At 33.9% G+C, this 60,948-nt stretch overlaps 1 protein-coding gene across 1 annotated transcript; it reads right to left on the reverse strand.

Annotated features, from left to right (window-relative positions):
* Positions 1 to 20,049: 20,049 nt before the first annotated feature.
* On the reverse strand, positions 20,050 to 48,071 carry nAChRalpha2 (nicotinic Acetylcholine Receptor alpha2). Its single transcript, XM_053755856.1, has 8 exons — positions 47,682 to 48,071; positions 39,430 to 39,474; positions 36,841 to 36,950; positions 31,685 to 31,865; positions 31,148 to 31,301; positions 22,608 to 23,181; positions 21,913 to 22,105; positions 20,050 to 21,440 (listed from the first exon to the last, which is right to left on the reverse strand). Exons 1-8 carry the CDS (start codon positions 47,880 to 47,882, stop codon positions 21,243 to 21,245), a joined length of 1,656 nt encoding a protein of 551 aa, XP_053611831.1. The 5' UTR covers positions 47,883 to 48,071; the 3' UTR covers positions 20,050 to 21,242.
* Between the last annotated feature and the right edge of the window lie 12,877 nt (positions 48,072 to 60,948).

Consider the following 60,948-nt stretch of genomic DNA (forward strand, 5'->3'; position numbering starts at 1 on the left):
ATCTATAAATGTATTTGTTATAAAATATAGTATCGTTGATTTGAGTCTCGAACTTACTTTGGTCAATCTGTGTGATTTGTCGTAATATACTTATTTATTTTATGATAAAGCCGAATATCAAACAAAATCCAACCCGCAATGAATTGTGCATTTTCAGGGAGATTTCAAAATGGCGCTAAAATAAAACCCATTACATGCTGTTTAATCGACATCGAAATATTATAAGCGGTTTCCCGGTTCGCGGGATTACGGTGTGAATCACCGAAACCCGCTGACGGGTTCCCGATTTCCCAGGTACAAAATCCCCATTTAATTCAATTTAACTCAATTGATCTGGAAGCGATTATTTTATACATTAACGCACTCGTTTACGTTTCAGTTGGAACGATAAAATGTAAAATTTTAATAGAGAAGTAGGTTTTAGTTGCGGCTGTTCCTCAATTGAAGGATTTTGTATGAAATTGGATACATATTTTGGGAGTTTATTTCACAGCGTTTAGCGTTACAAGTTAAGTGGATAATAATTTGTATTTAATATTGAAATGCCGTTAACAAATCTTCACAGGTTATATATATCTTCCCAATAAAAAATTAAAGATCATATCACAAATAAGTGAAAGTGCTAAATTAACAATATACATATTTCTATTCAGAAATACGTGTTATATGAATTACAAGAATTCTTGAAAATTTCTTAAAATTATACGTCAAAAAGACGTCTTGATCTAAGGAAAAAGTTACATATCTGAGCGTGATTTTAAAACATAAGTCGTAAAAGAAGGCGACTTGAATAAAATCTGAAATCAGATTTTTAATGTGTTATTACTAACATATTAGTTAGTAATAACACATTAAAAATCTGATTACATGTCATGTATATTCATTTCCTTATTATAAAACAAAGTCTTCAGCCTCGTCTGTCTGTTCGCGATAAACTCAAAAACTACTGCATAAATATTCATGCGATTTTCACCAATAGATATTGTGATTCCTAAGGAAGGTTTATGTTTTTCATTTCATAGGTTTTTACCAGACCTAAACCGCGACGTTTATTATTCATACGATATTTTAAAATTTTGTAACAAAATTAAACTAACTCAATAATTCAAATTCAAATTAAAATTCAAATTCAAATCATTTATTCAGAAATAGACCTTCATAGGCACTTTTTCTCATCAATTTTTATATTTATAGTTGTTTCTCACAAGCCACAAACTACTGGCATTTCGGAACGACCGCTGCTGAGAAGAAATCCAGAAAGAAACACATTTGAACAGTGTTGATAGTATGGAAATATCACAATAGCAACGTCCTTATTCCCATTTGTGTAGGTATTCCTTGTGTTGGGTCTTTACCGGTTTAGGATTTAAGGGTGTTTCCCTAAGTTGCTGTCGGCTGTTAGTGGTCAACGCAATCGGAGTTTGAAACCGCTTCGCAGCTTAGTGGAACGACATCCTTCTTAGTAAGCCCGCTTTGGCGCCTTGGACATCCTTTAGAGTTGATTTAATGCACAATTTAGAGATTTAATTTGTGTATTGACGGTGTCTGTACCGAATATTATTTATAATAATTTTATCAATTACATACAATGAAGTAGGTACATTATTAATTGATAAATCACCGGTAGCGGCGTCGTGGATCGGGTCGGGAGGTTCCCTCTATTGTGGTTGAGCTTCGCGATGGCTGACTCACGCGTCAACTCGTGAACGGGTGCTGCCGGGGGAACTGGTCAGCTCGATCTTTTATTAAAAGTTTTTTTGTTTGGTTAATTATACATAATATATATATATATATAAGTATATATATTTTCCTTTCATCAGCACTTGATCACAATCATAATGTTTCAGTATACATTTTGACCATGTACTTTATTGTGTACTTACATGTTATATTACTGATAAAAAATTATACATAAATTTATATTTAAAAAATGGTAAGCCCTTCTGGCATAATAGGGACCAACACTGTTTGAATGAGTTTCTTTCGGCATTTCTTCTCATCAGTGGTCGTTCCGAAATGCTAGTAGTTTGTAGCTTTGGTAAAAATCATTTAATTTAGAATATGACGTGAAAAAGTGCCTGTGAAGGCCTAATTTCTGAATAAATGATTTGATTTAGATTTTTAATTGATAAAATTATTTACACAACAATTTGTATACAAATTATTTACAATTTGTAATATTTTCTATAATATCAACACAAATCGTACTTTCTATAAATAGAACACTTTTTCGTTCTTATCTAAGCATGTTCGCTGTTTCCCGCCATAGCGCGTATATTTTTTGTCGCGTATTGAATGTACATACAAACTCTCCCTGACGACAATAAAAGCTTTTGACGAAAATTAAATTTTTCTGTAAAAAACTCGTGCGGAGTTTAATGAAATAAAAATAGAAGATTTCCAGCTATATATTGTTTAATATATTTTCAGTATGCCTATGTACGTTAGCCATACGTGATGTGGCTGATCAATGACATATCCATTTTATTCATAACAGAATGTGGACCAGTTTGCAACAACGGAATGCCTGCGTGCGATTACACTGAAATGTACGTTCACGTAACAACTGTGACAATCCTGGTTCATTATTAATAGACCTACGTCGAAATTGTGTATGAAAGTAGGCAACGCGCGTGTGATCCTGGTGTTGCAGGCGTCGATAGGCTGCGGTGACCCCTTACCATCAGGTGAGTCGTGTACCTAATTGATTCAGATTCATTCATTTATTGCAATGTCACAAGTGGAAATGTTAGATGTTACATAGACAATAACTATGTACAGGTGACGCCCTGCGAGGGCACAGCAAACATTAATTGGGGCAGCTAGATGCCATTTACTTAAATTGTCTGCTTGGTAGAATAAAAATAGTATTACCAACAGTTCCTAGGCGAAATTACTGATGATTTTTAATCACTAAAATAGCTTAATACCTTAGGCTGATTTCTTCATTGTCACTGTATTGTGTTCAAAATATTGTCAATTCTATAGAAATCTGAAACAAAATAAATAAATAAATAAAATAAATAAATTTTATTACATAAAAAGTATATATATTAAAAAAAAATCATAAAGCCCGCCGAATAATCCAAGTGATAAAATCCAAGCTGAATTTTCAAAATTAGGCTTTTTACGCCGCGCTTTGGGCATCACAGACAATTAATGCTGGGAATATGCGAAGTTGAGAGCGATAGGGTACTATTGTAGATACACATTTAAAGATAATTATTTTTTTTAAGTTATAAATAATGAAGTTACGTATATTATGTCATCACTAATAATAACAAAAAATTTAATGGATTTTTTAATTTTTGCACGTTTTTAAAAAAAAAGTAATTTTCTTTTTAATAAATAACGGACCGCAGCATAAATGTTCGTACTGACGTTCGTATAAAATTGATGTAAACAGCTGAAATAGCTAAAACAGCTGGCGAGCAATTGGTTAGCGCTAATATCCGTAAACACAATTCACACCATGCATGTCGTGAATTCTATGATTTACGTAATAGCTTTCCAATTTCGTGTTTGCGGAGTTCGAAAACATTTGATTTCGTGGAATTCTAGATCATATCAAATCATTAATTCGGAAATTAGACCTTCGCAGGCACTTTTCTCACGTCAAACGATTATAGTAATTTCCCAAAAAGCTATAAACTACTGGCGTTTCGGAACGACCACTGCTGAGAAGAAATTCATATAAACCGTTAAGGTTCTTAAGATATTGACAATAATAGTTATGAGCGCATAAAATAAATGCGAGCGAAGCCGCGGTCAAAAGCTAGTCTACAATAGATGAAGGCGCTTGTATTTTACATTTTATAGACAGCACTAGAATAATGTACCTAAGATTATTTGCGCCCCCTTTAAATTCCCAGAAAAAAAAACCCAACGGTTTTTATCCTGACAACATCTCAGATTGTTTTCCCCGCGGCTTATCACATCTTTTGTCTTAGTAATAAATTCGTTTCGCGGCTTCCCCCCACAATGCGTTAAGTGAGATTACCTCGGGTTTTTATTTAAGATATTGTCAATCTAAGTGGGTTTTTGTTATGCCTCCTTTGCGCTGTTGTGGGTTATTTTTTGTGAGAGGCTACCTACTCAGAGTTAAGTCTATTCCGATAGTTTTAAAAATCCAATAAAATAGTTACAATGATTAATGTTTTTTACATTACGACACTTAGTCAATCGTAGACGAATCAACAATGAAAATAAATACATCTTGTTTTTAATTAAAAAGATTAATTAATTAATTAATCTTAATTCAAAATCATATCGAAAGATGTTGATGAACAAATGTGTTCAGAAATTGGGCCTTCACAGGTACTTTTGATGTCAAAATAATATTTAACATAGCTACGAACTAGCATTTCAGAACGACCACTACTGAGATTCTTCTCAGCAAAAGAAACTAATTTCAACAGTTGGTTCCTGCCAGAAGGGCCTATTACTTTTTAAGTAAATATATATTCCTATAAATATTATTTTCTATTGTTATAAATGTATAAAGTCTGAATTTCATGCTTTTAAATCTAAGTTTGCGTTCAGGCTATTGGAGATCAACCAAGGCCATATTTATTTAGTGGTCAGTTTTGTTTGTTTCAATTTATATAAAATGTGAATGCTATTTTTATAGTTACGTAGGCAATGTACCAGCTACGTATCTAATTGTGCCATATTTAAAGCAAACAAATTGTTTTTGATACGCTTGTTTATAGAATCACGAAACACAATAACATACTTTTTATTTTTAAAATTAAGATGTCAACTTGATAAAGACGACGATGGCATAAAGTTACAACTTATATCTACTACAGCTGCCAGTACAGTCTACAGCATATCAAATTATCCTATGCAGTATGAACGGTGAACTTGCAATGACTTTGGCTAAGTTGCTGTGCAGTTTACTGTACAAGTAGTGTCTCCTGGGAGCAGTAAACTCAAGTTTTCTTGTTAGTGACTCTAAGTAGGGACTTTTAACAGGGCTTGCTTATGGTAGTGTTGAAAGTTTCTATGAATTAAGTGCGTGTTGCCTAGTTTCCTGGGTGAATGTTTTGTGATGGAAATTAGGGAATTTATTTGGAATTACTTTTAATATCAACTAACTTGCAGCAAAAAATCACGCTACGACTCTCCAATTATCTTGTTAGGTGGTAGGGTAATCTCAGGGTAGGTTGGAGTAGAAATAGGCAAAGGCAGACAGTTGTATAATAGTATAATTGATAAGTAAAATACAGACCTGTGAACAATAAAAAAATACATAAACTATAGCACTAAATCACTGTAACATTTAGAACACTTTTCCGAAACATATTAAAACACTTACCCTTGAAGGGTCTATAAGTAATTTAAGATATTTTATTATATACTCGTATATATTTTATTATTACACCGTACTGTGGTACGTGCCGATATGGTAATGAATGAGTCAAAATGTGATTTCAAAATATCAAGTGGAACAATAATTTGAAATTTTGAATTTAGACTGAAAGAAATAAAAATCATGCCAGCGCACACGCGATATGACTAAAGAGGTCATAATGCGTGGCGTTACACCTCAATCTGATATTTCGTTTTGATGTCAAATATGGATAATAAAACGCACTGTTTTTCCTTTACTAGCTTTTGCATGCGGCTCCGCCCGCGAATAATATCTTTGTGAACGCGGTTCAAACATGATTTTCATACAAACCTTCAATTGTTAATTTGAGGGTGATTTTTGACAAAAAAAATAGCCTTTATTTGAACCGGGCTCTATAACTATATGCATACTAAATTTCGATATGTTACTATGCTTTTAAATCATTATTCAAAAAACTCTGTTTTCTAAAACCTTACCAGTGGTCCAACATCACTTCTAATACTCCTCTGAACGTTCTTCCGTAGCCATTTAGCGTTTGATTCTAGGATATTATTTTTTCGTCTGCACTTCGTAGGGTAGTCGATATCTCTAGTTAGCAGTACAATCAACAGTACATCAACCTATCCAAATTCATTGCAAACTTGCCGCATTTACCGCGACATAGAGGTTTATGCAGAATAACTTGATGTGCTGTGGACTGTACTCAATCGTCAATGACAAATACGACTGGGTAGTTATTCACAAAGACCCTCGTCAGGAAATTACTATCAAAATACACTGTGTGGACTGTCCCTAAGCGCGTTTGTCCACAGTGCGAACGTCCGCCACGCCGGATCCATAATCCGAAAAAACCGGATCCAAAAACTCGGCTTTATTTACCTTATAAGTTGATACAGAAGTGACTATTTAAATTTCTGACCTATTTGTTTTCAAAACTAGGGTCAGGAGCTGGTGATGAACGCTACACCTAGTATCGCCACTAGTTCTCACTATCATGAAATGACCTACTATTACTGACGGTATTTCCGGCACTAGTTCTCCATATATCATTAAATTACCTAATATTATATATAATGACGGGGTATTTCTTATTTTCGTTTCTACTACTGTGGAGATAAATAAAGATTATTTTTGTTTTATTTGTTTTTATTTATTTAAATCTGTTACATTTACTATTAGTTATTATAATTTAATATTAGTTAAAAAACCGCAAAAATAATTTTAATACTAGATTTTGCCCACGTTAATTTTTCGGGATGAAAGTTCACTATGTCCTTGTCCATATTTCAAACTACATGTATGCAAAATTTCAAGGAGATAGGTTAAGTAGATAGCGCGTGAAAAGGTAACAAACAAACTTACTTTCGCATTTATAATGATATTTACGATTACGATAACTAATACATTGTAACGTTCATTCAAATGGCCACATTTTGTCAAGTACAGTTTTAAAAAATTCGGATGACCGATTGACCGTATGTCGCGTTGTTAAATTCTTGTATGAACATTTCTTTGACCCGTCCTTTTCTCGGATGTCGGATCCAGTGTGACGTGGACAAACAGCGCAACTGGACATCCAGAATTGATGGTCGGATTTGTCGAAAGGCGTTCTTTGACACATGGCCGCCATGTCTGAACCAATGGCAGCGCGTTACTCATAATAATAGAACTATCTGTTTTGGGGGTATTTAGGGTACCAGCTGTCATTTTTCGGCTGATGTGGATGCCTTAAGGGCCAGGGGAAACTAATGGGGATTATGTTATTCTTTGAATGTTCGCATTATATTTGTAAAGCAAGTATTTTGATGATACTGCATTTTTTAAATCCATGTCACGTTGATAATTTTAGACTGTACTTGAGAAAATTTTGTACAACGCCACTGATAAATATGTTGGCAGTGGCGAGGTATTGGTCCTTACAAATTATAACGTAAAATATAACGTTATTCTACTCTCTGAGAATTAATTAACTTATCCTTAAGTATTTTTTCAAGATATGGATTATAGCATAACGCTTTTCTAAAAACGTAACAATTATTGCGTTTTACGAGAGTAAATATTTTCCAACTCTCAACCAAGTTGGTAAATAGGCACAAGTCAGAATATAGATTAGCCAAAGTTCTGAAGTACCACATAATACAGTCCACAGAAGCACAGTATGGTTAACGCCGCGTAACAAATCTTGATACTTCCGCCAAGATTAATTTCTTAACTTGACAAACATCTTGGTAATAGTAAACTCAATTAAGCCGTCCCAATTTAATGAGTGGTCCCACTTGGAAACAACTGTTAATGACTCGTCGAGTACTGTAAGGCTGTGTTCAAATTTGGAGCAAGAACGATAGAAAACACTACAGATTAAAAAAAATCTATTATTATATATATCATAATATATTTATCTTGAAAAACAAAATCCTCTTGCTTTCCTGTAATCTGTACGAGTGATATCGAGAAATGGGAGGCAAATGTGATGAAACAGGAGGCTGAGAGTCATGTTTCATTTTGAAATATACTGGTTAAAAAAATATTTATAATATCTGGATAGCTGCTCCAAAGTTTGTTTTATTATTATTATTATTTTTTACGAAACTGACAAAAACGTTGGCAGGATGTTAGGCTTAGGTTTAGGCATGGATTTAGTAGTTACGAAGTCCTTACTAAATCCATGGTTGTTAGACTAATTTTTAATTTAGGAATGAAAGCTTTTCCTTTACAGACTCAGCTAGTTTGGTTTTAGTATATTCTAGTAGAACTACAGTATACAAATATGGGGTTGAGGTTAACAGTTTGCACAGATAGCTTGTATGCTTGTGCTGTTTATTTATCTAAACTGTGACATCTCTGCTTCTGTATCGTATTTTTTTTAAACAATTTTATCGGTCTAATCCAGTGATTTTTTCATTAATTTCCTACAAAATGTTACACGCAGTACGAATATCAAAGAGCCAATTGAAGAATAAATAATAATTATAAATCCCCAAAACTCGAGACCTGTGTTAAGAAATTCGAAACTCCACTTTCACCAGGCATTCACTTCAATCGGAGAGACATTTCGTCGCTAAAAACGTAAACAAATCTAGCAACAATAGCACCTAATATTCAAAAGAAAAAAGAAATAAAGTACCGTCAGCAACTAACGAAACATGTGTCTGGTTCCCTGGGGAAGCTGAATGCATCATTTGTCTTCTCATATTGAGTTCATTAGTACCCCGATAAGGCCGCTATTGCGTTAACCCCGCTAGCTCCAGGCGATATAGCGTTTTTGCTAACTCTATGACATTGAGGGAATATTGTTGTAGAACTGACATGCTAGACTATCATTAACTGGCCTCATTTTTTTGCGCCACTTCCTACGGTCCTGTACTAATTATATCCACGTTTTCTGTTAATATTATATTATCAGCCAGGCTGGTGGTATAGCGGCTGGTTACTGTCCCTGTTACATGTTTCGCTAGTGGGTACCTATATTGGGTAACGCTATGTAGCTGTTGGTTCATCGATAGTTTTCTCTTCTAATCTTAGAAATAAAAATTGTTTCGACCATTCTCATTATAAGTGTCGTGTATGTGTGTGTGTTGCAATGTTAGACCACATCATTATTAATCATATGTCCCGCTTAACTTGTGTTACATGTAACTCAGTGAATCAATTTATGATTAATCTGACATGATAATCATGCGGTTATTTTCATCGACCACGGCCTATTTCGAGTGTAATAAGAAAACGATAGGAAATCTAAATTAAAATAAATAAATAAATAAATATACCTATTAGGACAAATCACACCGATTGAGCTAGCCCCAAAGTAAATTCGAGACTTGTGTTATGGGATACTAACTCAACGATACTATATTTTATAACAAATACATATATAGATAAACATCCAAGGCCCAGGCCAATCATAAAAAGAACATTTTCCATCATGACTCGACCGGGGATCGGTTCAGTGGCAAGAACTTTACCAGTGCGCCACCGAGGTCGTCAAATTCTGGTTCATTATTACATTTTGTGTGATAATATAATATGGATGTCGTAAAAGACTGGTAAATGGTAGTAGTGTGTAGTAGATGTTACTCAAAAAAAGTCTGCGCTAACGTAAAAATGTCTAATTTTAAAAAAAGATGAAGTGATTCCAATTCACCCCATCACTCGTCAGTTCTAGTTATATGACTTCAATCCCCCAAATGAAGGGTAACCTCTGTAGCTCATTTTCTCGCTAAGGCGGGAAATAAAATAATCTGACAGGAAATAGTTTTCCTTTGACGCCCGTTGTTTGAGACTTCTAAAGGATTTTGTGAATATAAACTTCAAGATCTGTTTTAGCTTCCTAATAGTTCAGACCTAATTCTACTTGAAAATGGTTGTTTTATAAAAGTAAAACTCTTTTTTTATGTCTCGTGCAGGATTGAACGTGATTCTAAATTGTTGACCGAGCGAGCGAAGCGAGCGAGATCTAACATTCTACTTGCGGCAAAAATACATTTTTTGTATGTATGTATGTTTGTAACGCGATAACTTTCGAACCGTTGTTGGTCTGAATTTGATGAAATTTAAAAGGTATATAGGATTTGTCAATGGAATTTTTAAGTTGGTGGGGCATCAAAATCGGTTAAGTAGTTTTTGTAATATTCACAATTTTTTGTAAATGCTCACCAAAAAATATTGTGCTCGTGAGGTCTAAGTTCGTGGCGAACAAGTAGTAAATATAATATCAATTTTTGTGTAAGTACCTAAACTATTAGATATATAAATAAGACTTCAAATTTTGATTAAATAAATTAAGTTTTGTTGACAATACAATTGTTTCTAGCTACTTATTAAAGTATGAAATTAAAATTCTTAATGTCTAATAAAATATAGCATTTAAGCGTATTTGCTTTGTAATCTATAAAAAAACTAAGATGTTTCATTCCATCCACACTCTATTTACTGGTAGCTAAAGGTCACACTTGCGCGGAAAATCTCCTTTTAACCTAAATCTTTATATTACCCTTATTCGAACACGCCTGTGACGCAATTACATGGTGTGATGACTTCTAATTTACTGGATATGCTACGAAATATTTCATTCTAGTGCTGTGCGCTGAATTCCGACCTTGTGATTTTCCCTTTAAAAAAGTAAAAAATACAGAATGTCCTTCAATATAAATATAAAAAGATAACGTCGGAAATAATATTGGTCACTCTCTCAATATTGAGATCATCGTATTCCCAGTTCCTTCTTCAGCCGTTGAGCGTCAAGCCCAGGGACCGCTTTCCTACTTTTTCGTCTCCACTTTCATGATAAATCTTAACTAAATATTAGTTATAAAAGCGAAAGTAAGTTTGCATATTATCTCAACACGTTTACCTGCTTAACCGATCTTCTTGAAATTTTGCATACATATATTTTTGAATATGGAAAACGATATAGTGTACCTTGTAATAATAAAGATATATTCAAATATTGTTGTTATTGCCTAAATGTTATCTGTCAGTCCTTTTTATTGCGATTATACTCTGGCATAGTGAATTGAATTGTGACGCTTCAATTCGTTTTATGTGAAATTAAGGATTAATATAAGAAATATTGTGTTGCTTTTCACATTTTCTACAATAAAAACATTATAATCCTACCAAATATTGATTCTAAATATATCAAGCAACACACAATGCAGACTTATTTAGTTTTTTTTTTTGTTTGTATTATTGTATTACAATTTGTGCTCTAGGAAATACGATTATGCGCCGTCTACGGTATACAGGTCAATGTAACACAGCGAAAAAACAGTAAACGAACCGAACAATTGCGGCAAAGGCCCGAATATGTAACTGTATGAAGGAAATGCCAAGAGCGAAATACTCTTTATGAAATCAGCGAATTGTGTGATAATAGATAGAGAAAATATAAGAAATTCCTTTGCTGTGTTTAGATAGAGTATGTGTACGTCTAACAGAGGTTGGACGAATAAGATGTTACAATATTTTTGGGTAATAATTCAGATTATTTGAAATAATCTAAATTAAATCATTATATATGTATCAGTACAATGCCGGTTAAACTTTATCATATAAATATAAAAATTATGTACAATCTTGCGCCGTCGAAGTACGTTAGCATAAGTCTAATTCTTAGTACAGTTTTATCCATAAAAATATACTGACATTTCGGCAATTTTCTTAATTTTTTTTTAAGGTTTTAAAGTTTCTAAATTCACTTCACATCATGATAGAAACAACGGGTGGGACAACGACCTACGATTTTGTTCTGCACGAGTTTAATCAATATAATTGTTAGAAAAAAATATAGATAAAATATATATTCAATAACTATTCACTTTAAACAGTATCTTGCATTACCAGTCCACCAAAGCCTTCTAGAATCCGGATATTTGTTAAACTCACCGAGTGATATTCATTCTACTGGATTTCATTTTGAAGCCGGTCGTTTGTTTCGCGTGAACAGTGAATCACTCTAGTCTGCGAGCTTGTGATTTTTAACCCCCGATGTTAGGAGGAGGGGAGTTATAACTTTGACTTGACTGTGTGTCTGTATGTAGCAGCCAAACGGTCGAACCGATTTTGACCTATTTAAAAGAAAATTTTAACATTTACATAGAGTAGGTTACACCAGTCTAATTTGATGTCAACTTTAACCTGCGCAGAAAAATGCAAAGTACGCCATTTTGTCTAAACATTGATTGATTTGTCAAAGTTGATTGGTGCAACTCACCCTTAGATTACATTTCATACAAAATTCCTTCAAAGAAATATTAACATGGTAACCCTAGCGCTTATAGCTAAACCACACCAAGACGATAATAGTCGCTTTAGGGAACTATTCCAAGATAATTTGCTCTGAAATTCAGGGCATGTTGAAAATTCAGTGTGCGTTTACATCAAAGACCGAGCTGAAAGACAAAATATTGAAGTTCAGAAAAATCTGTTTCAAATAGAAAATATTTTTAAACTGTGGCAGGAATTGTACACCGAGAAAAAGGTAACAGATTTTAACGAGGTTGAACGTTGAGGCCCGAGACGAAGTTGAGGGCCGCTAACACAAAAGTTGTGTGTGAGTCGAGTTTTCTTTCGAGCGAAACATATTGCTTTATACCCGCGTGCCCACGTGTAAAAAAATAATAACATATATTTTACAACGCTTAGTTACAACAACGTTCATCAAATATGAACATTTGTGCAGTATGTCTTATTTTTAAAATTAGAATCAAGTTTTTTTCTGCAATGCAATTTTTTTTTAACTGTTTGTTCTCTTTCTATCACATTTTTCTTTTATGACCAAACTGAGCTGCGTCTCCAAATTTATTGTACCTCGACTCCACCGCGGACGCCATTTTTGGTCGGGGTTTTAGAAAATGCATTTTCTTTGTACTTTGTACATTCTCGCGCACGTTCCTTGGTACGAATTCGATGTCCTTTGAAAGTTTTCAAAGGTGCCATTGTGCCTTTGAAGAATTCTTTATATTGATGTGCTTATTTTAAAATTTGAAAATGGAAGTGTTGAAATATTTACTCTTTCGTTGAAAATTATTTTTTTTTATTTACAAGTAATGCTACCTCTACTGTTTTTATGATTTTGAGTGAGTAGTTCCACAAACTTATATATTAACTCTTGCTAATTAGAGAAGTAACGGGAAGAGATCAATAGGATGTTATTCCATGATATTTCTGTAAAGTTTTTATCATTCGGTCAAAATCAAACACCAATGTATAATTTTATTCATAGATTAACAAAAACATGATTTTATTAGGTCACGTTCAATTTAGCAATTCAATCAATTCATGAATTACTTCTGTATTGTGTGTAAAATATAATAATCATCATGACAGCAAATTTAAGTTTACTGAAACAATTGCCTATTTTTTTAATGAACAAAAAAAAATTAACTAAACGCATAAATAAATGGTGAAATAAACTGAATCAAATGTCAAATTAAGGCAGACATCCTAGCATGTTTACAATTGCTTCTGACTGTCGTTACCCACCAAATTGGCAAATCCCAGGCCTAATAAATATTCCTATGACTCACCATCCAATTCAGTACCGAAATCTTTCCAATGGGAGTCGTATATTAGCATATAACTCAACCAAAACTCATCCCCTTCTCAAGCTAAAGCCACACTCAACTCGGTACTCTAACTCTTAATCGATAAAGGTTATTGGATTTTTATTAGATGTCTCTATAATTTTGCAGGGTTATTCAGAGGTTGAATACGAACAATCCTTCAAAAGAGCGCGTCTAAAACTTGAGTTCGGAAGTTTAGAGGACTCTTTAATTTATGCGTTTTACTTTAATTTCGTTTTGAATTGGAGCGATGAATTTGATTTGGAATCGGGAAGACAATGCAATGGTTTAAACGAGTGCTGAGCCATAACTCTGTTTTCGAAGAAGAGTTATCGGTTTTCATTGTCGTTGTTAAATGAGTAGGAAACTTTGCGCGTCTACAATTTTATCAGTGTCGACTTTATTAACACTACAAGGATTTAATTTGCATCTAATTTAATAACACTCATAAAACTAGTTTTAATTCATTATTGCTAATATAGCCTATATGCTTATAGTCATCCAACCAAAGCCAATCACTATCCAAATCCAAGCATATTTCCAGGGAAATTTTGTATAAGTAATATGATTTAAATAATTAATACGGCGTTTCTTTATAAATTCATCAAGCAGCGGCGTTTGGACAGTCCTTCCAATACGACCTCAAATATATATAGTTTCCAATATGTACTTATTACATCGCGATTGCAAGAAACTACCTTTAAAATATTTTTTTTATTGGGGCCGATCTGGATGAGAACGAATTGGAATGAGAGCGTAATGGCCACAACTAGCCTGTACATCGTTCAATGATCTAGACTGGAACTCAGATTATTCCGTCGCTGCTGTCACCTAACTTTGCCCAAGTTGTTCAGTCAAGTTATCCTGAACCGAGCGGCTTAGCTTCGCGATATCTCGAGTTCCACTTGTTGTTCCATATCCCCACTTTCAGGACGTATAATTAGCAAAGTTTTTATCATTAATGATAATATTATTACTTACGTTTTCAAATTAAATTCAAATTCAAAATTCTTTATTCAATTTAGGATGATATACATCACTTATTGACGTCAAAAAAATTACTTAAACTAAATCTACTGCCGGCTTCCAAAGCGCAAGTGAAGAAGAAGCGGCGCAACAAACTTCACCGCAGCCTTTTCTCCAAGGACGTCAATTAACAAATATAGGTCTTATATATATATTAAAAATTAGGAGGACGAATTTACATCATTATTAAAAATGTCATAATTTGAATAAATAAATAAAATATGTATTTCCAATAAAATTATTGAAAATGGTCACACAATATATATATATATATATATATATATATATATATATATATATATATATATATATATATATATATATATATATATATATATATATATATATATATATATATATATATATACATGTACAGAACGTACGTAATAATGTCATAAATCAATTACATATCTTATGAGGATACTGCACAATGCTTGGGCCAGACATTATTGTCGTTCACATAATCATCAGACTTGTAATATGCCTTTTTACAAAGTACTTCTTTTATATAATTTCTAAATTTTTTGTCGTATTAAATATATTATTATTAAATAATAAAAACGTATTAAATATCGTAGTATAATGATGAATAATTTTATTTATTCTGCTACTTCTGTTTAACATTTATAATTTACCAGTTGCGCTCTGGTATTTTGCTCCAGTAGGAATTCCAGGATAAAAAGTATCTTATGTGGAGTATACCTGCGTATCAAATTACAGGATATTTAAACCATATTACCACTGAAATCTGTTTACATGTTTATTTTCGATGACAATGTCTCAATTGTGGGATGTAGACCGCGCTGTTGACATTTTTTCTAATAGGTTAAATGATTTTTTTACTACCTATGTGTTTTATCTAGTAAGTAAGTAAGAAAGGGACACGTGGAAAGAGAGAGGGGAGGCTTTTGCCCAGCAGTTGGACATGTTATAGCTATTTTTTTAAAAGTATATGTTTCTGGGCTCCCTTGTGCTTGGGCTAGCTTGTGTTGGGTAGCTGTAAGTGCTGTGCGTAGTTTGTATAATAAATAAATTATTCAGGATCGGTTTCCAACAAATTCTTCAATGGTTTATTACACGGAAATATTTTTTTTGTCACGTATTGAATGCAGTGTCAGTGTCGATAAACTCCTTATGTCAAAATAAAAGTGAATTTAAGAATAGAGGTAGGTATATAACAATACCTATATATTTTTTTAAATGAAATGTTAATTTGGTGAAGTATAAAATAGAACTGCGTTTTTGAGATATTTCAGTGTCGGATCCACTGTTTTAACAGTCCATTACTGGCGGAGGAAGCGTGTGCTGAATCCTAAGTTCGGATTGCGATCTTTGAGAACTGAATCGTTGTTTGTTTGAGTCTATTTCTGTTATATTTGTGAGTTATTTTTGAAGAGATTTGTATCCGAATACTAGGGCTACCAACATATTTAAATATAGTTTTTTATTTCTGAGTAAAAAATATATTGTACTTGTTAATCTAGTGTTCGGGTACTAAGCGCCTTAAAATATATTATATTAACTTGTTCTGTATAAGTGTAAAAGAATAAGTTAAGAAAGTGGACCCTTGGCTTTGTTGCTGTATGGCTAAGGAAGAAGGGACCGAGAAATCGCACAGATAAGAATAAGATTGATTAATGGAAATGATAGTATACTTAATATTTTATGTCTCTGGTTTTCACATCAAAATAGCTAATTATCATTTTTTTTTAGTTTTATCATATTAATAGATTAAATTTTGGATGCACAGAGTTGGAGAGGACATAATCAAAATTATTTACAGACCTACATGAGTCTGAAACGGAGAATAGAGGAGACATTCTGCCTGCGAATCGTTCGTAGACGAAGGGTTCTGTCGTTCAAACGCCCGATGTCGAAACATTCTGTCGACTAAACGTTCGTAGACGAAGCAATTGTCGGAGAACCGTTTCATACTCGACCTTATATATGTCTTAAATCCTAACTGTGTATAGGTACATAAATTATTTAACATAGATTTGAAGGTCAGATATATCTCAAAAACAACCAAAAATAACATAAAATATAGTATAATTATTTATTCGACTAAAATCTATTTAATATATTAACATTTGTAAGTTGTTGCAAACGGCTAATTGGGCTTGTTCTAAACTGTTATGTGAATAAACGGGTCAAGAAAAAGTATCTACAAACTGATCACAATAAATCCCATCGAAACCAAGATTTATTTATGCATAAATCTGATATATTATTTAGTTTATGGGCAGTTTATTACAGGCGGCAAACAATTCAATGTTGCTACTATAGAGATAGAAGCAATTTAACTTAGAATTGAATTGCAGATGCGCTGTGTTTACCGAGTACCACGACGACGCGACTGCTGTGGATTAATTTTGGTTGTGATTCAGACTAGTATTATGATATACCTATCTACTATACTATACATCAAATATAGGTTATGGAGATTTAATCTAAATATGGTGTAACAATCTATTTACATACCATGGATAGATAGATCCTTTATGCGAAGTTTCATGCCAGCTCCAGACTGTCGCCGAAATCAGACACATGCCGACGCGAATGCGTGAACATTGCGTAGTTAATATGAGTGTTTTTATTTACCGCAATGAAAAACCAGCAATGTATAACCGAATCAGCCAAACTTTGGAAAACTGTTCGACAACAGTGTGGAGCTGGAATTAAGTTACTATGTAAATTCTCGTCATTTGAGCTCAGGGTCTGGTTTCCTACTTTTTCGTCTCTAGTTCGCACGGTTGTCGGCATCCCTAGTTGTCAGATCATTGACGTGCATATCATTCTTGATGACATCCAAGTTACTACTCCTAACTGTTTGTGTAAGAATGTTCCTATTTTGCATATTTTACATAGCATTTCCCTGTATGATCCAAAGGTTGACTCAAACTCTGTTAGATAATGTAATTTTGTACAATATAGCTTAAATAATTAAAATATATGTATGCGATGTATTAATACTAAGTAAGTAAAAAATCATGACGATGCAACAAACAATAAACTTACTTTTGTACTTATTATTTTTATATTTATTTTTGTATAGTATAGTGAGCATGGCTGGTTGATGATTGGCCTATAATCTCAGTTTTGGAGAAGCGAAAGAAACGAGGAACTTATTTTTTTTTCTTGCAATCTTACTTTTTTTTTAACTTAGCTCAAAGGAATAGTTTAATTGCAAAAAAAAAGAATAAGATTTGTAAGAAATTTCAATTTTAAAAGTGGTAAATTTTTCAAATGCTTTACCTTCTCATCCCGGCAAGTAAAGGTTTTTCCATCCAACTGCCTCAAAGATATTTACCCAATGAATAATTCATTATCTGTGCTGACCGATCCGCGTCCAATGAAATTTGTCGACGTACTGACTTCAAAATGGCGGACTTAGCAATTCAATCAGCTGAGTTTTAAACAAAAAAGATCCTAAATTGCCGTTTTTAAAGTTTCGAATTTGCACTGCCGAAGTCTGTTTAATATATTGCTTTTAGTAAGTCACTAGCTATTGTCTGCAGTTCCGCCCGCGGTTTGACCCACAGGCGATCGATAGGTTAAACTACCTACGCAATGGATTTTGATGCAGTTTTTTTAATTGATAGAGTGATTCAAGATGAAGTTTTAAATTTATAATTTATTATGGTTTAACCGAACGAAGCCGGGACGGGCTGTCAGTATCACGCTGTTTTGTGAACATTGAGAGAGCAGAGAGCACACAGTTTTGTATTTTAATTTCCAAGTATTCACTCGAACTGCCTCAACGCGTCCGCTAAAAATGGTAGGTACAACAAGTGGAGACTATCATGGGTTTTTAATTTCACAGCCTTCGTGCTGCGGCTGCGTTGATGGTTAGGTTAAAAAAGGTTAAAAATCCGAACAGTGAATGGACGTCGACTGCAGTGGTGATTAAAAAGCCAGATCGCGCGTTTAGTGTCGGGTACACGCGGCTGGCGACCGGCCAAATCGTCGCGGCTGTGCGTTTTTGTTAGCCTATGGTGTGGATTAAGGAGTATATAGACACTTACCATTCGTAGCCGGCCGGGACCCTCATCCTTCCTCATCTTCTCCCATCTATTCCCAGTTACATTCGGAGCTGTGACATTCTGAAGCCTATTCATCATTCTGAAGTTCGTGTAAAAAATCAACCATAAAGTTTTGAAGATTTGGCTATGCTTTTACAGCCTGACGTCAACCGTCTTTAGCTATTGTTGCTTGCTGTTAAGGCATGTATTTTTTATACGCTTCGTATAACATCCACGGCAGTATTTGGAGTGGTTCTATTTTAGGGCGGGGCCACATGCACATGCAGACAAACTCCAGGAGTGCTGTCTTTGCAGGTACAGGCACGTCTAGCGTTGACCGGCAAATAACGTAGGGAATAAATGTTCGGCAATACCGCTTCCTCCTGGCCGTCGCAGAAGAGGCAAACCAATGAAGAAGATGGAATGATGTGTGCTAATTATCTGACAGCTAAAGATGCCAAAGATTATCCAAAATAAGGGGAAAAAGTAGGACAGTGGACAGGGCTCAGATGAGAGAGAGAGAATACATACTTATCAGATAGGTGACTGGTCGTAAAAAATATCACAGCTGAATCATCGAAATTGTAACGCTAATTTTTTTTCACTGATTCCAGAATGAACGTAACCGGGAATGCACTAGTGAGAGAAGGTAAACGAACTTTATGTGCTGCCTGAACGACAAATTAACTTTTAACATTTCTTCCTATACTAATAAATATCTATAGGCGTTTAGTTATGAAAGTCGCGGGAATCATAGTTTATTGTTATACTTCTGTAGCTCCTTTAGTCTATGGCTACGACGACGTTTTAAAAGGTATTTTACATTGGTTGAATTTATTACCACTTGTAGCGGTTTTGGAAATATGTGAATGGAATCCGTTTCGAATTGTGGTAGTCATAGATTTATGTATATTTGTATTAGGTATTTTTCGTTGGAACTCATATCAATATAATTTACATTTTACATACTATTGACTTTCTCATCTAAGGTTATCATGGTTGTTTCCTAGCTGTTATAATTTGGAGTTTAGGGTCCGCTTTTTACTTTTTCTTCTCCACTTCGCATGGTCTTCTACGTCCCTCTCTCTCCCTCTCTCTCCCTCTCTATCACTGTCAGGATCTTACTTCTATTCTTACTGTTTAATAACTAACAAAGACGATTGCTGAATAAATGAATTTTATTTTTATATTATTTGGAAATTAATCCACACTTCCATACTAATATGCGAAAGTCTGTCTATCTATTTGACTGTCTGTTATTTCACGGCTAAACCGCTGAAATAATTTTGATGAAATTTGGTATGCTATATGCTAAACAATATGTTAAAGCTCCCCGTTGAAACATAGGCGACTTTTTATTCAAAAATCAACTCCCTAATGACAACATGTAACTTATAGGGGGTGAAAGTTTGTATGAAAATCCTATTCCGCTTTCGTTGAGAAATTCACGCGGTAAGGCATATTCGTTAAATGTCTCCATTGATTCCTATCGTATTAGTAACGATTTGAAAATGAACACTAATTTGGATTGGATTAATGTAATTCCCGATAAAGGTTAGGTTAAACAAAAGAAAACCAAATATTTTCTAAAATTTATTACAAGTAAAGAATGTAACATTGAATACAATCAACATTGACCATGAACGACTACGTATTCCTTATCATCATCATCGTGAGCCTATAGCAGCTCACTACTGGACATAAGCCTGAATCAATTTGCTCCACCTATTGTCGCCTTTTGTTTTACGAATCCAGTCATACCCTGCAATCTTTTGCAGGTCATCACGCTGTCTCATGTTTCACTTATTCCGGCGCGTTCTCCAGTCCAGAAAATTTCTACTACATATTCCTATAATTAATGAACTACTGATTAATAAATTGTTTATAACTAGCGAAGACCTTAATATTATTTCTAACACAGCCATATTTTATAATATGAAACCAAGACTCTAGTTACAAAAGCTTACTTATTTTTTAAGGAACGTAAACAGTATAAGGTGGTAATTTGGTAAGTGACTGAGTATTTTTCATGTGGTATGAACCATACCATAATTATTATGTCTTCAATGAAAATATATTAAAAAGTTTCATGTTTCGAGTATTTATAGTAATCTAAGTTACCAATAAGTTTCTACGATTTATAGTAAATTCTTATTCTAATAGTAAAATAGTAAAAAGTCACAGCCTATTTTGGCTTCAAATTAAATCTAAAAACCTCATCGATATTGATACAATACGCAACGAATTATTTTACAACATACATTACAACATACAGCAACCTATTTTCTATGATATTATCCAAGTAAAAAAATTACAATATAACCCAATTGTAAGATTTATAACTGAAATAAAATAGCTAGTTTAATTCGCAATCAGTTAGTAGGATACCTAGTATTGATTGAGTAAAACGTTTAAACTTAAATAGTTTAAACGTTTTACTCAAAATAAAATTAATACAAAACACGCAGTAGTCTTGAAATTTTTATCCACAGCCCAAGGTCATGTTATTAATAGGCGCTGCGACCGCGCTTTCATTACGATCCGTTAATTTTCTTGAGGAAGGAATCATTTCCAAAATCAATCATTTATAAAATTGACATTACCACTGTACAGATTATTTAAAAGTCTAATAAAAAAAATGTAACGACAGCGCGGACCCAGCGGTCAAAACGCTTTGAGAAACAAATCGATTATTATATTCGACAAGTCAATATTTCGCGAATTTCGACCTTAAATTATTGAAACGACTGTAACTACCTACTGCATTGGAATAGTTTAAGAATCTCCACTGTCAACAGGCAGAAACTGTTGCTGCGCCACAGAAGACAAGATCATATCGATAGGTTTGGTGTCGTCGTACAGAGATGGCGCTTCACAGAGTATGGCGAAGGTACCAACGATGGAGGCGATGGTGAAGATCCAGAGGAAGAGGCGGTCCAGTACCATGGCAACGAAACCCCAGTCTTGATCCTCCTATTCGATACAAAAATTAAAGTGTTATTTTTGCTATGCTAAAAATAACTTGGAACATAAGCTGAATAAAAGTGTTAATGTTAAAAAGAGATCTGTAGCAAGTGGTTCCGCACTAGAATAGATATCGTACGAGGCTACTAAAATAAAGGTTACGAACAAGTAACCATAACATTTCCAAGGAGAGTTATGTCAGGCAGGCAGCCGGCTGTATAATTTCAGCCAAATCTTAAGGTTTACTTTTTTAATTATCCTGTGCTGATCGCGAAGTCACTCATGGGAGAGAGATATAGTGAGAATAGGATCTGTGTAAAGATCTGTTGATTTGTACCAGCTCAAGATGATAGGACTTGGTAAGTAAAAAATATGAAGACTTAAATAATGACTACGCTCCGCAGTGAGTTGAAAAAGCTTAAGATGACAATAAAATCTCAGATAAATAAATAAAATCAGAAAACTCCAAAACATTACGCACCGCATTGAATTCGTCCTGCCTCTGCATATGGTGTTGGATAAACATGACGTTGTGTATAGCCTTCTCCAGTTCAAAAGGGTACTTCTTCCGAGGAGCAATATCACTGAGCGAGTCATCCAATCCTGACATAACTGAAGGTAGTCCGTTGTAGCCAGCACCAAGACTACCAAGAGCACCGACCAGACCGCTGAATCTAATTAAAAAAATAATGAATTACGAATTAAATTAAACTATCAATTACCGCGCAGCCCGATCAGACTCGCTCCTATTGTTGTTCAATTGTTTTTATTATCTCCAGGATCGAAGGGTAATAATTAAATGATTAATAATGTTGTTGAAAATGTTCACATGTTTACACCAAGGAAGCCCGCAATACGCTCAGTCAATACATTTTCAGAATTAAATCCACCACAAAATGCTTTCGTTAATAAAAAAATATCCGCGATATCTATATATTTATTTATTTCTTCTAGTTCATATTTGACGTCTGATTGTCGCAATTTTTGACGAAAAGTTCCAGGTTCAAATTCTACTCATGGCAAAAGAATGACTAATCTTACTCACTAGCCACGAATGGAAATATTTTGAAGAAAAACTCTAAAATGATAATGTCTGTTAAAAGCGATACAGACATGGCATTTGAAAAATGCACGGATCATTGAGGAATAGGAGCTATAAAATAGTAGTTGCCATACCTGTTAGTAGCAGTGGTAGTGTGCAGTCCATTGCAGCCTCCAGGTATTTGGTGTCGCAGAGATTCAGGGCTTGAAGCGTTAGAATTTGTCTGTTCAACTGCCGCCAAAGCATCTTTAAACTTGTTCTTGTTCTTCATACTTCTTCCTGCAATCTTCTGTGCTGCTAAGTCCCTTAGGAGATCTTTAGGTACTCTCATGAGGAGAAGTTTAGGCAGTTTTGTTATGAAGAATTTCCTGACCCATGGTGCCATTTTGTGTGTGCTTGGCTTTCGGTAATGCACGTTCAGGATTATTATAGTTATCACAACCGAAAGTCCTACCAGTAACATTGTGAACAATAGGTATTTTCCTAACAGTGGCAAAGCTAGGGATGTCGACGGTATGATTTCAGAAATCAACAAAAAGAACATCGTTTGTGATAAAAGAATGGATATGCTCAGTGCAATCTTTTCGCCGGAGTCAGCGGGGAGGTAGAAAACTAAGACGGACAGATAAGAAATACCGACACATGGAACGATGAGGTTGACGGTGTAAAATAGCGTTTTCCTTCTTAGTGTTATGTTGAAGAATATATCTGAAACAGAAAAGCAATATTAATGGATCTGTATTATTTGTTACAAGATCTAACTTATGATGAAGTGGAAAATTTGACGCAAAATACGATATAACTTGTAAGGCTGCGTATAATAATAATATATTATAAGTAATATAGATAAATAAATATAGATATAATGTATGTTTAGAGCTAAGAAAGAGCGGGGTTTCCTGGCACAGGCATTGAAATGCTTAAAAGGAGGCTCCATCAACTAGTTTATACAAATCAAACTTGTAGATGATGAAATAAAGATTTTTTAATTTTTAATTAATTTGAATTTGTTTAAATAGGTTAAACCTAAAATAATCAAAGTACCAATTGGAACGTATAGGTGAGATTTGAGGAATAGAAGTTTATTAAATCACGAAAATTTAATGTAATATTTAACATCATATTTTGAAGATACATTTTGTATATCCAATGGCTTACATTAATAAACAGAGAAAACTAAATCACTTTTGACTTAACATGTGTATGAACCCAAAAAATTTCAAATTTCCATCTCAATTCGTGACTATTTATTAGTAAAGCTTTTTGACTAGTTTCAGTTTCAATCAACGAACGAGTAAATTATCAATTTATATTTGAAATCGTTTTGTTTCGAATTGTTATTTCAAAATTTCGTAATATTTATTGGTACAGATTACAAAGTATTATTTATTCTAAAACTGGATTGTATATATTCAGTATTATTATATGAGAAATAGCAACAAGGAAAATCCTTAGAAATGACATTGGTAGGCAAAAATTAATTATTTATCAAAAACTACACAAAGGCGTGTAATATTACATGAATAAACTTAAATAACTTAAGTTTATTCATGTAATTATAATCTCAAATTGGTAATTTTAACAAAAATTACGTGTGCAGCAACATACTTTAAGCCAACTCAACACACTATACATAATAAATAAAAAAGATTCATTGTAATTACTATACATCCATATTACCACGTCTGTTTCCCTTCCGGGTAGACAGAGGCCAAGATGATAAGACCCAAGAGCAAAGCAAGAAGATATGTAACATTTGATTGATTTTTTATTAAATAAATTTTAATTAAAAAAGGGGTTACCTTTGAAACAAATCGAACTCTTATTCAGTGCGTTCCCGACCGTAAAACAAGAAGAAAAAGACAAAAGGATCTCCTTTTGCAGAGTATTTTTCTATTGTGAGCCCGGAAAACGAGTTTGTGGTGGCTTAGCGGGAATAATGCTGCCTCTAAGAATGTTGCTTATTTTAGTTGGAGCATTTAGAGAAGGGCCACGAAGTCTACATTAACGAAAAGTTGTCTGTATGCTGTTGTTGATGTATTTATCTACACTACATATAATTAATAAAAATAAAATACTACCTTTCATTAAAATGCAGTAATTATACTATTAATTTCAGTGATTGTCGAGTAAATTCCACTCTTGAATTGTTTTGTGACCTTAAAATCAATTTGACAATTCCAATTTATACCTATTTTGAAGTCACCAAACAAAAAAACAATTTTCTCGTCAATCACTGGAATAAACTACAAGAATTATTACTATTGTTTTTTTTAAATTTATGTTTGTCTATAATATGTTGGATATTACTGTCATAAGAAGTTGACTAGATCGAAAACGGTGGGCACCAAAATCCGTTTAGTCAACTGTGACCACATTGTATTATAGAAAGCTATAATAATTTCTACTAAAATTTCTTACCTAGTGTGACATAATCTGTTAAAATATTTGTTTGTTTTCGCTAAGAAACAAAAGAAATTAATTAAACTGGGATGATGGCGCTAGTGTGCGATTACAAAGCGCGTTAATATTTGGTTTTGTGGCCCGACCACGTCTGTTAGCGTGTTAATCATGATTAAACACGTGTCTTTAGCGGACAAATTGTGTCGCACGGTCGCAGAATGTTTATTGGTCCATTAGGCTTGGTGGTGACTGGTGCTGCGGTCACACGAACCTTAGTGGATTAAGGTAAAGTGTTATGTGACACAAGTAATAGAATTGCGAAACATATCGTAGTTATAGTTGATAATATTACATTGGTACAGCTTTTTATTTAAGAGCAACGTCTACTGGCGGGCCAAATAAAAACAAACTAATATTAAAAACATCGAAATATAGAAAAATTACGCTGAAACGAATGACACCAACATTAAAGAGATTGTCACGATGTTGTTAGTGAAAATCGTAAATTTTATACAAAAAATACCTATCAATAAAGGTCCAACTTTCTAGCTTACTATCGAACTATCAGCGTTAGCCACCAACGTTGGTGATGGTTGGTAGCATGTATTTTCTGAATTACATATTTCGTAAAAATGGGATCGCTAGACTCTAGACTTAACAAAAAAATTTATGTACTCAAATATGTACAATTTGTGTGTTTTGAAAATTAACAATTATTTCTTTCCAATTTAGTTTATTAAACGAATTTTATCAGCGGAACCACATGCCACGCACTTTGTCCCACTTGTAAGATTACAAAGTGTGAAAACTACACTCAAATAATTTGGAATCTCAAAAGAATATTATATCAGTTTCAATATCCATAAGAACTTTCGGCTCATTTACACAGAATGTCATAAATATTCAGGTGAAACTAAAATTTGGTATTCAAACTTTGTCTTGACCTGGAAACCAGCTGTGCAATGACCGAATTGCTAGATAATTGCAGCGGTTTCCGAGAATCACCCCCTCCGACGTCCCAGGACATTTGACTTTACGACCAAGAGTTTCCATTGGAGGAATTCGGCAAACCTTGGCATCGGAAATTCTATCGACTGATTACGTTACTTTGTAAATTAAAGGAATATTTTTCATTTTGTAAAAAATATATTTAATGTAACTATCAATTAAAATATATTACGAGGAATTAATCCTTACATATTATAAAAGAAAGTCCTCTGCTGCGTCTGTCTGTCTGTTCGCGATAAACTCAAAAACTACTGCACGGATTTTCATGCGGTTTTAATCTGTAGATAGTGTGATTCCTGAGGAAGGTTTAGCTGTATAATTTATTATGGTTTTATCCGAGCGAAGTCGGGACGAGCGGCTAGTATCTAATACTGAATTATAATACTATTACGAATTATAATTTGTTATTCGTTACTTTTAGTGTTCTCAAAAAGTGAAAATGACACCCTTTCAGGGTCACTTGGGCTGTCTGTCTGTCCGACTTCTCGAAAACGTAAAAAGATAGAATAAGAAGAAGGAAGAAGACCCTTCTTCTCGAAAACATAAAGAGATAAAGTTCTAGTTTTCTTATTTCTGTGAAAAAATCAAACTTGCAAGTTAACGTAATCAAAAAATTTGACCATTTATCTGGAATATTTTCCGATTTTTTTATAATTTAATCAAAATGTTACATAAATGTTCGGTTAAATCCCAATGATTTTATCGTAATAATTATAATAAAATTTAACGTACATAAATTTTTGTAAAGTAAGTTTAATTAAATCAAAAAAAAAAACTAAACAGGTTATAATTGGTAAGTAATAATATAATTGGAAGAATGTAGCAATTCTTTTCCATCAAAACGTTTACTCGACCAAGTTCTTCGTCGTATCGTACTCTGTTTTAGTTCTAATGAAATATAGAAGTAGCCAACGAATGGACCACTGTATTGTGGCAGTCATGATGTATGATTCTGTTAACCATAAATTTTCAGCCAGTATTCCCAACGGATCTGATGTGACATATTTCATAAATGGCATTTTCAAATATTTAAAAGCTAGCCGGACACAGCGCCATTTTTATTTCTTCTACGAATATAAAATATGTTTGGGCATCGTCACGTGCGTGTTTAATTAAAAAGAAGTTCGCCTATTGCGTTTCATCTGTCAGGTTGAACACCATTAATGTATGACGGATTTTTGTATGGTTTTCACCAGTGGATAGTGTGCCTCCTAAGGGAGGTTTATATATATCATTTAGTATGGTTTTACCCGAGCAAAGCCGGGACGAGCCACTAGATTTTAATGAAAATAAGTTTGATATATTTATTTGTACATATACGTGATAATTGTTCAGTCGAATTCATATCGCTATCACGAATTTTTTAGCGTGTCCACCCGTCACCAAGCAGAGGAACACATGAATCGGAAAACAAAATTTTGTCTTTTTAAGTAAAATATTTCACAGATGGAGTTCTAAATCAGGACCGCGCATGGTGGTATAATCGGGTGAAAAAACTGTATAGGAGACGTACATAGGTAGCTCAAAACACATTATATTTGTGATGTCAGCTATCTCCGCTTGTTTAAGGTATATATTTCAGACGAATTTCAATTTTAGATATATAGATGAATTAATTATTACACCAATTACAAAAAAGTCATAAGATATAACAAAGGTATACAAACATAAATGAGCGTAAAGACGGACTCATCGCAAATGCAATTTCACCCAAAGGTGGGTGGAAAGTTTTCTAATACACGTATGTAAGCTAAGCCAGTGACGCACGGACTGACGTATAGACAAGGAAATTATGTGGATTCCTTGTTTATATATAAATATTTAAATGAATAATTTCATTCAACCCTAAAAGTAATTGTTATTAAGTTGCCTGTCTAAAATCTTAAGCCAAAAACGTCTACAATTTCTTACGGTAACAATAAACACATCAGCATATCTCAGTGGCGTTCTCTAAACTGGCAATAAATTTCTCTTATCTATGCTAAAGCTAAATTACTCTCAGCCAAGTACAGGTTAAACGCTTGTTGTACTTATACTTACGAGTTGTGGCTAACCGGTGGAATACTAATCGAGCAGGGTGACGATTCTGCTAAGGCTTAATTACGTTTCAATGTCTTTAGAATAGTAGGCACTCTATTGAGTGTGATATTTACTAACACTGTGACCGACTGTGTCAGTTTTAATTCAAGTCGCCTAAAGTAGCTTACATGACTTTTTTGATGATTGCCGTTTAGAAATTGTAGTCGTATAGAGACAAAATATTTTAGGTTAGTTGGCACCGACCATTTGAACCTAATACGCAAATCATAAATTATTCAATATTATACGTCAGTACAACGCCACCTAAACATTCACATGTGAACTGTCAGTTGTGTGGCAAAATATTGGGAATAACTTTAGAATAACATTTTCAACCCTGACCTAAACAGGTATTGAATCCGGGACCTCCAATGCAGCATGGGTTCATACCCATGCTACATTGGAGGTCCCGGATGCCTCCCGGAGTCTCATGGCTACAGATATTGTCAAACTGTCCTAGTCAAAACGTGCAAGCATGGCTGCTGTAAGCCAATCCAAAAATTTTATGACTGTTAATATCATTGTGATTAAGATTGGTGTTTAACAATAAGCCAAGGCTAATTTCAGCATTATGGATATAATAGGAGTAAATAAAAATGGATGTGTGTAAAAATAATTAATATTGAAACACTATTGAGACACGATTCGGGCTTGAAACAGAATAGTCACCCTAGTTTGGTTTCAATACGCGGTTTAGTACTTTGAACATGATAGGCCTTTGTATTGTAGGCTGTACTTTTACGACTCACAGATAGTAGATTCAGTCAAATTATAATTCTAGATCTAAGGATATAATCTGTACTTTTATTTATAACTTTTGCTCGCGGCTTCGCACGTGTCAATTTATCTGTGAAAGCACGCCATAATAGATTTTAGGGGTAAATATTAGAAAAAAAATTGCCTAAGTTTGGACGAGAGTCTGATAACAGTAATATGGTATGATATTAGTAATATGGTAATTTATGGCAGCAAAAAGATTTGTAAGTATTTATTGATTGTATTAATTTTTAATAATTTAAGTATCTACTAAAATATTAACAATATCTTGATAGCAGTTATTACATAGCTGTGAAAATGCGCGCTTGTCTTAAGAAGGGAATTATGAATATGATTTGTACAAATAAAATTACCTTTTAATTTTCCTCAATGTCATCGTATAGCCCGTGTTTATCAAACAATATGTTCAAAGGAAATTCTTGTCGGAAAATTCGCATATAATATTATATTAGCGCAAATTCGTGCTAAACGCGCGCAATTTAAAACGCGTATTAACAAAAATTAATCGGACAGCCATGTCAGAAGTAATAACCGTAAATATGGTCAGCAGAATACGGTCAGCAAAAAAAGTTGCGCTATCTCGCGAGAGCCGTTGACTCTGAAAGGGCCTCATTATGTGGGCCTGACGGTGTTTATCTGAACATGGAACGTATGTGGACGTATGTGGAACGTATGTATCATGTCCACGACTGAAATTTCGGCCTAATAATAAGCTTAATTCAGAATTTTGTAAAAAGTATTTATAATAACTACCTAGTTTATTTATTTATACATACAAAATTATTATGTACATTAAAAAATAGAAAACTAAGTACAATGGTGCAAAGTTACGCTAGTTTCCATTTCCTATGTCCCACAACGATATTGATTGGCAATGATGGGTACGTATCAGGATATGTATGTATAGAATGTATGTATAGAATGTATGTATTAAAAAAATATGTATAAAGGTATTTAAAATCCAGGCTACTAAAAACAAATAAGTAATAAAAAAGTACATTATGTTACAAGTGTGCAAATATGGGTTCGAGGCGGCGTTAAGGCGAAAGGCAAAGCCGAGCGCCACACATTGATCAATGGATCAATGCACATTGCACGCTAGTGTCATATTATTATGTTTTTAAGAACACACTTGAAATCGACAAAGGATATGTAAAGCGTGAATATACACTTATATTAAAATATTTTTTCATACAAGCACTAATCTTATAGACGTTTTAATAAAAAGTTACAAAAATACTTATGTAAAATTCCCAAGTGAACACAAGCATTACCTACAAGAATTACACAAGACAACGCCCGCTTCTTGGCGGGATCAGATTTACCGTTAATTTTTCGGAATGTTCTCGTATAAATTACACTCCGCTGCTCGCGCGCAAGCAATTTGCGAGGTTTAGCGGTGATACAAGTAATTGCTAGTTAAATGGCTGTAAATATTACGTATGTAAGATAATTTATTAGTTAAATAGCCTGTAAAATACTACAATTTTGGGATCTACAAGGCTCTTGTCTTTGTTAATATGAATTTTTTACATGTTGCGTGTAACACTTTATTCTACATCTTCGTTTCATTAAGGTGAAACACACTGAAATTCTGACATAATATTTTAAAAAGAAGTTCCTCTGTCGAGTCTGTATATACTTGAAAACTGCTGGAATGATTTTTATACGGTTTTCACCAATAGATAGTGTGAATATTGATTTTTCTAAGTTTGTAATATCATTGCTGCTATAGGAATCAAGATAGCAGTAGATATGTATCTCGATCTAGAATAATTTCACTCCATATCTTTCCGTGGATGTCATATGAAATTACTAAGTGATACAAAGACTTAAAAGCTCATTGGCAGCAAGAGCATTCCCAATGAGAGTTGAAGGAAGGCATGTATTTCAAAGTATACCTATGCGTTTTTCGAGCCGGTGGTGGTGTAAGGGTAGACGGGCGTCTTAAAGGTCGCAGGTTCGAATCCTATTCATGCCACATAACAATCTGACTTATCTAAAGTAGTTTTCATTGTCCACCACTTGCTTCCGGTGAACGAAAACATCGTGTGGAAATCTGCACTCTGATTATCAACTTGTGTATAAAATGGAGAAGGCACGGCAAACCACTTCATTGATAGTGCAAAGAAAGTGTATACTTCATTTCACGTAACGATCTCGACCTTCAGCCATGAGGAAACGACTAGGAAGAAGAGAATATCCTTTTTCAAAAATTAAAAATAGGGTCCACATATTTTTATACATTTTCTTTGTCATGGAATAAGTGTACTGTCACCAGTCAAACAACTACTCAAAATCATTTCAAATTGGCCTCTATTAATTACCAAATCGTAAAAATCCATGCAGGTACCTTCACACGTGGTCGACGGTAGCTTTTTATTTGTACAATTTATCATAAACAAACCTGGATATGGTTCCTGGCAGCACGGGTAGTACCTCTCGTGTCGTTCCGCTGGCACTCCAAGGATGTCCCATTCCACTGAAGGATAGTACTCCCGTAGGTCTATACCCACGTCCACCATGTCACCCTTCTTCTGATTTATGTGTTTTAGATCGATCTAGGAGAGAGAAGCAGTTGAATTTTATTTTTAATAATAAATATGAATATATTAGGACAAATCACACAGATTGAGCTAGCCCCAAAGTAAGTTCGAGACTTGTGTTATGGGATACTACTCAACGATACTATATTTTATAATAAACACATATAATGATAAACATCCAACACCCGGGACGATCAGAAAAAGATCAATTTTCATCATGACCCAACTGGGGTTCGAATCCAGGACCTCTTGGTTCAGAGACTTTACCACTGCGCCACCGAGAATGTTTGGGGAGAAAGACTCACTTATCGCACTTATACTAGCACTCAACACCAATCAGATTGTGAACAGGCTTTTACTCATTCTTAACCAATTAAAAAAAATAGAATTTTATATACCTGATCTCCATCATAGCTCCACGAACCGAACTTCAAGAAACAGGTCTGTTGGTCGAAGGGGAAGTACCTCACATCGATCTCACACGAGGATTTGAAGATCGCCGGCGGGGTCCACAGAACCTTGCCCGTGTGATGAAGAACAGCTTTCGTCATCGTTGTCACTACGTATTCTCCATCAGCACTGAGGAATTACTGGCAGGTTAGACAGTTTATTACAAGCTTTTATTTAGTTTCACCTGTCCCGTTGTCTGTAATGATATTGAAAGGTACATTTCTCCTACTTCCAGTTGACCTACAGAGTTTTTATTTCCCACGTCGCATCAGTTTCCATGACAATGAATTATTATGACAAGCGCATGACCTGATCTTTGTAAAAAGTATTAAAATAAGAAAAAGTGTTGTGTCTTCAGTTTGTAAAATAAGGTACAAATCAAATTCGAAAATTGGCATCTGTTGAAAATAAGCCAGTATATAGTTACAGTTCGCCAGCACTCTCATAATATTCCGGGAAGAATATACGTAAACAATTTTTAAGTTTCTCAAGGTACATTAAATTATCAGAGATTAAAATCTGATATTACGTATGTTTACCCAAAATACAATCACGAGATTGGATCAATTGTTTAAAACCGCACCGTCGGTTACTCCGACGTGAAATATATGAGAATTAAAAATATTTCTCTGATATTCTTGTCTTCATTCAAAAATTGACTCTACTACTACGGTTTAGGGTAGAAAATTGTAAACATCACATGAAACGATAAACCACGTGCAACATACGCCAGGATTTACTACCGTCGTATCACTAAACAGTGCAATTTTCTGCAGTTTACGACCAACCTAACTTTGTGTATGGGTTTTATGACAATCACTTGTTAAGTTGGGCAACTTTTAAATTGGCCGTTATTGACATCGAAGGGTGTTAAAAACCCTGTTTATAATATCCTGATAAAAGACTGTGTGATGTGACAGTTGTGAAAAACAGGGTTTTTAACATCCTAGGCATCCCAAAGTAGGGCGGGAATCGAGCAAGCGTATGACCTTGAGGGGCAACAATGCAACGTGGCCGGCCTTTCAAGATGTCGTAGACTTGTTTGCCTGTGTGAATAATTTCCAATTTATAGTCCCATCCCTTGATTTATTCTTACGAAAATAAACTTGTACTGTCAATGTGTTTTTTTTGTCGCTCTTAGACCAGCATGAGAGCTTCTTTATCATTAGTTACTCTATGTGGAATCATACAAGTTTGTCATATATAATACTCAGTCATTGTAACATTTATATCTTGTATAATAATTACGCAATATTTAAAATTGTAATATACAACAATAAACAATCATAACTAGCAAAATTTTTAATGAAAAAATCATTGACATCTCTAAAATGAAAACAAAACGCTGTCGTTGGTCACGGCACATAAAGCTACGGATTATGTGCGCTCATTTTACCAACTGTGTGAACTTCTAGTTTATCAGTTAAAACAAAACATCACATCTCTAAAATATTTCAACCGTGCGACATCTAAACCATAACAAAACGCGAGTATTCCGTCGATTGATCCCACTAGATCTGAAACCGCGGGGCCAGTTAAAAGATTTCAATATTTTAAAAATCTATCGTACTCATTCTACTGCTAAAATAATGGAGCAAAAAATTGTTAGACTTTTTTTTTAGTAAATTCATGTATTTAAAAAATTATAACAAATATAAAATGGACAAATAATAATTAAGTCGCGGGATTGGTAACAAATAAACGAACATAACATACCTAGAATGGTAAAAAAAATGAGAAAGTAAGTACAAATATTGCCTGGGAGCGAGGTGATGCACTCACCCCAAAATGTTCTTTTGATTGGTGGAAAAAGGCTTTAAATCCGCATATTAAGTTAAATAAACAAAAATGAAATATATATTTTCTTAATCCGTCAACTGATCCCGCGGGATCAGCTAACAGAATACTGACTCGCCAGCGTGAAGTGCGGTCGGACAAGTCGCACATTATGTGCGCTCGTTTGGCTAACTGTGCGAGCTCACAGTTTATGACACACACATAAACCTATCAAAAGGCTCGAGGATGGACATGAGACCAGTCGAAATTTATGAGAGCGAGCGATTAGCATATTTTAAAATTTTGTTGACAAATTAAACTAGGTTTTTGAAATAGCTACGATTGGATGGTTTGGAAATGCAATTTAAGCTATAGCAATTAAAGACTGTCATTGGCATAGATAAAAGAAATAATGATCATTGGGTTGGCTAGAATAGATTTGGATAACAATATTATAATAATATAATAAGTAATCAATATTTAATCTATTATGGAAGATAGCATATTTTTATACTCTGACAATTCAAGTGTGCAGCTTAGAAATCAATTTAATTCGACGTAAAAAGCGTCTCTGAAAGTTTAGTTTTTGAATTTTAGGCTCAATTACATAAAATTCTGGGGCATATAAAAACGGGATGGAATCTGAAAAACTAGAAAGAATATGGAGGCATGTAGATACGAAGATTTTGTGTTCATAATATCATTGGTGAGAAGCCGGATTCCGTAGTTTCTTGGTAGGGCGAATGAGAGACTCGGACTGTGTGAGCTTGTGAAGCCATAGTATTGTTATCACGCTTTATTAATAGGTCTTCTCTGAGGTGTATGGAGGAAAATTGGGCCATTCAATATCCTTACGTGGATATGTACGAGATGAGTCTAATCAGCTGAAAAGCCTCAATATAATTCCTAAATAAGGTTAATGTCAGAAAGCCGGCCGTAAAATCACAGCTAATTCTTCAAAATTGTAAGATTTTTTTAATACCGACCGCAGGCTTCGCCTCATAGCCTGAAATCGTGCAAGGTTGAGAGATAAGATTTCAAATGTAGCTCCCGCTGGTTCCTATACCTTACCCCCATGCAGTTTCGCACAGGGTAAGATTAGTCAAGTCACACGTGCTTCGTCCTCATTCGATGATTAATAGTATAGCAGGCTGTTTTGACACAACATGATGTATCATTCCTGCCAGCTTTCTTGTCAATATCCGACGCAATCAATTAGCTTCGTATACGACGTTAGGTCAGGTGTTTATTAGGAGGGTGACGAGTTTCGTGTAGCTCTGTGATATTTTTAGTATTATGGTATACACATGGGATGTTTTCCCGCAAAATGGACTCCGTTTTTTTTTGCATAATTTGTTTTGTCCTATAATTTATTCATAATTTATTTTGTCCTCTTGTTCTTTGGAATACCGATTTTGGCATAAAATATTTTGGCATAACTGGTTTAAGGCTTAATTAATTTTTAGCATACGGGTAAATGTGGCATAGGCGTACCGTTATGCGTAAGAACGTTATGCTTATATTCTGATTAAAAATTTATTGCAAGTCACAAGTTATTATTAGCCACAAGTTATATTGGTTACATGCATAAGTTGTTAGTACATGTGCCACCCTGCAAGGGCACAGCAAGCATAGAGGGCAACTAGGTGCTTGTTTTAATTATTGATTTAATTTAAAAATCATTATGCCTTAATACAGTATGCTATATTACGTTATGGCTTAAATTTTTATGCTTATAGATAGAGAGAATGACAAAATACTCAAGCAATTTACTTTCTATGTGTACTTAATAAATGTGAATGTAACGTTTTTTGTGGTTAGATGTCGATTTAATACTAAAATAATAAGTAAATATTTCTACGAAATGAATCGAAATAGCTACAAGTTGAATCTAATATACCATGATTTAAAGAATTGTTCAGACAAAAGCCCCATTTTTCTGAACAATTAACCACACAAAAGCACCCGACTCCGGCTCACCACTTGACAACCGCTCACAGTACTAGCATTACACACTCAATATAACTTTGAACAATTTATTATGACCACTAGCGCCACTTAAAAACCCGAATAGAGATGTAAAACAGACAGAAAAGTGGTACAGATTGAAGTATTTTGCTTAGAAATTTAATTTTACAATCGCCTACGCATTTGCATGACAATTTGATTAGACAGTTAAATGTAGAAATAAATTAATGTACCTAACATCTGTTTTCAGTAATTCTAAACTCATTTGATACAGTGTTGATAATAATATAAAGATATGCATATTTAGTTAATAAATATAGATATATAGGAACAAATCACACAGATGGAGTTAGCCCCAAAGTAAGTTCGAAACTTGTGTTATGGGATACTAACTCAACGATACTATATTCTATAACATAATAATAATAAATGAACTTTATTGCCATAAACACATTAGGTACACAAAGAATAGAGTTTAGGTATATATGGAGCAAAGGTGGACTTATTGCTCAGCAATCTCTTATCTTACCTTCCATAAACATATATAGACATACAAAACATACAAGACCCAGGTCAATCTGAAAAATATCATTTTCCATGTTGATGTGACCGGGGTTCGAACCCGGGACCTCTAGTGTCATTATCAACATCATTACTTTTATTTCATCAACCCAGTGCTGGATATTCGATATCGCAGAATTGTAGGATGTCGCGCGAAAAATGAGAGGCTCTCTTTTTTAGCTCCTTCCCTACGATTCTGTGCCGGTTTCATTAATCATTTTTCCGTGCAATGTTATCTGACCGGCAGGTGGTTTTGGGATCTGTTTCTATAATAATAAACATTAAAGTCATAATGTAATAAAGCATACTGTATTATGGCATAATGATTTTAAGCATAACGTTCTTACGCACAACTATTTGAAGCATAAGTAACCTAACTTAACCTAAAAGTTGTTTATGCATATGCCAAAAATCAATTATGCCTTAGACTTTTTATGCCGAAACCGGTATGCTAAATAACAATAGAACAAAATAAATTATGCGAAAAAAGGAACACTTATGTTTTGGGACTGTTGATGGTCTTCTGTTTATGACCTATTTTCAATGTAACTGCGTAATGACTTTGACTATCAACGACGTCAATTTTAATATTTGGTATACGATCTTGATTAAGCGATTGTAATGTTACGAATAGTATAATAAAATCATCAACTTGTCGATGGAGTTTATTACATTGTTATCTTTCTATAGCCAACTCCTTCACTTCTTGATACGACACGACACCCACTTTTTCGATTTCTTCTTCTTTTTATTCCTTATTATATTTATAATATGTTATAAATAAATAATCACAACTTACTTATTGTAAAGAACAATGTCTGGTAGCCAAATGTGTTCGGACGGTACGTAGAGCTCCTTGACACCTCCATATTCCAGGGGGTCCCATTTGAACTTATGATCTTCCCATTCCTGTGAACGAAATTTTGTTTAATTTTCATAGATTTCATAGAACATATTTTGATAGATAAACCACCTTAATTAATATTATTTTTAACCAAAATAATTTCTGATTCATTTCACATTTTTCCTGTCATGGATCTACGTAACATTTAGGTTCTTTAGGTATTAAAATATTTTATTCTTGCGTAAATTATCTGATATATGAAATACGACCTGACGATGACATCCGAATATAGTTAAAATTTTAATCGACTCAATCGCCATTATAAGAATCGAGTCCATAATAATATTAAGTCTTATTCATATATCTCTAAACACAAATGAAAAATTGCTATAAAATATAACTATTTTGAATATTCCGATATATCGGCTGTTTTCGCCTCACACATTCTATTTCTACATTACGTGATACATATTCCATCAATCTTCACAGATGTTCTAAGTTCATATTCCGTCACCGTGCCTCCTGAATAAGAATACGGACCTCGTTATAGATGTAGATTTCCCGAGTGACCGGTTCAAAACTTCATACCGCAAACAGCATGTGGCTAACTTGGCAATAATTCCTTACATACGAAATTGGCGTTTGGTATAATAGGAGGAACAAAAAGTCGAATATTTCTTAATATAATATATTTAGTTAACGAAACACAAATACAAATGTGTAAATAGCTGTATAAATTTGAATTTGGAATTCCTAACCAAAGAGAAGAAATTCGTCATTAAAGTGGCCAGTACAACAAAACGCCAATTTAATATGTAAGGACCTAATACAAACTGCATACAGTGCAGTGTGAGATGTATTTTAATTTTTCCGAATTATTTGCTAGCTGCATTCCGAAAAAAGTAGCGGACCAAAGAATCCCATGGAGAATTTTTGGATTACAAGTTAATTTGTTAGACAAATTTAAAAAAAACCCACGACTTTCAATATTCATGTCGCTACAGCTCTTGAACGGCTGAACCGATTTTCATGAAACATGGCTAAGAACACTCAGGATAAAATTATCTATGACAAAAAAACTAAACGAAAATCAGTTCATCCGTTTGTGAGCTACGATTCCATAGACAGATACACAGACAGACACGTTAAACTTATAACACTCCTCTTTTTGCGTCGGGGGTTAAAACGCTCTTAATACATTTACACGTGAAATCTACTGAATAAGATAAGCTCTTAGAATGCTACCGGTAATCTTAGAAAACTAAGGATTATGTCCGAAATAAATAAATAATTATTATTATTGTAATGGCACATACAGTACTTTTTGTCTCACGAGGCTATGTTCGTGGACAATGATTTCTCCTTTAAAAATCAACTGTACTTTTTACAAGGATTTCTCTAGCAAGTTTGGTTTCTCCTACTTCTAGTAATGACTTACAGAGTCGAAATTTCTCACGTCGCTTCGGTTTCCATGAAAATGCATTATTATGATAAGCATTACCTGATCGTGCAGCCCGGATAGGCTCCAAATGAGGGAACTCCTCAACCGTTACCAGCACGGACATGGGTTTTTTGTCAGGCGTTATATGCCATGAGACCTCTCTGACAACAATAAAAGCATGTGGCAGAAATAAGATTTTTGTAAAAATCTTGTTGTTGTTGTTTATTGAAAAATATAAAAGATAGCAGATTTTAATCTACCGTAGGTAACTGTGAAACAGTTTTCCGGCATTGTGAAAGATTTCCTCATAGATTCAATATAAACATAAATAAAACAGATTAAGGTTACTAAAGTTATGACAGGTGGAGTAAAGTGCTGGCTGAATGGTGGCCTGGGCCGGCGAGAGAGCAGTCGGACGACCTGCGATGAGATGGGCGGACGATATAATAAAAGTCGCAGGTTGTACATGGATGAGAGAGGCACAGGACAGAGGGTGGCGCACGCGAAGAGAGCCCTATGCCCAGCAGTGGGCACAAAGAGGCTGAAATGATGATTAATAATGAAGGTTACTAATTATAAAATGAGAAAATTTTAAATTTGAGTAATAATGTGCAGGATATGTATATCCTGTTCTTACATTGAAATTGAGAGGTGAATTGAGAGGTGTAACCTCTCTCGCCGGCCCAGGGCACCATTCAGCCAGCACTTTACTCCACCTGCCATAACTTTAGTAACCTTAATCTGTTTTATTTAATGGTTTTATTTAAGTAATAATGTCTAGAACCTATGCTTGTTTTAATTATCGCAGATTATCATGTCTTCATATAGTTGCATACTTAAAACATTTGCAATAAATATTTATATTTCATTCTGACCGCCAAATAATCACTTTGCTTGATGTCGGTACTTTACTACTTGTGGCAAATTTACAATAAGCCGAACCTATCTGTGACGAACTAACACACTTTTTTATACTTATACTTTTTAATACATGTCACGAATTAATTTTCAATGTATGAACTTTTAAAAACGTAACGAATTTACTTTGTGGCAAATGTACAACAATTCTTTAGTATGTAAAATTAAATTATGTTATGTCTTACGTGTTCAAGCCAGACGTTCGTGGTAAGGATTTGATCCTTCAAATTCTGAAACAAAGAAATTATAAGATTAATTTATTATCAATCAATTGATTTTGCATAACATGTAGATTGAAGTGTGGAGAAGGACATAGGCGGTAGCCTATATTCTTCATGTCTGTATGAAAGGTACTTCATCCCGGAAAAATAACTGTTCCCGTGGGGAATTTACGCATGCGAAGCCGCGAGCAAGAGCCAGTAATATAATGTAATGTATATTAGTGTAGGTATAATATATTTTATATGTTTATTATAGCTCTTACATACCCTGCAAATGTGGTGCCTCTCACCACAACATAACTCACTTACTGTCGCGAAAAACTCAAAACTGTAGTAGCTTTGAGTTTTTCGCGACAGTGAGTTATGTGGTTTTTTAAGCAGTAGTTTTTGAGTTTAACGCGAACAGACAAACAGCAGGCAGGTGACTTTGTTATGATATTATAAAACAAAAGTTTCTTCCCGCTATTTGTCCTGTTCCTATATATGCTTAGATCTTTAAAATTACGCAACGTTTTTTTTAATATATAAAGTGATTTTAAGATAAAGGTATTAAGGTGTACAATTTTTATCCGACTGAAGCAAGGGCAGGCTTGTATTATATAAACGGCAATATTTGTAAATTCACACAGAGAACACTTGTAGATGTCTATCCAGTCCATAAATAAATTCTAATGATGAATAAAATAAATTATTTTTAGGTGAGTTTCACCAGTCAACTTTGGCGTTAACTTTAACCTGCATACCGCTTACGTTAAGACAAAATGGCGTTCTACGCAATTAACGATCAAACACACTTTTTAATATTTAAATATTAAATAAACCATCCGAAGCAAATAACTCATTAGAGCGATATCCCTGAATTGGATTCGAAATCCATTTCTTCAGTGGACGTAAGACGTCTACCTGGGAGGCTGGGAGTTAGCTAATGGATTTCAGGCTGGAAACGAGCGGTATCTATCTATCTACCTATCTACCTGCACTTACTGGAATTCCACTGGAATTACCTCGGATATCCATAGACCTCACTGGCTCGCCAGAGCTTAGTTTTTGGTTACATATTTAACTTTGGGATTTGTGTACAGTTTTAGTAACAGAAATCTTGATTTTACTTAAACAATTTGATGTAATCATAAAATTACGAGTTGTTATTTTATTTACATACATAGTTGTCGTGATATGAAAAGATATTAGTCTATCATTTATTAATGGAAGTCTCTTCGTTAAAAAAATTATATATAAGTTTAGGTACAAAGTTTTTATACATACGTTTAAATATGTAAAAGGTAATATAATTTAAAAAAAAAACAAAATATAATTTAAAAAAATACTTTCAACCAGATGGTTATCTAAAATGATAATCTTGCCGCCTACATTGCTATAACTTTATAAATAAAGCTACGATTTAGATTCAAATTTCTAAACACCTAGTCAATATTTATTTTTTCCAAGTTCAATAATGTTATATACCGAAATGCTACAGAGTAAACACAGTAACTTCACGAGACAAATCAAATTATCCCTTCTTCTGCTCACCCCATAATACATATTTGTTCAGACAAGTCAAGTTGCAAATCGATTTGCAGAGGAACATTTAAACTCCTATAAAAAATGTCGGTATATAGTGGTATTTTATAGTATTATGATTACTGTAAATTAATACTTTATTATTTTTATTTTAGTCCAGTTGATTTTGCGTGAAAGAGTAACAAACCTCACAAATTATCGTATTTATAGTAGGACAAACACAACTACTCGACCAATGTAGACACTGTTATCGGAAAATCGATTGATGGCTGGGCGTCTGCCAAGAATTTCCCTCGGCTCATCAGACCGGAGGTATCTGTGAAAGACAGGAAAGTACCTACATCGTCCCGGAATCGTGTTGGCTTACTGTGTTTTGACTTGTTGTACGTATTCATTGATTTTTGTTGTATAATTCAACAAAGGGCAGAACAAACAATATATTTATGTTTATTGTAAACGACTGAAATATAAGGTTATTTACGCGCAATAAACTATTGCATAAGACTGAAAAATATGTCTGTTTTTTATTTTGTTTGAATATGTACACTTTTTCTTACTTTTCTACAAAGTATGAATGGATCAATCTTGCCAACTAAACGTCATAATTTAGTTTACGAAATTTGTTCCACGCGTTTTTTCATTATTTTAGTCCCGTCAAGTTAATCATAGTAGTTCAGTTTTTGATTTATATTTTTCAATCAGAAGCTCAGATTTTCTACGTGACAAAACAGGAATAAACTTACATTAATCCTACTTAAGTGATCGCAAACAACAATAAAGATATAAAGATTAAAATAATAAATAAAGATTATATAAATAAATATTCTATATTCAAAAAGATACTATTTCAAAAAAATATTCAGATATCATCTTGCAACAAAGTTTAAGCGTTTCACCATTTGAGTTATACAAAGAGTTAGAAGCTTTATTTGTTCAATAAGGATTAGTGCTACCAGTCAAGTATGACATTGACTTTAACCTGACTAGACTTTAGGGGTGACCTGCACGGTAAAACTTGACGATTCGGCGCACCGCTGACTTTTAGACAAAATGGCGTATTTTTCGTTTTTCTACGCAAGTTTAACGTGCAACCCACCCTAAAACACTGCGTTTTTCCGCGCAGGTTAAAGTCAGCGTCAAAGTTGACTGGTGGACCTCAACCTAAGTAAACTAGATTGGCTCACGTTGTAGACGATTCGTCTCAACGGTTTTACAGTCGTGGTTTATGTTGTCGTTGGTTTAAAACGTGTTCTGTGTCTACGATTCAAGCTATTTTGCATGCTGTGTCTCCTGAATTTATAGGGGGACTACTGATATTAAATGAATTTTAGTATTTAGTTGAAGGGAAATGGTAAGTCGCTTTCGTTTAGTCTTGACAAAAGCGGCAACATCAAGAAGGTTTGATATCGTTAAGGAAGATATGCGTGCCAATAGACTGACAGCTAATGATGTTACCCAGTGCCATCTCCTTCAGACTATATGATGAAAATATTGTTGGAAAACGCTGACTGGGAGGATGCAAAATGTCTTGGCTCAAAAACATCAATGAGTCGACGGGAGTAAAAACAATAGAACAATCATGAAGATCAACGTGATGTTGACGACCTCGGTGGCGCAGTGGTAAAGTACTTGCCTTTGAACCGAGAGGTCCCGGGTTCGATCCCTGGTCGGGTCATAATGGAAAATGATCTTTTTCTGATTATATTATTTTTGTTATAAAATATAGTCGTTACATATACACAAGTTTCGAACTTTGGGGCTAGCTCAATCTGTGTGATTTTTCCGTACATATATATATATATATATTTATTTATTTATTTATATAACGTATAAGGAAAAACAGGAAAGGGACATTGGTTTCTGGCGCTTAACAGTAGCGAAAGAAACCGATAGATAGAAAATTGAGGGAAAGTCAAGTGACCGCGAGAGCTCTCAGAATTATACTTACTCATGCTACAGACAGTTTGTCTCTCATTCTGATTCATTCCATAGTTGTTATCATATTCCACTTATTTCTGATGAAGAAAATTATCGAGTGGAGATATACGTACAGGGTGACTGATTTTATGAGTAATGTGTATATGACTACTACCGTTATATGACGGTATCTGTTAGTGATGAAAAATATGAAATTGAAAACAAACTACTTAGATGTGCCACAGCGAAGCGCCTTGTTTTTATGTACAAACCAACTTAAGTCCATCTACCAAAAGCTATTACAAAAACACCTCACAAATTAATGATCGGAAAATATCACCGCAACGCTTTATAAATTAATAAAAAACCTGTAACGACTTGTCATGCAATAAAATGAAAAGTGTAAAAACTCCACCCGGCATAACCTAGTCACTAACGACTCCAGAGTAAAAGGGCCTTAATTGAAATGAAATTGACGTTTACAACGACGATGGCAGGGGTCCTTAATTGCTGTGCAGTCGCCACGTAAGCCATTCGGAGCTGTCCCGAAGTATTTTGAGCCGTTTCGAGCGGTACCAAGCTGTTTCGGCTTCGCTTTATGTCGTTTTTACAGCCGACCGGTTCGCTGACAAACTTTGCGTTCATTCGAATTTAAGGGAGCGTTTCAAAGGTTGATTGCACTGTGCGTTTGTTACTTTCTGTCGCCATTTTTTCGTATCGATATATTTCGTTTTTTTTTTTTTACTACCATATTTTTTTTTTGTAATATAGCGTGTTCAATCATGCCATTTTGTCTACAAAAGCCCCCTTGCTTGTATCATGACTAGTATCTAAAGACATTCAATATTTCTTATAAAAAAATTAGTTTTTTTTTTTAAATATTTTTATTGTACAAAGAACACATGTCATGTTAAAAGTACATACATGAGAAGAAGGTAAATATTCAACGGACTTATCCCATGAAGGGATCTCTTCCAGTCAACTAGCTATAATTTGAGAACTTCTACTTAAACCGTGCATTCTAGATATTTGTGCTCGTAATCATCAATTGGTGTTTAGTAATTTGATGAGGTTGATATATAAAGCTCAACATTCCAAGCCAACTTAATGTCGCTTACTACGAGATACTGGTCATCCTTATGGATAAGGAGTATGAACCATGGGTCATGACCCACAACGTCCAAGCCTTAACTGCCACACTAAACGGCTGAAATCGCGAACCACTGTGTCTTCGTAAAAAAAAAAAAAACATAAATATAGTCTTCTTTTTTACGGGATGAACAGAGCTAAGGGTTGCGAAACTCGAAAGCCATATTAAAAAAAACTAATTCCAAAAAAAAATAAAACAAAATTAATTTTTTGTTAAGTTTTTTTTTTTAATTTTTTAAATAAATAAATTGGTAGCTCGTTTAACCTTCAACTAAACACGTCCCTTTGTACAAATAGTTGACATTTTACCCTTTCTGACTGGCATGTCGGAATCCGCACCTGTGTTGTTAGTTTTAGTACAATTTAAATGGTGTTAGGCAGGTTTTAACGTCACGAGCATAATAAATTAACGTTTGTTGTCTCCTTAATTATGGTGAAATTTAAAACTATTAGTAATGTTCGAAGCGGTGGTGGTGTAATGGTTAAGACGCCTGTGGATCGAAAGGTCTCAGGTTCGTATCCTACTCGTGTCATATGAGTTTTGTATACCAATCTGACTCATATATAGTAGTTTTCATAGACTACCATTTGCTTCCGGGGAAGGAAAACATCGTGAGGAAACCTGCACACTAGTGGACAGTTTACTTCACTATTGTGTGCGACTACCTGCCACTAGATGGCGGTAAGTAGTCGCGATTTACTAAAAAACGTCTGGTCTAAATGTTCTAGGATATTTTATGTAGTATTTAACAAAATTCAAACATACTAAACTTGTTCTACACACACACAGCTAGTCAAACGACTAGCTGTGTCCGCAAATTCGAGTGATAAAATACGATAAAGTGGACATGTCTAGTATGTTTGAATTATATATATATATATATATATATAACTAGCCAAAATACTTATGTATTTTATCACTCGAATTTGCGGACACAGCTAGTTAAATATACACATATAATATACGCAGTTACGTGTTAATTAATAAACTGTTAACGATTCTAGAGTGTGTTGCACCAGTCAATTTTTACGTTAACTTTGACTTGCTCGCTGCCGTTGTTAAGATAAAATGGTGTACTTTTTCTGCGCAGGGTAAAGTTAACCTCAAAGTCAACTAGTGCAACGTACATCAAAATGTTACCTCAACCATACGTTTTAACACATAAAATTTTGATTAATCATCATCATCATCAACAGCCATTTAAACGTGCCCACTGCTGGGGCACTGGCCTTCCTTACGGATAAGGAGTTCAGGTCATGGCCCACCACGCGGACCCATTGCGGATTAGCGGGTTATGATTGAAGTTAATTTCTCAATATTAAAATGAATGGCTTTAATTAAGCTAAAATATAAACTACGTACGTTAGACACAGCTCGGCTGCAGCTTAATCAAATTCAGCACGGGGTGGTCTGTACAAGGGCTGAAATAATATAGACAACTCAATTAACTGCACCCGAAATTAAGCTAAATTCGTTAGCTGGCAACCCACCTCGGATATGTACAGTCGGCAGCAACAGTCCAGTAATATTTTTTAATTTTATTTCCTACATTGAATAGTATGATTTTGTAGGCGAGCGTACACACATAAAACGTAAGGTAAATATACTGTACTAAATAAATTGTTGTTAATTATTTATATACAAGTCGAATATCAACAAGTCATGTATATTAACAAGTCATGTATATTAAAACTTAACATTAATTGGTTTTATAATGAATGGACTGTCTCTCTCACTCATATGGGCATTATGAATACCTTGTTAATACCCTGTCTTTGGAATTTCTTTTAACATATGACTCCTTTGTAAATGGTGCAATAAAGAGTTCATATATATATATAAAACCATCATTTTTCCTGTTTCTTTCTCAAACATGACAAGCCAAGGGCCTGCTTTTCTATTTTTTCTTTTCCATTTCGTACGATCGTCGGCATCCCTATTGATCAGACAATTTGGGAAGAATCGTCGGCATCCTTACTTTAAAACCTTTAGTTTCGTTAGACAGAATATATCCAAAATCAAATCAAAATCAAAATCAAATCATTTATTCAGAAATTAGGCCTTCACAGGCACTTTTTCACGTCATAATCAAAATTAAATGATGTTTACCAAAGCTACAAACTACTAGCATTTCGGAACGACCACTGCTGAGAAGAAATGCCGAAAGAAACTCATTCAAACAGTGTTGGTCCCTATTATGCCAGAAGGGCTTACCATTTTTTAAATATAAATTTATGTATAATTTTTTATCAGTAATATAACAAGTACATAATAAAGTACATGATCAAAAGGTATACTGAAACATATTATGATTGTAAACTTCCACATCTATAATATTACCTACTAAGAATATGCTTTATACACAAGCGAAACTTCCAAAGCTGCAACTGAAGCAAAGCTTTGTGAGCTTGTGAGTGGGAGAAATTTCCGAAAATGTGTTTTACATTTCACATTTTAGTTCAGTTAGATTATTTAATACATACATTTATTAAACAAAAAGAAAATCCATACTAATATTATCCATACTTCTATAATAATCGATATTATCTATACTAACATTATAAAGAGAAAATATTCGTTTTTGTTTTATAAAACACTCAAAAATTTCTGGGCTGATTTTAATGAAATATGGCACAGAGATAGACGTAACCTTCAGCAGTAAAATAAGCTACACTTTATGGTAGCTTATTTTACTCTTTATGGTACCCTTTATGGTTTTACCCGAGCGAAGCCGGGACGGGCCTCTAGTAATATATAAACAGATTTACAGATTTATTGATACTCATTTTATATAATAATTTTATTCTGTTCTTCATAAAAGGTTACAATTTATATCTATATAACTCTACACTACATCCAGTCTGAACTACAGAGCTTCATTCATTTAAAGGGTGTGTGTTATTGCTAATACTGGTGTCACATTGTATTCAAGTCGCCTAAAGGGATCTGACATGACTTTTACGAATACCTTCCGCTATTTAGTGGCAAGTAAGGCAACTAAACTGGTCATCTTTAAACATGATTTTCATTCAAACTTTCACCTCCCGTTATACTTACTATAATTTCATCAAAATCAGTGCAACGATTTTGCCGTGAAAGTGGACGAGAAATGATTTTCATAGAAACTTTCACTCCCAATTATAGTAATTAGGGGTTGATTTTGAAAAAAGTAGCCTATGTTTGAACGGGGCTCTTTAACTATATGCATACAAAATTTCATCAAAATAGACAGACAGACTTTCGCATTTATAATATTAAGTTAAAGTTAACGTCAAAGTTGACTGGTGCAAACCCACTCTAACTCTGAGGTCTCGATGAGGGTAGGGTAAAGCGAAACAAAATAAGAAATATATCTCTCTCTGTCATCTACATTTCATCAACATATAACTTTCCTTTCATAATATTAGAGAAAGGCACCTTATGTTGGCAGTGACTGTGCAACAGTAGATACATCTAGAAGACGTTGGCACTTAATTAGTGTAAAACTTAACAAAATAACAAGCTATATGTAGGTACCTATCTCTTACCATAAACTTTTTTATTTTTTAGTTTATATATATATATATTTTAATTCTAGCAAAAGCATGCAGCTAAATGTTGTTAAAATGATATCTTAAGTACTCACCAGATCAATCAATTGTGATAACCTCAAGCCGAGTTTTACTAACACTGTGTTATTATTTTTATCAACAGGTCTAATTAACCTGTTGTAGTTGCTCAACAAATCGTCATACAGTCTTTTCGCGTCCGGATTAGCATAACACAAGCAAAATAATGTCACAAACACAAAAAAGACTGTCCGATACATTTCTATTGGTAAAAACATTTGGCACTTTTAACCGCAAAAAGAAAAAAAAGACTAATTCAAAATACGAAGTTCGAAAACTAAACGCATTTTCCACAATAGAATATCATATTTGCAACGATTAAAAGTAATAATCGATTCGTAATTTAAAAAAGTATTATTTCTAAAATGGAATTTTGACAGCTACGCCCGTGAGACTGCAGCGACGGTGGCGCCTCTAGCGATACTAGCGGGAAAACCGCGTAAGCCCCATTGCGCCGACTCAGTGAGACCCAATTTTCTTCAGAATAAAAACACATATTCATACATAACTTGCGTACAATTTTAATTCATATTCATTAATTTATTTAAATTTGAATGAATCGCGTGCTTAAATTACTAAATAATGTATCTGATACAATCGTATATGTAATAAAAATACGTATAAAGTTGATGAAAACAATTAAAAACTACATTTAATAATATCTTTATATATACATATATATACATATATATATATATATATATACAATATTTCTAGTAATTTTTTTCTCGTAGAATATATTATTTACATTGGTGTATTTTGGATCAATGGTTAATACGCATGCGTGCTGCTTCATTCATATGCCTTCAATGCGTGTCTAATGCAGAAAATGGCAGGATAGATGGCAGCACTATTTATTAGCTATGTTTAAACGTTTTTTTTTAATTCAAATGAGATAAAGAAGGTCGAAACAGATACTATATAGCGACGCATTTATATGGTAAGATTAGCTGTATATTAGGTTACATATATTTACAAAAGCGAGGACCCTCGGCTTCGTCACTTAACGGCTGAGGATTCGAGAAAAGATCAGAGGAGAGAGTGAGAAATATATATCTACTAAAGACATAAAAAGACTAAAGTATATCAAGATAATTTTTTAAGGAAAAAATATAGGTAATGTGCCTTTGGAGAGTCGTTAAAACCGATTTGGTAAAGTAAAAATAACATACCGAACCAACCGCCCCCAAAATTAGAAATTTTATAGTACGAATAAAACGCAGTCGCGAGCGGAACAATTTTGGGATGCTCAAACTACAAATTAGTGCAGAAATAAAGCGAATTACCGACCACAGGGTTTCAATCCATAATTCCAAATTAAGGTAACAAAATAATTTTCCTTTTGTTTTTTAAAAGTTCAAATACTACAAGCTAAAAGACTAAACGACTACTTGCCGAAAAAAAATCATATCGATATTTATAAGTATTTCTTTGGATTGTTGGTGAATCAACTTGAGCACAGTTAAAACTATACTATTATTATAAAGAAGTAAGCGTTTGTGACTTTGTGAGTTTGTATGTTTGAGGTAATCTCCGAATCTACCGAACCGATTTCAAAAATTCTTTCACCAATAGAAAGGTACTTTATACAAGATTGCTATAGGCTATATTTTATGAAGGAGCGAAGCCCCTGGCTTCGCTCCCGTGGGAATTTTGAGATCATCTGGTCGTTACTATAATTGGTAGTAGGTAACGTTATTCGAATTTAGGTACCACATAATGCTACCTTTGCAAGTTACGTAAGTTGCAAGTTCTATTAGAACGGTAAAATTACCAACCTTGTTTAATTAACCCTTGGTTTAATTAATCGACAAGTACTGATCATAATTTTTACACAAAATGCGTTTTTTTTTTTTTTTTGCGCAAGTCTCCATATCGCCAAAATGTATATTAGATTAGTATATATTTTTCCTTTATTTCTGTAATAACGATGTTTTACCGTAAGACCTCTGTGATCTATGGGATATCCTCGGATGCGTCCCTTAATTTTATAGTGCAGTATGTCACATTTTGGTTATTTATAGAGAGTTATGGCCTGAAAAATAATTCTGAAGATTTTATATTTCCCATTTGACTCGATATGTTTGAATTATTTGTGTAACAGTTACAAATGCTAGTTTCTCGGGTATATACATATTGGAAGACTAGATATTGCCCGGGGCTTTGCTCCTGTGGGAATTTCGATATAAAATATGTACCTTTCTAATGGTGAAATATTTTTTTGAAATCGTAAATTGTAATTTCGGAGATTACTAGCCTCAAACATACAAACTCACAAACACTTACCTCTTAATAATAATAGTAACAGATGACAGGTGAAAAAAGATAAATAGTATAGATCTCTGGTCTTTCATCTTTTGTCGAAATCTCAAGTCTAAGTTCATCCGACCGTTTCGTTCTCGGCCTGCCTCAAATAATAAGCCATTTGTTCATGTAACAATGTTCACGGTAAAAAAATGTGAGAGTATTTTCTCCCATTACATTAAATGAATACCCCAACAATATTGCTGAGAAATTAAGTAATTTTGAAAGCAATACTTTGGTACGGCTTTCTAAATTAATGCTGGTGTAATTTTATTGGAATAATGTATCGCAGTGGCGGTCAGAAGTGATGAGTAATTATATTGTAAAATATAAAAACAAGATTCTGGAATGGTTGATTGTATCGTATCGTAAACAAGTAACTTAGCAACAACCAACACCCATAACCTATTGGAATAATGTATCGCAGTGGCGGTCAGAAGTGATGAGTAATTATATTGTAAAATATAAAAACAAGATTCTGGAATGGTTGATTGTATCGTATCGTAAACAAGTAACTTAGCAACAACCAACACCCATAACCTATTGGAATAATGTATCGCAGTGGCGGTCAGAAGTGATGAGTAATTATATTGTAAAATATAAAAACAAGATTCTGGAATGGTTGATTGTATCGTATCGTAAACAAGTAACTTAGCAACAACCAACAAATTTGCTGCTTAAAAGCTGTATTATATTAAGCGTATAAGTAATGAGTACTTATAGTGACTTGCCTTACCAATATAATCCTGTATATTATGTAGGTTTTTGTCGGTAATGCTTATGTAACGATATAAAAAAAACATTGTAGAATTGTTATATTAATAAAGAAATATAAAAAATACTTTTTTTTAAAATACAATGTAACATAAGTCATATTGTTTTGTTAATTTTACTCAAAAGCCTGTACATTTCTGAATAAGCACTCGATCAATTACGACAAAGAAAATCAGTTTCATGTTCCAGATCGAAAGTACTTCGAAGTCCTAGATCAATCTCGGGGGTGAATGCGTTAGTCGGTAATGTTCCTATAAAATTCTGAAATGGACGAACGTAAACGAAAAAGTTTTGGCATTTTTCAAATACGTATTTGCCTTTGGTATTGACGTGTAATGTTGATAGGTACCACAGATTTATATAGTACTCAAGTATATTATATATACCTTTATATTAATGAAACGACCTACACTAGCAGAACCTTTTGTTATTTAATGTAGACTTGACAGAACTGATGACACAGGAGGTCCCGAGTTCGAACCCCGCGGTCAGGTCAATATGAAAAATTATCTTTTTCAGATTGACCTAGCTCTTGGATGTTTATTTCTACTAGAGAATATAGTATCGTTGAGTGAAATAAATTTATCGAAAACGTTAGTTCAGTTAAAATGTGTTTTTTTTTTAGAAGAGAGACATGCATATTATGTATATGCCACAGAAAGTCCTATATATAAACTAAAATATCTAGTCTGTGAACTAATTTGGCATGTTTTGTTAATTTACGTAACATAAACATATATCTACCTAATTGTCGGACCAAACGTCCGAGGCTAACACAGAATAAATACCTCCGAAGTAATTTCCCCTAGACCCATCTGTATCCATGTCCTGTCCTTTTGTCACTCTCAACGCAAATTGAGAATGCTTATGTTGAAAGCTGCCTATTTTTGCTTTGTGATAAAAAAAACAGGGATATCTTTGGGAGATTTCTCTGTTAGTTGTTTTTAGAATTGCTATGAACAACTAAGCCAGTTTAGTGTCGATTTATGAATATTAAAAAAATATATAATATTTCTAGGGTTTAGAACCAATATGGTAAAGAATTACTTATAGCATTAATTACTATAAAATGTCTCTGAAAATATGCCTTTTCTGTCTGTACGTGTATTTGTAATTAAGACATTAATATTTTATAATAAGTGTATATACACATTTATCTTTTTATTTCATTACTAGCGGCCCGTCCCGGCTTCGCACGTGTAAAAACATAATAAATTATACACCTAAACCTTCCTCAGGAATCACACTATCTTTTGGTGAAAACTACATGACAAGCCATGCATCCGTTTTTGAGTTTATCGCGAACAGACAGACAGGCAGACGTGGCAATGAACTTTGTTTTATAATATGTAAGGACAAGGATAACTTCATTGCAATCTTATTCATAAAAATGAAAAGTTTAATAACTCAAACAAAAAAATAAGATCAAAATCGATTCATCAGCTTAGGCTGCGATTACAGATACATACTTAGATATATGACTGTCATCGCAGCAGGATTTAAGTACAACTTTGACGTGTTTCTATACAATCAAACTTATAAAACTCTCTGTTTGCGAAGGTGGTTAAAATCCTATGAGATAATACATTAATGGTTCCATAATAATCCAGTGATCGCCCATTGTGAAAATGCATAACTGTCTCTACTTTAATGCTCTCTCTGTCTCATAAGAGCGTTCCTTCCCAGCCGTTGAGCGTCGAAGACCGGGGTCCGCTTTCAATAAATTCAATTATTTAAATTCTTTAAACTTTCGTCTTCTACGTTTCCGTCTTCTGCGTCGACCTACTCTAATGCATAATGTCTAAATACATAATCCAAACAAAGCAACAACTTTGGACTATTTATATCCATAGCGTCGCTATTAATACTTCCTTCGGGAACCCTCAGGAAACCTGCCAACGACTGCAGTGCGACAATCTCACGGCTTGAATAATGTATCACCGAGTCCTGTTTGTGGCGACGGTTGCTTTTTATGTTTTAAACTCATATTTTCGGAATACAATTGGTTCCAAAAATAATTACTAAAATATTTTTTCATATTAATATGATTTATTTATCGATTTAAATGTAGCTTGTTGAGAAAATACTATGTATTATAAAATTATACGTGAAAAAGTGCAAAGGTTTAATATGTCTGAAAAATAAAATTAGACCTTCATAAAAACTAAATTAGAATTAATTGAATTAGAAATATTTAGTCAAAGGATTATGAAAGGCCAACTCTGCTGTTTGTTTGTCTGTTTGTTCTTCACAGGTAGCGGTGATCACTTATCATGAGATGATACGCCTACTCTATTTCCGCCATATTAAAAATATTATAATATTTAAATGCAAGCTAAAGAATTTTAAACGTTGTATTTTTGTATAATTTCCTTCCCCAAAAGGAAATAGCCGTGAAATTGACAGCGCAGGCGCTGCCTTGCAAGATTGATGTCGTGCATGTAAAGCGAATGGAGTGTCAACGTTGAGCTAAACTGGCTTTTAATTCCACGAGATCGGGAGTGAAAATACTTAAATATTATATAATTTTCAGTACGTGGATGTCACTATCGATCATAAATTACTTGCAATGAAATATATGTACTTAGCACTCCCTTGTGTTTAGAAGCGACATTCTATTTGTGGGAGTTAAGTGGTTGGCGCTGTAACAGTTTGCCACCCAATCGAATATGAGAGGTTTTTGATCAAAGTTATCAGTCAGTCATATTTTGCGTAGGAGAATCAGATACTGAGATATTCTATGTTTTCTCGTATATCATCTTTCTCTGTCACTGAACGTTCACCCAGTTGCTTTTCAGCGTCCTTTGAGCGTCCGACTCCAGAGCCCGCTACTTACCTTGCTCCCATGTCATATCATACAAAATATACATTTTCACACATAACTATGAGGTCATACGGTTGAGGAAAACCCCCTACTGTCCCTACCCCTTGTTGTTTCTAACCACATCCATCCTTAACCAGTCATTGCCATCTCTTTTCGATGACCGACAATTTGTCAGACCAACGCATGTTTAAATTCTTACATGGCCCGCCCGTTACCTATTTATTATATAAAACGAAATCCTAATATTATCAATCAACGCCCTTCAAACTCCTTACAAACCCTTTCACATTAGATATTAATCCGAAACATCGATACGAGCTTTTATTACCCCGCTCGGCCATGCATAAAACACGGGTACCAGGGTACCAAAAACTAATAAGAGTTACCCAGCACCTTGACAGCAGCCGTGATATTATGATAAATAGCGCACCCATGTCAGTGGTACGTGAAACCCATTGAAGGGTTATTCGCAAACTGGACTGGACACGAACGTCGAAACAAGACGAAGCTTATATTCTGAAGTGAGAAAAAAACCGGATATAATATAGATGAGGCTGTTTCTTGTTTTTGAAGGGAATAAAAAATAATATTTATAGATTTTTTTTATAATTTTCGTTGCTAAAATTATAGAAGTATTCCGTTTAGCGCAGTTCTGTTTAAAAATATTAACTAAGTAAGCTCACAATAAGCCTCCAAAAGGAATTTTTTTTAATAAATATCAACATAAGATCTGTCCTGTACCTTTGTTATCTTGTACAGTATTAATAGATGTGTTTATTTGTTACTTGTAAAATTAGTCGAACCTGATATAAACTATTGATTTTGAGGCAACTTGACCGGGAAAGGAATTTGTCCAGTTCTCCGTATCCAATTTCAGAATAACCCTAAAAGTAAGAACTATGCGGAACTATTTCCAGGTTTCGACCTTAAGTTTGATGGCATAAGTGCGTACTAGTTACCGACGTCTAAAAACGTGAAAATATTTTTGTTGACGTGCGTCTTAATTTCATGCTGTTAAGGTCCAGAATTGACTGGTAGCCAAAATGTAGATGAGCTTTTAGAATAAGTTTAGGATATGCGTGACGGGAGTGATAATTAGCTAGTGTAACCAGATTCTGTGTTTAGACTAAATTGGGTTATCTGGAACTTGGAAATACATTTTACATTTAGTTATATATGCACACGTCCTGTAGTCAGTTTGTTTGTTTGTCTGTAATCAAATCTTTCAAGTTTAAATCATCTAATTCCCTTGTTCTACAAAGTTGAAATTTACCTCATCTATTAAATTTTTGTTGTATTATCATGTAATGTTAATGACAAGTATCATTATGATAAGTATGACTTTATGGTGCACCCAGAATTGACTCCAAACGAGGGCACTCCTGAACCGACAGTTTACTGCACATACATGATTTTTTTGTCGCTCAAAGCAAAGACAAAGCTTGTGTCAAAAATTCTAGCTCCGTACGAATAACATATCCAATACTGTCAAGTATACTATACAAATCGGTAGATGATTTTACATCAAGCGTGGCATTATAACCCGTAGACAGGTGATCCCGCGAAACTCATGTCATTTTTATATAAATCTGGTTTCACACAAAAAATGGTGACAACACAAAAAATACAAGAAGAACATAAATAAGCCGACGTAACCGCGTCTTCTGACGCAGAGATATATTTGAAAAGTTATGAACTATGCTTGTTTTCATACAACTTTCCTGGGTGTTCGAAGGGTGTATTTTGAAATTCAGAAAGTTTTCCTCCTACGATGGAACGTGCTATAGTTTCCATTGTATAAATAGTGAAATATTTGAAATTTAAGGATTATTGAGGGGCAGGATTTATTTTATAATCTAATTTGTAATTGTATTTATTTGACTAGCAAATGCTATGCTTCTATCTTCATATGCTTCGCTGTGATTCGGTGCATTTATTTCGTGAGTCAACTCGCAATATATTATTAACAATATCTCTGTTTCTAAGTAACGTATTGCGATGAAATCTATACCAGATGTTAAATTAGACCATCGGCTACACAACTGGAAAATAATAAAAAAATCCTCCATTAATCCCATATAGACTAAGTTCTTTAATGTCATAATATAGCCCACTTACAGTTATATTATATGTATAGATTGTAGTGTAGGGTTGTACATTCGTAAAATCTACGGCACAAATTGTTATGAAATTTGGTACACGATTACAATACGTAACACATATATTACGTAACACATATATTAGGTACTTTATATCCCGAAATTCCCACGAGATCGAAGCCCTGGGGCGCAGCTAGTATCTAAAAAATAAAACCATTATTTGCTTTAAGGAACTGTATATGCCGCGGTGACACTAACCCATATATACCTATAAAAGAAGACACCTGAATGACTGACTGAAAAATCAACGCACAGCCCAACCACTGGGTCTAGAAACTTCAAATTTATCACGTAGATTTCTTATGTGGTCTAGGTGGTGGTGCATTAAAAAAGGATTTTTCAAAATTCATCCTCTAAGGGGGTAAGAAGGGGGTTCAAAGATTGTATGGGGGATACCAGATTAGTTAACGCGGGCGAAGCCACAGGCAAAAGCTTTGGAGCGTTGGAGATAAGAGTGGTGGAATTGAAAAAACTTATATCGTCATCCAGTAGACTAGACGAAAAAATTCAACCCTATTCGAATAAAAATAGCACAGAAATTCAGGGATCCTTTGTGATACTGCGAATGATAACCCTTCTACACATTTTACCTCTCGCTTTGAGATAGCGCCCTTATTTTAATCCGGGGTATACAATATTTTTTATTAATACATAAGTGGGCGTTGATTCTGTTTGTTGTTTGTTATCTATAATTTTGACGACCTCGGTAGCGCAGTGGTAAAGTGCTTGCCTCTGGACCGAGAGGTCCCGGGTTCGATCCCCGGTTGGGTCATGATCATGATGGAAAATGATCTTTTATTGATTGGCCCGGGTCTTGGATGTTTATCTATATATGTATTTGTTATAAAATATAGTATCGTTAAGTTAGTATCCCGTAACACAAGTCTCGAATTTACTTTTGGGCTAGCCCAATCTGTGTGATTTGTCCTAATATATTTATCTATAATTAAAACAATCATTTCACTCCCGATAAGCCCTTACATTCCATTCTTGATCTTGTCGTTCAATATCAAATTGAACGACAAGAAAAAAAAACGTAATATTTCATCGTCATCATTGACAGCTTTCTGCAGGGATTTATGTATTTAGATTTTATCAATTTATATATTACTAGTTGCGCCCCGGAGCTTTGCTTCCTCGGGAATTATGTAAAAAGTACCCTATGTGTTGTTTCAGGTTATATTCTACCCATGGACCAAATTTCATAACAATCATCACAACCATCAAATCCAAAAAAACAAACATCACAAACTTTCGCATTTATTATATTAATAGTGTTTGGATTTCATGAAGTGTGAAACATCCATACATCAACACTTTTACCCTATCTACATGTATACTAATAGCTACTAATAATTTGTTTGTTTGTATGTTACCTCGTCACGCTCTATCTACTCAACCAATCGTCATGAAATTTTGCACACATGTAGTGTTTGAAGTATGGAGAAGGACATAGTGTACCTTTCATCTCGGAAAAGTAACTGTTCCCGTTCGAAATTTACCGCGGGCAAAAGCTGGTATTAAAACATTAATCTACATAGACAACTGGTATCAAACGTAGTTGAGCTGCAACTAAAACTGCTTTCAATACAAAATAAATTCGGTCCAAAACGTCATAATGGAATAGTTTCTGAAGAAATGCATTCATCTGTTCTTTCGACTCAACTATTACATCGTCTTCTTTAGATTCTCCGGCCATTCCCTCCATGGGTTCCAATTTGTCCATTTCTTCCTGGATCTTCCCGGATTCGGAAAATCCATGTTTCTCAAATATACATGTGTATGACTCTTCATTTTAGTTCTTTTTTATTTAATTTACCATCGAAACATTTTTCTGTATTATCTGTAATTTGCATAAAGAGGCTATCCAAAGGGAAGGGTATAGGGTTTTTCAGTCGTACATATTTATATTCAAGTCAGTTTATGGGTGAGTTAGTACTGAAGGTCGCGAATGTTAGCTGAATTTCAATCGTAATGTTGCCAGGCTGAAATTCTGACCCTTTCTTCTACGTTGAAAGAAGAGAAAACATTTTTATTGGTACGCAATATTAAATAAATCTGAAGAATTAAATAAATCTGTTCTAATATTTAAAATGCGAAAGTGTCACCGTATGTTCCGCTTTCGTGACTAAAACAACAGACTTTTATATTAAAAAACGCTGTACCGATTTTCCAAAATCAAATCTTCAAAAACTAAGCTGAGGAAGGTGTAGTACAATGTCCAGGTTTTATGTTAGTACACTGGCCACTGATAAAAGAATAAATTACAATGTGTTCTGAGTTTAAATATTTTTTTTTAATATTGAGAGATACGATTGCCGCCGATGGTCTTTGACATGTAAAATTGCGATTTGTTATTTTGGAAGTTCAATACAATAATTTTCATTACCACTACACGTTAGTTTTAATTTAGTATAGACCATGTATTTGAATATACGATGTACCTATTATGTTTTTAGCCGATCGAAGCCGGGACCAATCGCTAGTTAGGAATAATTACAAATTATTTTTTAAACTTATAGCGTAACGTGCGTGTTCTTAAATATGTTTTAAGCAATGGTTACACCCAAGCAAAATTGACTTCTATATACTTAATTCATAAAATTATAATCCCATAAAAATAACTGGCAGGTGCACGAGAAATTATGTAAGTATACAAAATTCACAAAAACTCTTGCTCATTGAAGGCACCTGCGCACTCAAGTTTGTTTAAAAGGCCAGGCTAATTGCACAAGTCTTCGATCTTAGGTTCATGTGACCACAACTTTGTGTGTCTTATCGGGATATATATTTTTTTCTGAATTGTATTAATTAGTTTATAGCAAAGTACTTGTTTGTAATATCTTTATTGTACAGAGCACACATGTTACAAGCACACATAACAAGAAGGTTATACAATGGCGGACTTATCCCATGAAGATCTCTTCCAGTCGGAGGATCTCTTCCAGTCAGCCAGCAATAGTTAGATAATACTTATTTCGTAGAATAATTTTCATAACATTTGACATTATGTAAAATAATTTCGAATGGATCGTGGTAATTAGCTTAAATTTTCACCACATCTGTGATTTAGAAAAACCTTTTTGTTAGTTATTCGTATTTACTGTTTTCAATATTTTTTTTATAAAAATCTAAATCATCCAACCTTTTCATGACTAAATTTTTATTAAAAAAATAATAAAAATATACGAATTAAAAAAGGAACTGTCCCATTCGAAACAGAACGAATGGTCACGTGATTTTCAGCCGAATCGAGTTGGGCCGAATTCAACACGGTAATTGAAGAAACTTTCTTCTCTAGTTAGTGTTACGTGTTGTTTCATTGAATCATTATGCTTCTGAAACGAATAACGCTGAATAACAATAACTAGAATTAATCTGGACATAAAAATATATTTTAAAACCTTCTAGATATATCATTTTCTTTTTACATTTCCTCTCAGCAGTCGGAATAATATCTTTTCGCTATGATAAATATTATATTATACTACTATTGTCTGCTCCTCCGCGGCCCAAAGTAATCACAAAGTATGTCCCTCTCTAGCTCACCATATATCACATCTGCTACTATTTACTATCACACATAAGAACCATTTCAATCTAAAGCTTCGTATTGACGTGAAAGAAGTATAAAAATAAACACCCTTTCACATTTACAATATAATATTAGTACAGATACGGATTTAAATACTGACATTTTAAAAAAATCCGTGAATCTTTGACTTCCTATCCTAATACTACAAATGCGAAAGTAAGTTTGTTTATTTGTTTGTTACCTCTTCACACTCTAACTATTAGACCAATCTTTTTGAAATACATATAGTCTGAAGTATGGAGAAGGACATAGGGTACTTTTCATCCTGAAAAAATAACTGTTTCCGTGGGAAATTTACGCGGGCGAAGCCGCCGGCGAAAGCTAGTAAAGCTACAAGCTTGATACTTTCGGTCGTTCATCTAGGACCCGAGGTTTAGTTGCATTCTCTTGATTATAATATACATTCGGCGGAACCACTGACACGCTGTGTATGCAATTTAAGCCAGGAGCCGCATTGCGGGCCACAGTTGTACTTAAAACACGCCGAGGTTGTGCCAAAATATATAGGATTTAGAACCGCCATAAGACAATCTTTCAAAATTATTATCCGGTCCTATGTTTTAATTAGGTTAATTTTTACATGACTGCCCAAATAGGAGGTATTGTTTTAAAGGTTCATATTCGTATTCTTTATAAATATGAATATGCTGAATGCTGAACTAAGCTGAATGAGAAGCTGAAATAGTCGTGTATATTAAATTTAAGTAATACTGGTATCTTTTAATATCCTTCCTATAGGATGTATATAAGGAAGCATTTTTCTACACAGATTAGGAAAAGTTTTATATAAGATGCAACTAGTACAAAGTACAGTGAAACATTTTAATTTACTAGCTTTTATTGTTTTATAAGCAATATGAACGGTGTATTAAATACATGTAAATTTTTAACAAATCTACTCGAATTGACACTTACTCCATATATTTAAAAAGTTAAGTATAGTTATAAAAATAGATCATTGGCCAAATCACCACCGCGACTATAACTTAACATAGGTATTAAACGCGCACGTACCTTTTATGCCCCGGACGAGGATCGTGCTGTCCATCAACCCAACGATGCAATTTAAGCCACAGTTTATTTATTTATTTAATATTAGGTACGCTTACAGTGTTTACATATATCATATATTATAGTAAGTACTTGAAGGTAATTGTACTTGCAGTTTAATGCGATACATAAACACCAACGCGAGCCAACAATATAATTCGCGTAGAAAAAAGTAGATGATACAACAGTTAAAGATATTGTTGATCACAAAATATTTATACGATAAATTATACAAAATGAAAAGTTGTGAATTAGAATAATGAATTGAAAGGAACATTTTCAATGATTATAAGAGATAAGAATCAAATCTAGGAATGTTTATCTGAAAGTAAATGAAGTGTACTTATACAATTTGTAGGAGATTACAGTTAGTGATAATATCTTTATCAAAATGTTACATTTGTAGCTGTGGTATTTATCATGAACAATGCCAATTTCAGTTTCAATGTTCTTATCTATATTAACAATGAGTGCTTCTGTACTTTCATTATTCTGTAACGCCTTGATTTATAGTCCGGACAAGAATAACTTTAATTTTAGAATACTGGTATTTCACGCTAGCTTTTAAAACTTGCCTT

The sequence above is a fragment of the Plodia interpunctella genome, chromosome 15 (genome assembly GCF_027563975.2).
Source record: "Plodia interpunctella isolate USDA-ARS_2022_Savannah chromosome 15, ilPloInte3.2, whole genome shotgun sequence".
Lineage (NCBI taxonomy): Eukaryota > Metazoa > Arthropoda > Insecta > Lepidoptera > Pyralidae > Plodia > Plodia interpunctella.

Coding starts and splice junctions, on each gene's coding strand:
- nAChRalpha2 (XM_053755856.1), bottom strand. CDS start 47,882: ATGTTTTTACCAATAGAAATGTATCGGACAGTCTTTTTTGTGTTTGTG. Junction 31,866..36,840: donor GACATTGTTCTTTACAATAA/GTAAGTTGTGAT, acceptor GTAATTCCTCAG/TGCTGATGGAGAATACGTAG. Junction 23,182..31,147: donor CTGCCAGGAACCATATCCAG/GTTTGTTTATGA, acceptor TTTCTGTTTCAG/ATATATTCTTCAACATAACA.